The sequence below is a fragment of the Protomyctophum bolini genome, assembly GCF_963924005.1.
Source record: "Protomyctophum bolini genome assembly, chromosome: 23".
Classification (NCBI taxonomy): Eukaryota; Metazoa; Chordata; class Actinopteri; order Myctophiformes; family Myctophidae; genus Protomyctophum; species Protomyctophum bolini.
In genome coordinates, this window is record NC_137884.1 from 16941146 (window position 1) to 17003059 (window position 61914).

The 61914-nt window shown below is 42.0% G+C and overlaps 3 protein-coding genes across 6 annotated transcripts; 2 read left to right on the forward strand and 1 right to left on the reverse strand.

The window, feature by feature from the left end:
* Positions 1-1218: 1218 nt before the first annotated feature.
* slc37a3 (solute carrier family 37 member 3) lies at positions 1219-16806 on the forward strand. 2 transcript variants are annotated; one of them, XR_013963628.1, is made up of 16 exons: positions 1219-1276; positions 2041-2119; positions 2656-2922; positions 4369-4483; positions 6298-6390; positions 7239-7322; positions 7693-7838; positions 9147-9243; positions 9734-9818; positions 10050-10276; positions 11090-11231; positions 12214-12315; positions 14072-14271; positions 14406-14471; positions 15775-16319; positions 16402-16806. XR_013963628.1 is itself a non-coding variant. In XM_080757993.1 (15 exons), exons 3-15 carry the CDS (start codon positions 2843-2845, stop codon positions 15865-15867), a joined length of 1530 nt encoding a protein of 509 aa, XP_080614119.1. In that variant the 5' UTR covers positions 1219-1276; positions 2041-2119; positions 2656-2842; the 3' UTR covers positions 15868-16806. The 2 variants fall into 2 exon arrangements, 1 of the variants encoding a protein (XP_080614119.1); XM_080757993.1 differs by having other exon boundaries at positions 15775-16806.
* A 12954-nt stretch (positions 16807-29760) lies between these two features.
* Positions 29761-34480, reverse strand: cdkn1d (cyclin-dependent kinase inhibitor 1D). Its single transcript, XM_080757363.1, has 4 exons — positions 34213-34480; positions 31017-31209; positions 30504-30837; positions 29761-30378 (listed from the first exon to the last, which is right to left on the reverse strand). The coding sequence occupies exons 2-4, from the start codon at positions 31203-31205 to the stop codon at positions 30320-30322; spliced, it is 582 nt and encodes a 193-aa protein (XP_080613489.1). The 5' UTR covers positions 31206-31209; positions 34213-34480; the 3' UTR covers positions 29761-30319.
* A 16448-nt stretch (positions 34481-50928) lies between these two features.
* Positions 50929-59139, forward strand: sapcd1 (suppressor APC domain containing 1). 3 transcript variants are annotated; one of them, XM_080757328.1, is made up of 4 exons: positions 50929-51221; positions 55454-55630; positions 56156-56356; positions 59118-59139. In XM_080757328.1, exons 1-4 carry the CDS (start codon positions 51138-51140, stop codon positions 59118-59120), a joined length of 465 nt encoding a protein of 154 aa, XP_080613454.1. In that variant the 5' UTR covers positions 50929-51137; the 3' UTR covers positions 59121-59139. The 3 variants fall into 3 exon arrangements, with proteins under 3 accessions (XP_080613454.1, XP_080613452.1, XP_080613453.1); XM_080757326.1 differs by lacking the exon at positions 59118-59139 and adding an exon at positions 58843-59074; XM_080757327.1 differs by lacking the exon at positions 59118-59139 and adding an exon at positions 58843-59074 and having other exon boundaries at positions 56201-56356.
* Positions 59140-61914: the final 2775 nt, after the last annotated feature.

A 61914-nucleotide genomic window follows, 5' to 3' on the forward strand; every position in this document is an offset into this window, starting at 1 on the left:
AGGTCATTCACTTCACGGTTTCTAAACTAGTGGAATGACATTTTTTTAAATCAACAAATCCTATACATTACTGTGAATGGTCAGGGACCACATGCAACACTTCCAGGGACCACCAGTGGTCCACAGACCAACTGTTGAAAACCCCTGGCGTAGAGCCAGTCTTTTGTTTCCCCCTCGTACCCGGCCTACACAGAACACATTATCACAGTAATTCTCAACCTTGGTTGTAGCTGCCCTGAGAGCAGTGTTCAAAGCTGCCCTCTGCAAATTAACATGGTTGTATGTAGGCCTATAGCATTTAGCTGCCATGAGAGCAGCATTCAAAAGCTGCCCTCAGACCAGCAAATTAACATGGTTGTACAGTAGGCCTATACATGTATAGCACTTAAGCTGCCCTGAGAGCAGCATTCAAAAGCTGACCTCAGAGCAGCAAATTAACATGGTTGTATGCATACTTGCATAGCATTTAAGCTGCCTTGAGAGCAGCATTAAAAAGCTGCCCTGCTACCCCCCTACTCCTTTTCCCCCATATTGTAGGGCCTACAGTGTAGGCTACATGTTTTTCCTTATGATTTCCTGTTTTTTATACAAGTCACAGTGTATATGTGTACGTCTCTAAATGTTCTGATGAATTGAAAATTGTGGACCCTGTGGTAAACACGTCTCAATGCTTTATCATAGTTAGTGTTTTTGTATTGACTTTGCTTTCGTTTTCAATCAATCAATCAATCAATCAATCAATCAATCAATCAATCAATCAATCAATCAATCATGTTTTACCTAGCCTGACCAGCCTGACACTCGGGCGATTCAGGGCTGGAGCCAGGCAATGTTTTACCTTCAACGTGTCTGTTATTCCACCTCTGGCCAGTTGGTGGCGGTAACACACCATTAGCTAACGGCGACGCACAGTAGTAGTATCCCATATCCTGGAGTGCCGGTGTTGTCAGGCAACTGCGGACGCGTGGAGACAACAGAGATTTATTTGGGCTGTTTTACTGAAAGATCAATAGACTTATAAAACTATAGCATTAACCCGAGTTAACCGCTATGGCTATATCGCGAGTGACCCCACTTGGAAAGACGATTTGACTAACAGACAATACATTTATGTAGTCTCCATTGGTAGTGCAAACCAGCCAATCACAAGCACGCTTGTCCCTCCAGGCTATGGGATGCAGAGCCTTCCTATCAGCATCCTGCTGTTGCAACAGTAAACACACAGTCACACAGTGACAGTCAAAGCGGCTCAACGCTACAACAAACACAACATAAGGTAAGATTTACAACTCTACTGCTATATTTGTATAGTTTTTTTTATTATTATATCTTAATTGTACGCGTTGGCTCTATGCTCGTCTGTTACATTAGTGTTAAATGAGCAGAGTGAGGTGGCTATTGTATTATTAATTTTTTATTCTAGTATGGCCCATATGGCACAAAAAGATACACGTCTTCAAGAAAACTGTAAATATAGCTGCTGATATTGCCACGGGCTCTGTTTATTTCCTTACATGTTTAGAAAATGTGTAATTTATGGCTCAGATCCACCAACAGTCTCGGACTGGTATTAAAGCAAATCTGATCAACAAACGGAATATGGGTGATTCTGGGACACCAGCATGTTCAACTGGTTTGCTTGATTTTTTTGATTGAATATTTAGGCCTATTACAGTTTGCAAATAATACAGTGGTACTGGTACGTGTGTACATTGATGCTAAAAAGGATAACAGAAAAAAAAAAGAAAGGGCTTGTTTACATTTTGGTCCTTCATTAAAATACATAACCCTGAGGCATGACTGTCATATAGTCTATTGTAGACGGCTGTCTTGTGATTCAAGGCATACACAGCAGTATGTCAACATGCCTTCAACAGATATTATTATTGGATTGTTATAGTCTATATAGGTACAGTACAGTCCATCAGATTCAGAACTGTGATTTCAGTAAATATTTACTGATGCAAATCTTGATAACCCAAATAACAACACCCAGTCTGTAACTAATCTCCCTTTCTCCCTTACCTTTGGGTATTTCAGGGCGGAGGGCTGGTCGAAATACCCATCTTATGGTTACACGGTGACACCTCGTCTTACCTCATCCAAAGGTGCACCAGAGGTAGTTAGATGACTAGGATTTTACTAAGCTTAACTTAAACCCGATACTTGATACTGATAATTGTATGACAAATAGCAAAAACAATACACATCATGTCATGTTGTGAGCTAGTAAATGGGCAATTTATTTAGGCTTCAGCATACAGCATTCCACCATAGCAACATCTCCAACTACTTGTACTAGTTCCAGGCAGCCTGAAAGCGTTGTTCCCTAGGTTCCCAGACCGTTTCAGCTCGAGACCCAAAAGATTAATTTGGTGTCTCCCTGGGACCCATATTAAACTCTTAAGCCCTATTCCAAAAACAGTGAAACTAGCAGAATCCAAGCTCACGATGCGATGCAATGTCACGTGTTGTGAGCTTGTTGAGTTTAGTTCGACTTCCTTTTTGTATGTCTGAATAATGTTAAAAAATACACCTCTCTATCAATAAACGTAAGAAATGTTTTTTACTCGTGACTCATTAAACGTCTTCATTCAGACTTCTACCAGGGTATCTAAACATGAACTCTGGTCGGCGTTTTCATTTCATTCACAGACAAAGCTGTTGTGTGTGTGTGGATGTAGGCCAGTGCATCCTCCTAGCCGGCATTGTGGACCACCTTAGCTGATCCCCTCCTCCTCCTCCCGTGGCTGTTCCCTGAGGTCACACCTGCTCCACCTCCCCCTCCCCCCCTCTCCCCCTTCTCCATCCTCCGTCCTCCTCCCAGCCAGCTGACCCTGTGATGCCTCCCTCCTCGTGCTGTGGCTACCTGTCGCAGTACACCCATCATCACCTCGCAGCCTTCCTCCTCACCTTCTTTAGGTAATCTAGTTCCGCAACGCTTCCCCGCCTCTTCGCAGATGGGTGGGCCTCGTGTACTATTCCGATGTACTATTTGGCCTCCAGAATACATCTTCGTGATGTCACTGATCACATGGCCCCAAGTTCTAGACCTCCAGTTTTAGGCTGAATAAAATGCTTTCTAATTAAGAAAGCATTTTATTTACAACACACTCGGTACACAGAACATTCCCCAGTGTTAATTCATCAAGAGTCTATTTAATGAACAGTGAGGAGTTTACTGTGTAGCCGGTGGTGAGTTAATGTTTGACTGCACAGTAGTTTTAAATTATCCAAAGTGTGAGCCCATTTCAAACGTACTTATCAGGATAAGTCTAGATAAGAAATGTAAAGTGAGGTGTGCAGCTGTGCCTTTAAGAGTCTGTACAGTACACTCACACTGGACACAAAACCCCAACGTGGCGGTTTTTGACCACTTCCAGCCAACCAGACCCCTCTAATCCTTCTAGGCCTAAAGTCTGATTTGTACTTAGTTGCGCACCACACAATAGTGTAAAATGCAAAAATATCAGATCTAGGGGTAATACAATTATCAATAATATATATACTGTATATTTTTCAAATCGTTCAAGAAATAGCAAAAAATGCCAATCTACAAGCTCACAACGTGTTGCATATGTGACACGCTGTGAGCTTGTAGATCGCTATTTGTGTGCCACACTGTTGTACAACAAAGTATTTAGTTTGGGAGTCTTTCTTTCTCCAACCTACAATTGTTGCCAAAATAGACTAGTCTCTTTGAGACCCATGGACTCGTTTCAGAACTGCAGTTACCACTGCCAGACCCCTCAGAGTTAAAATGATTGGCTCAGGATTTTGCGGTATTACTGTGTTTCTTCTCCTAATCTCCCTTGGTTCTTTTGGGCCTGCCGCTTTTACACTGCCGACTGAGTAGACGGAGGCTGAAAAGAAAACCACTTTGAGAACCTGTTTGTCCGGTCTGTCACACGACAAGACAGCCTCTCACTGCCTTTTACAGTGAATAACCTCAGCTCTATTTTGCTACTATTTTGCAAGTATGCAGAAGTTAGAATAGAGTATGTACTGAATGACTGTGCTATTGTGTAATACGTTTGAGCTCACTGCAGATCTATAATGGCAATCAGTGACTAATACAAAGGCTTGCGTCTACCTAAACAAAAGTGTGACACGAATTCTCACATTGTTTGACAACTACACAGTAAATCCATTTGATACCCCCTCCGAGTTGTGGAGAGAAAAAAAAACACCGCTCATCTATATATGCACACTGTGCAAAATCATTTTTTTTAATATAACAGATTCTAAATCCTAAAGTACGGTACTGTGCCATGCAGGCTACCAGGTTGTTGCTTTGCTAAGATTCTCTTTCTCCTCTCTCTCTCTCTCTCTCTCTCTCTCTCTCTCTCTCTCTCTCTCTCTCTCTAGCTATGTGCTGCTGCACGCGTCCAGGAAGACGTTCAGTAATGTGAAAGTGAGCATCTCGGCTCAGTGGACCCCGTCCGTCCACAATGCCAGCGCGCCCCCGTTCTCTCCGGGAGAGGTGACGTATTGGCGATAATCATCTGTACATTATCACTGTAAATCACTGGAACACGTGACATGTTTAAACCTAATTAATTTTATGCCAAATGTTTATTTATGGATATAAAATACACTAGAACACGAGTCACCTCAAACACCTCACAAGATCACCTAGTGTTCTAAACACGTATATATGACTTTTGATTGTAAAAACTAAACACATTCATGTGTTTAAAATGTGTTACTGGCGATTAAACATGTTCTTCTGTTTATAATCTAAACACTGACACGTTTAAAAAGTGTTTCCCATAAGGGGGTCATCCCTATGTTCCCCAGGTTCTATGTTCCCCACTTACCTTAGGGTTTAGGGTTAGCTTTCTGGTTTAAGGACTTCAGTGTTTTGTACTATACAATTGTAGTACAGAACAAAGAATGTTTATTTTATTTTATGCCAGTGTTAATTTTTAGTTGGCTAAAACAGTTTAAGTAGCCTAGGCAGGCTTAAAGTTCAATGGATTGTTCAAAGACTGAGCTTAAATCAGAATTTGCTGCTAAAAGTAACACAATTACAAAAATTACTAGTTTCTGGTTTAGGTTTATTCTAAGTGGGGAACAAAGAACCTTTTTTGCATGGTGGGGAACATAGAACCTGGTGAACATAGGTACGCTCCCAATTGTGTTTAGAACCTAAACGCTTATATGCAACGCAGCGTGAGTAGGACAAGAGAAGGTCACCTCCATTCCAGTGGAATTGTTCCACTGGCAAAAATTATAATAATTGCACTCCAAAGACAGAGCAGGTTACACTCCCCCCACCCTGTGTAAGAGGTCATCTGTGGGTGCAATCACAATAGACCACTGTTAGATAGTCTCCCCTCTCCTTTTGTGTTGTGTTACTCAGTATTGTACTGACGGAAGTGGCTCAGAATATAATGGAGCCTATCAGTTGTAGCAACATGGTCTGTCAATATGCAGAGATCCATGGAATGTACCGTAGACTATAGAGGGTATGTGCATGCATAAAGTCAATGGCAAAGTGAGTTTAACGTAATTTAATACAATCAGATAGGACTTTTCTGTTTGGATGTAGGGGCTGTGAAGGCCAGAAAGTAGTTTTTTGGGGTGCAGTACTTAGTCCTGGTTGGTAGAGTGGTTGTTGTATGGTATGTCCCTCTTCTATTGAGTCATTTGGATCCTCCTGTAGTTTGTTGGGTAGGGTCATTACTACTGGGTAGGTGCATGAAGTTCTTCAAAGTAACCACGACTGCCCACACAGGCTTTCTGTCTTTGCTCGAGCAGAAATGTAGGCACTGTAGGTTAATGTTTTGGGTAGTAAATTCACGTTTTTCAGCTTTAATTAGGCTAAATCAAAACAATAAAGCCCTATTTTATAATTGGTCAAGTGACGATGTTGTGCGGAGATAGCCAAACAATTTTCACTTATAATGACATGCATCCAGGTTGAAAATGGTTAATAAGCACAGCATCTGAATAATGCAGTTAACTGCTCAGTTTAGTCTCGCATGGATTGTATTCCACGATTGCTATGTATAGTATGGAACTAAACCTCCCGAAAGCTAAGAACGGAAGCTGTCATCTTTCCGTCATTTCCGTTCATGAAAACATATTTTAACATTATCTTTAAATTAAAATATATATTTAAATTACATTTTCTACTAAGCACCATGCTATTTTTGCGTTGAATAGTTTGATTTACAGTAGGTAATGTACAAAGACGAGACGGAAGCGTGGGGGGCAATAGTCTGCAATAGTCTGCCTCGAGAAAGACTATGCTCGGTTAAATGGTTATTCTGATCTTTGTGTGTGTCCCAGACATGGGAGGACAACCGTCTGTTTAAAGATGAAGAGGAGGCCACACTATTCCTGGGAGTCCTGGACACCATATTCCTCTTCTCATATGCTGTGGTGAGTGAGCACTGAATGTCAACATACATGTACATGTACCGCTACTCAACAAGTAGCTACTGGGGCAGTAGAGTTCTCATGTGTAGGGTCACCTTTTTTTTGTCCTCACATAGTAGTAGTTTTAATTATTTTGTTAGTTTTTGGTAAATGTACTAACATTGCTTTTAGTTCACTAGAGCGGTGCCTGTTAAGCACTGGCCTGGAACGATGCACGTTGGAAATGCATGTTATTACTTGCGCAAGCAAGTAATGTGGTTTGTCCGGTGTCTCTCTGTATACATGTATGTAATCTGAAACCTATCTTTATTACGTCTCCATCGAAAGCCAGTTATATCCCGGCATTGATACATATCTTCATTGTGTCTCACGCAAAATCAGTATCACGGCATACGCATAAAAAACCCACCACAGTGTAGTACTTTTCCAACCAAATAGACCGTTTTAGATCTTTAACTCTTGAGAGCGTAAATTGAAACCAAAATGGACCCTTACGGTACGGCTCCATTTAGTTTCATTTTACTCTCTCAAGAGTTAAATTTTTTGTTAAATACCTGAATTACTTAATTTACAAGAAGTCTACACAATTAGGCTAGAGAATGTAAATTAATTAATTAATCAACGTTTACCTGTTATCTCTCCTAATGGTGCCACATTAATACAGCATGGCAATGTGGACAAAATCTTATCCAACGACAACAAGATATTCCAAGTCTTCCATGGGTCTGAGAGGCTAAATCTCATCATGTGTCAAAAGTCGAATACATAATAGCCTAGATATGAAAAGGGTTGAAAACCACTGGTCTTCATGTTTTCCTTCTCCATGTGTGTTCTTGTCCTTGATGTCACAGGGTCTGTACATAAGTGGTGTAATCGGGGACCGACTGAACCTGCGCTATGTGCTATGCATCGGCCTGTGTGGCTCTGCTGTGGTGGTGAGTTACTGTACACACACACACACACTCACACACCACCTGTATTGTAACCTCTGTTTGTCCAGGAAAGGTGACCAAACGGATGGTTTTTCGCATAATTATAACAAGGCGTGGAATCATTTGCAATTAACGTTTTCAAATAATGTAATCAACATTTTGATTTAAAGTTCGACTTGTGTTAGTGCCTTATTAAAATATTAGGCCACGGACCCCCATTTTGTACGATTACGTCTCTGGGAGCCCCATCAATTTGGGGGTCCTTGGCACGAAAAAGTTTGAGAACTACTGATTTAGAAGGCATTTGTAGAATCGGCATCAAGTCTTAATGGGATAATAAAGATAAACATCATCTTTCTGGGTGTCTTTGCAGGAGTTTGTGTTCGGGACCCTGACAGAATGGCTCCATGTCTACAACATCTACCTGTACTGTGGCCTGTGGGTGCTCAACGGCCTGCTGCAGTCAGCCGTGTGGCCGTGCGTGGTGGCTGTCATGGGCAACTGGTTCGGCAAGTCTGGGTGAGTCTGGGACGTCTGATCTGCTACTTTGATACTTATGTGTGATGCTGTAGTATGTAGTAAGTAGGAGTAGGCCTTAACCCATTTAGGCCTGACGTCGAAATATAAAAGCAGACAGAGCTTGTAGATTAGTAGTATTTTTCAATAGCTAAATTATAACATAATGTTTAAAACACCAAAAGGGGTTCCCGTCCAAAATTGGTAAAAAAAAAAAGGTAGCTCGACAGCAACAATATACATTGTCTTACGAATATAGCGAAAATGTACATTGTACAAGCTCATAGTCTCTCAAGACAGAATTGTTGTCTCTCACAATTTTCAAACACTTCCTTCCGCGGATGGATGTCCTGGCCTTTGCAGTCGCATAAAACCGTTTCCTACTGAGATCCAATTAGTTACCTTATCTAGCAGAAATGGAAATTGAATGATTTATTTAAAATTGTATTCTCATGGAGATAAATGACACAAATGTCTATCACAACGTTTGCGATGCGGAGTTACAGTCTCTGCAACCATTCGAAGATTGTGGAAGAGTTTCAGGGACGAACAAGCCCTCACGTTTTAGATTTGCCCAAAATGTTGATGCGGCATGCCAGGGTTAGTGTTTAAAATTGATAATGTAATTAACCCACGATTTGGTAGCGTGGGAGTGGAGAGTTTGCTTCAGTTTAGCAAGTTCATGTTATGTGAGATACTGTAGATGAGAACTTTGTATAATGGTAAATGCCTTCTGTAAACTCAAGGGAATTTTGGGCTTGCCTTTCAACCATTCCCTTTAATCTCAGAAGGGCTTGTACTGTACTTATCCACAATCACTTTATGCTCTTGACATTGCAGAAAAAGATACTGTATGCGAGCAAGGACTGGGTTAATGTGTTTACCAAATTGCAGGTTAATAATCTATCCAACATCTGACCTTACAACATGTCATCACGATGACCATAATCTAGAAATACACACTAGGACACACACGCACGCACGCATACATACATATACACACACACACACTCACACTCACACATCCCCACACACACACATGCACATGCACGCTGAATCATATCCATTCATGCCAGTCTGCGGCCTAAACACAGGCACCATTCAGGGGCCTGAGTCACAGAATGTGCTTTTTTGGCAGTTGGAGGACTTGTAAACATAATTTGGGGATTTTAATAGCAAGAGTCAGGAATTCTGTTCCAAAATGTGATGTGTGCCTTTTCAACAAATCATGACATGATTGCACGATTTCTCTTTTGAAGAATCGTAATTTAGGTAACACTGAACACAATCAATATCCACTTGGTCTTATAGGCGAGGCTTCATCTTTGGGCTGTGGAGCGCGTGTGCCTCTGTGGGGAACATCCTGGGAGCCTTCCTGGCATCCAGTGTGCTCAAGTATGGATACGAGGTGAGACACACACACACACACACACACACACACACACACACACACACGTTTTTGGCTGGGCGACCCCCGGAAATGCTTTGGCCATGTCTTGCGACCCCCGTCCCGCCCCCCTTCCCACCCCCAATACAAATTAGCCGCTACAATAACCTTAATAATAGATAAAAAAACATCATAAATAAATACTGATACCAGATATTATCAAAGTTATTTTATTTTTTTAGTTATTTTATTTTTTTATATATATATATATATATATATATATAATGTGGGGACCCTCCATAAATAATTTCGGGGCCCCCCTGAGTGTTCGTGACCCCCAGATTGAGATCCCCTGATATAGACCAGCCCAGGGATCTTCAACAGGGCCAATTATCAAGTTTGTATTAACCCTACCTTCTTTTTTTTAAGTAAAAGTCCTGTATTCTTTTTGTACTGAAGTACAAGAGTAGATGGCTAAAGTGTGTGTGTCTGTGTCTGTGTCTGTGTTCAGTATGCCTTCCTGGTGACGTCTGTGGTGCAGTTTGCTGGCGGTGTGGTCGTGTTCTTTGGTCTACTCACCTCCCCCAAGGAAGCTGGTAAGTGTCCCAACGTGCTTCTTGGATATCTATTGCCGTACCCAGCGTTTGAATGTGTGCGAGACTCGCGTTGAATGCGCGTTGGTCTCACGGTTCATTCTAACCTATTGTTAAAGCTACGATCCGGGACACATGTTTACATTTCTGTCTAATAAAGTATTCAATCAATCACAGAGTGTATTGAACATGGCTCTCTTGTCTCTCTCTCTCCATGGTGCGTCTCTCTGTCAGGTCTGGGTTTGGAGGAGGAGCCGTGTGTGCGGCGGGTGGACACGGACACGGACAGCCACCGGCCTCTGATGAGTGACGAGGAGGAGGAGGAGGAGGGGGAGCAGGAGGTGGAGGTGTGTGACGGAGGCTACTACTCCATCCAGGGACAGGACGAGACGCCGCCCCATCCGCCGCCCCCTGCCGCCATCGGCTTCTGCCAGGCCTTCTGCCTGCCTGGCGTCCTGCCCGTGAGTCTGCATTATCTTATTAATAATAATATCTTAAACTCATAAAGCGCTTTTTTGAGTACCCAAAGACACTTTACATGGGGGACAACAAATAAAACTACTTTTATTGAGGGGGGGGGGTAAAATCAATAAAAACTGTGGAAAGAGTTGCCTATGAAAAGCAATATTGAAGAGGTGGGCTTTGAGGTTGGTTTTGAAGGTTTAGACTTGGCATCTCTCAGAGTTGTAGGTAGTGCATTCCACAGGGTTGTGGCAGCAACGGTAAAAGCTCTGTCGCCCCAGGTACGGTAATTGGTCTTGGGGACCAGACATGAGGGAGCGAGAATATTTTGTGTCCCTCATTCAGTCCTCAGTTCATTCAGTACCAGATGTACCAATATTTGTATACTTCGGCTATTTGAAAATTGCTGACCTACACGACACGTGACTGTGAGCTTGCATATCTGATATTGTCAATAAAAATGTTGAAGACACTTGTCACGTTGTCTGGGCATGTCATGATGCCTGTACGACATATAAGAACACCAGGTTGAAAGTGGTTAAGATGCATTCCAGCTAGGGGAGAGTCGCACATGGACACAGGACACAATTCTAACTCGTGACGTCATCACTATAATAGTTTTATTTGTATAGCATCTTATACAGGCCACACATAATTCCAGTAAGATAAAACAATAAAAGTGAGATAAATACACATTTAGACAAAAAGAAGAGCTAAACCTCGACAGGCTTATGTGAGTTTAATGAGTTGAACCCTGAGTTGAATTGATGTTGGGACTATGCTGTATTACCCCTCCTCCCCCCGTGTTGCAGTATTCCCTGGCCTACGCCTGTCTGAAACTGGTGAATTACTCCTTCTTCTTCTGGCTTCCGTTCTACCTGAGCAACAACTATGGCTGGAAGGAAGCCCAGGCCGACCGACTGTCCATCTGGTATGACGTGGGCGGGATCATCGGTGAGTGACGAGCGTGCCCCACCGATACTATTAAAGACGACACAGAGTGTGTTCACGTCGTACACGTTGATGATACAGGGAACCCATCGTACCCCGATTAGGGCATTACACCTCGGATATAGTTATGATAATGTAAACATCACACAATTATGGTAATCAGAGTAAGTATTAGGGTATACTTAAAGGACAGCTTCACCCATTTTCAATCTTCATGTAAACAATCTTAATGTAAACAGATGGGGAAAGCGTATGAACAAACACTAACTTTGAGTGATTGTGAGACCTTTTGTCCAAGAAGGATCTGGAGATAAAAGACATCACACATTGTTTCAATGTGCAGCAAAGACTACATTTCTTGCCTGGGCAGCAGAATGGGCCAAGACGGTCCACACAGTTGCTATTTAGATACCTCATTAAAATGATATAGGATGCACGTGTTAGGGTCATGTGATTGAAGTGATTATCTGACAAAGTCATAAAATCATAATAATAAAAATACACAATGCTCTTTGACTTCAATGCATTCCGTTCCATTTCGCCTCCCAGTGCCTAGAAGAATGAGTTCTCTGTGATCCAATATACACTCGGTTTGAATAGTGAAAACCGACTGCAGTGACTTTTTCTTAACCACTTAAGCCATAACATATACTTACTCTAGCAAATACCAAAATAGCTGATTTACAAGCTCATTGTGACACAGTGTAAGCTTGTACAGATCATATCATATCAGATCATTTTCACTCCCATCCCCCCCAGCAAATCGAAAACGGGTATACTTTATTTTAATTGATCACACCTGTGCTGGGTGGAGTCAACTAGACACAAGTGACTTGAATCACTTGTGTCCATTGATCTGTTTGCTTTGCCACCAACCAGACCTGTGTCTTGCTGTGCTTCCCATTACAAATACAGTGGAGTTGAATGGGAACTTCTCGTAATGCCCTTATATTAATGCCGTTCCATTTGTCCCCGTCTCTCTCAGGAGGCACAGTGCAGGGTCTGATCTCTGACTGCTTGGGAAAGAGAGCGCCTGTGTTGGCGGTCAGTTTGCTGCTGGCCATGGGCTCCCTGGTGGGCTACAGCCGTGAGTCTGAACACACACACACACACACACTTTATTTTTCATTAAATACTTTTATTAGTCAAAAATATAAACAGCATGTGGTACAGTCAGATATAAGGCTGAAACAGGGTTCCCACTGTCATGGTATTCCTGGAAATATGAGAAACAAAATGAAATGCTTTGGGAAAGGCCTATAGCCTATACATTGTTTTTGACTATTGATTTTGTAATTTGTCCATAATAAAATTGTAGGAGAAAACCTTCGCTCACCTAGAAATTAGGCGTATGCACAGGTGCGTAGGCCAGTGGACATCAATGAAAGCAATAAGGTACACCCGCACACTGTGTATTTGCTCGGTACATGAGTATTGTCTTATTTAATGAAGCAACGTTTCGGTCCCTCCGGACCTTCCTCAGGCATGTAATTTTAATAAATTAAAATAAAACCTGTGCCAAACATTATGAGAAATTCCTGTGGCTTAATTGGCTTTATGTGTACAGGATGTCACATGACAAAAGGAATGGATCTAAAAGCTGTAAATCTGCTCAGAGTCGGTCATCGATGACACACAGGTGTAAGAGCCTCATTATTGCACTGTATGATTGCTATTGTTACAAATGTTTGGGAACCCTGCTAAACCCTGCTAAAAGGACAACACAAAAATGTCCTCTGGACTTGTTTCCATTGTGGTAGCATACCATAGCATAAAATAACACAATAATGCCATCAACAAAAGAAAATGTATTAATATAATTTATTCTTATCTCTGAAAGTGTATAAATGTAACCAAATGGACCCTTACGCGTCCATTTAAACTGAAGATTTTGTGTATGTCTGATTCATATAATGTTAAAGTTTCCACTGTGTTAGCATATAGGAGTGGTGAGCTACCACTGAATAGAGTGTTTATCTAGAATAAATTAATGGTGTGGCCAGGGTGTGCTTTTTCCACTTTGAAGACATTAGTTCCCCTTATGAAAACAGAGGTGAATTTTATGACCCCTGGTGGACTACAGGTGTAAATACAGACTTGTTTTACTGAATCATCCAAATTGTCATCAAGTGGTTCTCAAACATTTTCAAGTACCCTCAAACTGTATCATTGGGCCACGGTCGGACACCCATTTGTAATAAAACAATGTTTTGATTAGATGTATAAAATATTTCTACAGCAGTGGTGAGAGAGAGTTAAACCTATGATCTGAATGGGCAGTCTTACTCATTGGGTGAAATAATGGTGACATTAAACTGTGCCCCATTTTGCTAGGGAGTGGGACCCCCTGGAACTGAGACCACTGATATAAACTTGTGTCTATGCCATGGTGGTTCTCAATCTGTGGGTCCCCACATGATTTGGGACCATTACTGGATCAAAAGTAATCCGCAAACTATACTGTACTATAACAATGTGAAACATTAGCCAAATTGTCAAATAATATCAGAAAGAGGCAAAATGTTTGATCTAGACGCAGAAATAGCTGGTGTACACAAGCCTCGCATTGCGAGCTTGTAAGATAGGCTGAGTCAAAACTAAATGTAATGCCTCAACTTCTACAACTTAAAGCTTGTCAGGGTTGAGGGTCCACAGTTCAAATATGACTTTGTGGGGGTCCCCACTTCAAATATGATATTTTTGGGGTCCTGAAAAGTTTGAGAACTACTGTTCTATGGGACATTTTAAGTATGTTTTCTCATGGACAATCCAAACCTCAACCTCTTCATCATCTCATATTTTTACCCCCCTCATCTCTCTCTCTCTCTCTCTCTCTCTCTCAGACTCTCCTAATGACAAGGTGGTGAATGCCGTTCTGTTGGCCATAACAGGCTTCTTCATCGGCGGTCCGTCCAACATGATCAGCTCGGCCATCTCGGCTGACCTGGGCAGACAGGACGCCCTGAGGGGCAGCCGCGAGGCCCTCGCCACCGTCACGGGCATCATAGACGGCACTGGCAGCCTCGGAGCCGCAGGGGGCCAGGTACAAAACACCTAGTCGTGCTCAGATTTTGGACCCCTCTAAGCCATTGGAGTGCATGCCACCGTGCCATGCACGCAGAAATGGACGATCTGCAGGTGTTAAGTGACCATGAATAACACGTTCTTGTCCTACAGTACCTGGTGTCGCTGATCGAGAGCAAACTGGGCTGGATCAGTGTCTTCTACTTCTTCATCGTCATGGTAAGATACTGTGTATACAATACACCTACGTTATCTGCACTTTTTGCTTTCAATGCCATAACGGAACTGTCAGGGTTACAGACCTGCTAATGCTAACCTGCCATTTGGAACCCCAAATACCTGTAGCCTCTGGCTGCGGCCCACCTATTGTCAAATAGACGGTGTACTGTATATTATATAGGTGGTTAAAATTTTGATGCCATAATTAGCACTTATTTTGCCAGGGAATTTTTCATAATAAGGGCGCTAGAGAGCCAAGCGGATGAGGGCAGATTTTACTCTGAAAAGCCCCGAAGTCTGACGTCACTTTCAGTAGAGGGCGCCAATACACAGGTTCATGTATTTATTTATTTTCATTGAAATCTCCATAGGGCGATTTTAGGTCGCTTACTCGCTTCATATAAGAACTGTGTTTGAAAAATAAACTGACCATCCCGGCCTTTCTGTCAGGGGAGTGGCTGTGTGTCGTTAATGATGTCATATTCATTCATATTTGATACAGCCACTTTCTGGAGAAAATGGAATTAATGTGGCCGCAAAAACCTTGAAACTACATATTAAAGCAATGTCGCTGCTAATATGCTGTACGTCACGCCCCGCTGTCAACACATTGCGTTCCTGAGATTCCTCGTTGACTTAAGCTCAGCTGGTGGTGACTCAACTCGTACTAACCACGAAACATTAAATATCAATAAAATAAAGATAAACGTAATTAACATTCAGTTTCTGTTGTGCGACGGGCAGCTGCAGCCACCCCGCCTACCCGGAAATGTAGTCTCTGGGAGAGTCTGGGTTGTTTGACTCGTTTCTAACGCATATTTTGTTACTCTTTGGGTATATTTGTACATTTCCACCTTCAGTCGATGCTTCATATCCATATGAGTGAAAAGGCCGGGGTGATCTTTTTATTTTTCAAACACAGTTCTTATATGAAGAGATCTAAGATCTAAAATTTGCATTGAAATGGGGATTTCAATGACCGTGTCTACTGACCGTGACGTCAGGACTTCGGTGCTCTATACACGTCCATAATTAGTGTTAACTAATTTAGCTGGGGACCCCCTGGGCGTCACCCGACCCCACTTTGAGAACCACTGCCTTAGAGTATAGACCATGGGACCCCCATTACATCCACATTACATCCACATTATTTTAACTGTGAAACCCCAACCTATTCTGTAAAAGAAATGTGTACAAATCTCCAGTGGATAAGTAAATCTCTCCTGATGTCACTAAGCGATCTGTGTGTGTGTGTGTGTGTGTGTGTGTGTGTGTCTGTGTGTGTCTGTGTGTCTGTCTACAGACGGGATGCAGCATGGTGTTCATCGGTCCCCTGATCGTCAAGGAGCTACATGCCTTGTGGAGAGACAGGCGGGCTGTCCTCCGCCAGCTCTGAAGGCCTACGTTCCTTCTGCTCTTGTGGGGGAGTATTCTGGCATGGCAGTCTTTCAATGTTTTCGTCCACGAACAAGTCCAGCCTTCCAGGGTAAGCTTAGACACTTCGGAAAGGTCTGTCTGTTCGCATAGTTAGAATTCCATCTGTACAGAGGAAAAGGTTTTTAGATATGAATTATACAGCATTGGATTTTGGGATTCTGCGGTTGTCGACGTCGTCTCCTCCTAACTTGAAGGTAATTGTGAACGACGGATGCAGCGTGCTGTTGAGCAAGAGACAGGAAATGGCCACTGTGCGCTCTCTCTACACGTGACTGTGGATTTAGGAAGCAATGGAGGAAAAGTCGAAAATGTGAAATGTACTGTAAATAATAGTTCTACTTCTACGTCTTAAGCGGTCATCACAGTATCTTAGTTTGAGCTGTGTTGCAGAATCGCCCGTCCTGGATTAGAGTTTTTTTTAAGTTCCTGGTTGAGACATTGTACTGTAGGACCAGAATGCAGCTGTGTTGCAGAATCGCCCGTCCTGGATTAGAGTTTTTTTTAAGTTCCTGGTTGAGACATTGTACTGTAGGACCAGGATGCAGCTTCTCACTCGGACCTGCCTGTGGATTATTTCACTGTCAACTCAGAATGTATTATTATGTATAGTTGTATTTGTGCAATTGATGTAAATATTCAACTTTTTAATATGTGGTTTTACTTGAAAGGGAAATCCCAATTGTAACATTCATTAAGTCATCCATGTAGTCTTATTTTTAGGATACATATTTATATATACTGTAAGCCTTTGTTTGTTTTTATTTTGTGTATAGACGTGCTCCGATCGATTAGAGGTGCTCCGATCGATTGCCCAGCGATATGAATCGGCTGATTTTCACTCGATCGGTGATAATCAATGTTTAATACCATTTAAGTGAATAAAAGTCAATCACATATACAGTATAGTATAATATCACTTTGCGTCTTTGACAGGCCTAAATATTCTCCCCTTCCTCCCCATACACACATAGGAACAGTTTTGACATGGGTTTTGACCTATAATAATTTTGGAAATATTTCAATTTTCACCTTACGCAAGATCGATATCGGCCCCAAAAGAGTTGCGCCATTGAGGGGGCAGAAAACGGCGCCGGTCACATGGTTCATGTAACTCAAATAGATGCCCATAAACACCAGTGCATTCCGTAAACTTCTGGTTCAGGGCTCTGTCACTATTCGCCAATAGGGAGGGTGGGGGGGGGGGGGGGGGGCGGGTGGTGTGTGTGTGTGTGTGTGTGTGTGTGGTGTGTGTGTGTGTGTGTGTGTGTGTGTGTGTGTGTGTGTGTGTGTGTGAGAGGCCTGGCCTGATGACGTGAATGGAGATGGCGCAACTCTCTTCAATAGCTCTGATGCACACATACCAAAACAAGGAGACTTTTTCAGTCCCTCTCAAAATGTCTTGCACCACAACATTTTTCAAACTGTACAAGCAGAAGTTGGTAGGTTTTCTTTCCAGCTTTTTCAGCTGTGCCAGTGTTGGGGAATGGCTGTGAATACAGATTTTATGACGGATAATATTTTAGCCCTAATAAAGACAATCCATGGAATGCTGTTGCACATTACTTGATCCTTAATGACTTCATTAGGGATGCTATTGATTATGTTCTTCGTGATTATTTTATTGATTACTTTTGAATCAATTAATTGAATAATTAAGAAGCATGTTTTATTGTTTTTTTCAGGGGTACTATCCTCTCCAATGTCTGCAGCAATATGATGTAATTTCAAAAGCCAAAGTCTTTGGACTTTTTGTTTGTTTAGAGCACTTTAAACATACATTACCAGTCGCCCCTCACGAGTAATTCTTTATATATAACTAATTGATGAACCACTTAGTGTTATTTATCATTTGTCATACAGCCGTGTCGTCTAATGGTGAAAATAGCGGATCAACATGTGCGTCGTAAGCTTGTAGATCAGCTATTTTCACCATGTATTTTTTTTCTTTTCATCTATGATTACATCCCAAATAAGCGATAGATTATTGATTATTTTATTAAATTATATAGATTAAAACAAATAGATAGAATTTACTTGTTAGATTCATTGTTGGACCTGTTCTTTGTTTAACAATGGCCAAAAGTGCAAACGTAGTGCACTGTTGGTGCTAAAATACAGCATTTTGTCTGATTTAAGAAGACATTTGGGCTCCTCAAAGCACAGGTCTCCCCCAGGCCTGGTCGCCTACCCAAGGCCCTCTAAGTTTGGAAGCCAGGGAGAGTCAATTGGAATGGGATCTGACCCCAGAGTTAATGTGTATCTAATTGTGAGTTTTGGACCAATGTGTAGGCGTAGTAGCATGTGCAGCGTGTGTTGTTGTGTGTTTTGAAGAAAATGCACAATGACGGAACATTTTATCTTGCACAAGCAGGGCCTATAAATTGTGTCGGAAAAGATGTTTATTCAACTACGCCGGGTGGTGTGGTCCCCCCAACAGGAGTGTGTGGTGGAGACCGCCTCCAGCCACTGCAGATCATGTGCTAGCATATAGCTACCGTAAAGCTAGGTTGAAATAGAATTGTATGCATTCAAATCCCAGATTGAACATTTAGTACTCATTCGGGAAACTTTGAGTTCTCTAATTTCACTCTTTTGACATTGGTAATCTGTGCTATATAGTAGTAGAGCCTTCAACGTGCATCATGGTGGGTGTAGTTGTAGAGCGTAAAATCGGACTGTTAAAATGTGTATTGAAGTTTAATTGTGGTTGAGGGTGCAGCCCATAAGGCTTGTGCACTGTGCAGCTGTTCACTCCTTGCAAAAGGTGTGTTCACAGGGAAGAGTCGCTGGTTCCAGAAAGCTGTCAAGACAGATGAGCCAGAGACAGCCTTCCTGAGACCCACCATGACCTGTTCAGAGCTTAGCTGGAGTCGTATGAGGTAGCATCTCCATCGAAATGCAAACCTGTTTATTTTAGATGTGGGTCTGTGGCAAGTCATAGAAGCGAAGTGGGTCATCTATTGTACAAGAGCTTGGCTATCTGCAACATCAGCTGGACAATCGGTAATGTCCAAAGAATTGCCAAAACCCTCCTTGCTGGTGTTGTCCTGCACACATTCTCATTCTCAAGAGGATGATGTTACGTCTGAATTTGGGATTTCAGCTTTGCAACAGCTTGGCAGGACTGTATGTAGTGTCGTTGTGTGTTACATTAATTTTGTTGGTTTTGGGAGAGGCAAAATTACAGATTAATTTCATGGGGGTAATCTGGAGAGGCCATTGAATCTCAATTTACATTCAGGTTGTTGGTCTTCCGGTGTCGATCGTTGTTACTCTGTAGCTACCTTATCCTTCACCAGAAGATGGCGTCAATGTTCGATCAAATCATGATACCCAAGCATCAAACGAATCTTGCACTGGATTTCAGTCGTTTTTATGAGATTAAAGAGTTGTTAGAATGGGTCAAACTAACAAATAAATATATGTTCTATTGCTTAATACTGTAGTAAATTGATGTTCAGAAGCATTCTTTAACTTCTTTGAATGTGCAATTCAACTTCTTGGCTGTAATTTTATATTGTTCAGGAAACGCAGCACTTTTTCTCGGGATCCCCCAGGAGGAAGTCACTAATGTTGCTCTGGAGAGGTAATTCTGGAACATTCTTTCTGAAGCTGTTGCCCCCACCCGACTACGGATAAGCGGTTGAGGATGGATGAACCCTGGCCATTTCCAGGAACCCTTGTCCATGTGTGAATCTCGTTTGTGTCCGAGCATAGGCATGGCTAAGGCATGGTAACGCCCCGCCTGCCTGTGATTGGTCTACTGACACTGCCCGTCTTGACTGTCCTGTAGAAGAGGCAAACTAATATTGTTTATGCCGTTTGCTTTGATTGAATAATTGATTGAACACATATGTTGTACTACGATTTGATTGGGGTGTGTTCTAAATAAAGTGTTAGTGTTGATTATCGTGTTTTAATCTAATTATAGTAAACTAATAGGCCTACTATTACACTAAAGGATAAAGATGAAGGAAAAATAGACCTTTTTATAGTAGGCTACAATAATGTTTCAAGTTTACACATACAAACAAATTACACAATCAACACAAACACTTCACACAATCACATGTACAATTCTTTGTAGCAAATACATTTTCTTTTCACATTTGTTTCTACATGTTTTATGTCACTGTTGTTAGCTGACTTTGACCCTTTCTTTTCCTTTTTTTTTGTGCATACATACATACAACTACATCCCTTCACCTATTTCAACACACAAAAACATTTCTATGTATGGCGTGCATGTTCAATCAATTATTATTATACAAACGGCATAAACAATATTAGTTTGCCTCTTCTACAAAAATAAAACGTACAAGTTAGCGTTCTCTTGTATCATACCATACTACTTGTATCATTTATTTCCCATCACGGAGTAACCTCGCATCAGACTATCCACTATCCTGCATATCCACCTCGGAGGACAGTCAAGACGGGCAGTATCGGTAGGCCAATCACAGGCAGGCGGGGCATTACCATGCCTATGCTCGGACACAAACGGAATTCACACCTTGTCCATACCTGTTTTTCATTGTGCATTTCTTGGTCAAAGTTTATCCCATGCCAAAGCGACTGCACTCACCCAGCAGTCTGACGTCACCCAGGCGGATGTGTGCACATGCCGATCTGCCCCAGCAGTACGACCTAGTGCTGGTTGCATAGGTTGGAACCCGCTGCAGTGGTGTCCGATTAGAACTTAACCACAATGCTTAACTCTCTGACAGCATACCCTTGAGCAGACCACGGTTATTGCGAATGCAGTGAGCACTTACTATGAGACCTAGCAGATCATGTCTGTCTGTGTGTCTGTCTGTCTGTCCCGCTTTTGTGCCCATATATGGAGCTGAGTGATTACGTCACCATGACTCAGCCATAACCATATAAGGAGTCCCCAAAGCAGCTATACGTCCAAAACCCAAATATGTATGAGCTGCGTTCGCTTCCCGCGTTTGCGCGTCTTACTGGTATATTATCTGACTATACTTTGTCACGATGACTACCAATCGTATCTATACATATATTGGTTTTACCACATCGATCAGCACTAAGTCAGCCCGGACCAAATATAGGGATTGTCATTCTAGACATATCATATAGGCCAACATGCTAGTCGGATATGTCGTATATCCCAACGTCCTAGTCGGATATCCCCATGTATGGAGACTAAATATCCAGTGAGTAACTCTCCCAGATCTGATAATATGAATGGAAATGAGAGTCTTCGTTGCAGCCGCCCCAGATTTCCCGTGGAAATCTATACCGTATCAAGAAGACTCTAACATTTTTGCCTTTCTTTTTTCCTCCCAACATGTCTGACTCATCGTACTTAACTTGCCTAGGCATATATTGTGCCATATATTGTGCCTACGTCTCGTGACATCACTATGACATCATCAGGGATATTAAGCCCATATTCGGGAATGTCCCCATATATGGTCACGCATTCGCATTGTGATATCAAGACACGCTATACATGGCCATGGCCATGAACCCTTGTCCATACCTGTTTTTCATTGTGCATTTCTTGGTCAAAGTTGATCCCATGCCAAAGCGACAACACTCGCCCAGCAGTCTGCCGTCACCCTGGCGAAAATGAAGGCCTGGCCCTACCTGGGCCGTCATCAAACCCTGTACATGCAAGACACTGCCCACGCTGCCACCCTTGGATCTCCATATATGGAGCTGACCTGTTCTGACATTCCATGTTGAGATCTGACCGCATCACACCCTGTACACTGAAAACACGCTCCATATATGGCCAGTGCACTGCACGCGACCTCGAGGCCGCTTCTTGATGGGATTGGCTGAGAAGCGTAGAATACGTCACGCCTCTGTGGACAGACTGGGTACTTATCAGGCTAACTGATCAGGCTACTCACAATCAATCAGGCTATTCTCGGTCTACAGACATGTCAGCAGGCTAGATGGTTTTTTTCGACCCCAACATGTCCGAGAGCAAGAAACCTGAGGAGCCCTTCCAGTGGGTAGAATCGGAGGGAGGAGACGCGTACAACGACCTGGGCGTAAAGCCTCAGGTGGTGCGAGTGAGCGCCAGGAAGAAAACGGCCGTGGTGAACTTCACGGACATCTGCAGACTGCTGCGCCGCCAGCCCAAGCACGTGCTGATGTTCCTCTCCGCCGAGCTGAGCTTGAGCGGCTCCATAGACGGCAGTAACAAGCTCGTGTTCAAAGGAAGACTACTTCAGCTGAAGCACATCGAGCAAGTGCTGCGGAGCTACTTCAAGGAATATGTGCAGTGTCGCGCCTGCCTCTCGCCCAACACCGTCCTCAAGAAGGACGAAGCCGTCGCCGCCCTGGACGTCCTACAGTGTGAGGCGTGCCACTCGCGTCGCTCGGTGGCCGGCCTCAGACCCGGTTTATTATCCCAGGCCATCGCTGTCAAGAAGGCCAAGCTCTCTGACCACACGGCATTCGATCCCAAAATGACCACGAAGAGGAAGAGGAAAACGGCCAGACGGTGGATTTCCTTCTACACATCGTATTTGTACCTACACTTCATGTATTGCGTTGTTGTCTTGGGTTTTGGTCTCGAGCCTGGCATACAAAGCCTTGTGTGAGATGGTGGCTAAAAGTGGAAACGTTTTTCTAGAGCAGTGTTTTTCAACGTTGGATCTGCGGACCACCAGGAGTCCAAATGGAACCTGCCTGGGTCTATAACTCTTGCGTGTATAAATGGAACGGTGGAGGTCCATTTGGTTCCGTTTTACACTGTTAAATGAGTGTAGATTGGGGTTCCAGTATATAAATGATGGTGGTTGTGTAGTCTCTCTTAGAAACCCATGTCATTTCAGAAAACTATAAAAGGTGACAAAAATGCCCACATACAAAAGCTATGATGAGACGTGAACTTATCGACCTTTCTATTTTTTAAATAATAATACTTTACACTGAAAACGTTGGTCTCTAATGACGTTTCCAAAATAGTCCGCCTGTTTGAAAGTGGTTATATGAAGTTTAATTAAACGTAGGAAGTCCTCCACATTGTCTTTGTGGACCGTGTCTAAAACGCCAAATGGATGAGACATAAAACGGTAAAAGGCTTATACACTCAGTACAGTATCCACTCAAACAAACTGGACAAACAGCCACCCCCTGGGACCCTAAATGGCCCTGACCTCTCCAGTGTGCTCCTTTTTTTCCCTCCACTGACGTTTTTCTTTCATCCCGAGAATCTCGATTTAACATTAACTGTTGTATATGCACCACATAACAAAGCAGTTGGTGACCCCCTGGTGACCTGCAACCTTCATTTGCCTGTATCACTGTTCTTGCTGGAATAGTCAGGGGGATTGTTTCCGCCCACTGGTCTTCTGTGTAGCCAATCTCGGACACTGTGGGCAGCACCTCCACCCCACATTCTTCAAATCGGATTGGGTGTTCGCGCGTGACCGTCAATGCCTTTTGGTTGGATTAATGCATCCATGTTTCTGCATTTCTTTGCATGATTCGTAAAGACATTGGTTGTACAGTAGGAATTGATTGACTTGAACTTAATACTCAATGCCCTAATGTAGCGGGTTTCAACCTCTTTTGAGGGGTGCTCATTTCAGGAGCCCCTAGTTTGACATGGATTAGTCCCCAGACCACCACTTCTCTTAATCTCTGGGATCCCAATCTACTCTGTAAGGGACGGGTCAATTTATAACTTTCTATTAGAGTGAGCAAGCATAGCGTCTATAAGAACCTGATAGAGGGAATAGTGAACCTAGCCTCAAATATTATTGGGAAGCGACAGAAACAATTAAGTTGTATCTACAAGGAAGTACTTCGGAAAAAAGCTGTCAAGATGGCAATTGACCCCTCTCATCCACTCTGCAGGGAGTTCGAACTACTTCCCTCTGGTAGACGGTACAAAGTATCTAAAGCTAACCGTAACATCTTTAAAAATTCCTTCATTCCTGCCATTAAGGCACTAAATTATACCATGTCTCGTTAAATCTCTTTTAGTGTTGTTACTGTTTACTGTTTATGAGACCGAAGACACATTTCCACATTGTGGACAATAAATGGAACTAACTAACTAACTAACATTTGGCCACGGAACCAATTTTACAGAAATCTTTTAAACATGTTCACTACCTTTTGCAATCTTTGAAAATGTATTAAAGTGTAAAGTAAATAAAATGGGGGTTGATGTTGATGCTACATTCACTTCAAGAACCCCTGTATGACTTATCAATGATGACATCACCACAGCTTCAGGACCGCTTTTACTTCTATCCATTATAAAATGTTAGTTAATTATTTCAAAAACTATAAACTGTTCGGGGGAAAAAAAAACTCCTGTCGGTTTATCTCGAGAGACACAGACCACATATATACGTACATTCATAATAATTTGTTCCAAACGCTATTTGTGCTGCACTCAGTTAAGGCAGAGGCATCTGGTTTAGCCCTTCAACAATAATCTTATGTTGCAGGTTGACCTCTTTATTGATATATAATAAACATATCGCCACCTTCCTAAAATAATGGCAAATATTTTTTTGCTTGATCATCTCTTCGACTGGTCAAATCGCCTATATCCTCATGCTATTCCGTGTTTCCACCCCAGTAGTATAATTTTATTTTGCGCATATTTGTTTGTCAATAGGCATAATTGTTACAAACTTTGTGTGTGAAATAACTAAGAAATATTCACGCAATTCAGGCTGCTTTGCAGCCTAAAAATGCATTTCCCAGTTGTCTCCATGTATATTGGAATGCTACGTTTGTGATGCAAGCACCTGGGACAGCTGTCAAGTTTTGTGACACTTCTGCTTGCATTTGTGGAGGACAAGTATTTTTTGGGGAAAATCAAAGATTCTTTTCTATGTTTGCCCATAATGTCACGGTATATTTGGAGCTGATCAGTCCAGTGGTTTGGCAAGATTAGCCCTGGATACACTCGCACATACAAGGACACTTTTGTACACCTGTGGTATTAGACCACGGGACCCCCACAACTGTAATGGTCCATTGGTTCCTAACCATCATTTAAATGGGAACAGCAAACAGCACTGAACAGCAAATAGAAACCAGTATCCGGAGCTAAGTGTGTGTTTTTACTTGCCCAGCATCAATCTGGAAAGGAGCTGACACATTATCACGGGCCTATATGGTCCTCCAGCCACGCACCACCGCCTTTAGGGGGGGGGGGGGCTTCACTTCCAGCAATGATGTTTACGGATTACTGTAACTCTAACCATGAGGTGAACAATTCGGAGATCAAATAGTAGAAGAAAACCGCCAAAACTACGAAGACCAGGAAGTAAACCCATCTGGGAATCAGGGTAGATGATTGTGCTGCGTCCTTTTTAGTCCACCCACTAGACCTTGGTGGCGCAGTAGGGTAGACACGTCCGCTTGTGGTCGGTGGCGTATCGTACTGGCACACGTTCCTCTGGCAGTCATTTCTGACCTGTAGCCTATGTGTGACATCCTCTTCTCTGCAGTAGGTTTTACAATCAGGGCTTGGTTTGGCTTCTTTCTCATTGGTCATGGCTTCTCTCAGCTTCTTTTCATACAGACTTCTGGTGCTGTCGACCACGGGGCCATGTTTTATGCCGTAGTCATCAAGCAGGTGGCTTAATTCGTCTGCAGACTTGAAGCTTAGCAGGGACATAGCTGTGATTTACGTTTGCCTTTGAATTTAAGCTTATGAGCACCAATATTCAACTAAAATGTTCTCTTATGCTGGGGATTGATGCAAAATGTCATTGTTTTCATTTGACAATACTTTATAAGACATTTACGTGGTTGTGATGACAATGTTGTGACATCATTGTGATGATGTCATGTGTCATTTGCCATTACGTAACAAAATTAAACTACTACGGGCACCACACATAACCATATTAGTGATGCATGATATAACAGGTACTGGTAGCATATCGAAAACGGCAATATCGGCCATAAAAATGCCGTATCGGATCGGTCTAAAGAAAATCCAAATTATTTTCACAGATATTGATGTCGCAATAATAATCTGACCGTCAATGCCTCTGTCGCTTTTGTTTTGTGTATTTCTAATGTTTGAAGGCAGCATAATCCGCATAATATCGGAATCGGTCAGAATTTGACAATCGTGCACCCCTACCATATACAGTATGCACATAACCATATACAGGTCACAGGTGTGTGCATAGTGGTCGGATCTGTGGCTCAGGATAACTGTATCTGTCAGTCCTTGTCCCTTCTCTGCCCATAATATATTAACATAATATTACATTTACAGTATCATATATTTGTAATTGTAACCAATCCTTTCTAATAGCTAAATTCATTCTGATATTCATTCCTGATTGAAACATTACCTTGCCAACCGAAGTACAATTTAGAGATAAAGATTTAGCTAATGTAAAATATGGGGTTCCGCAAGGTTCTGTACTTGGTCCAAAGCTCATTTTATACATCAATAATATAAGTGTCTACCCTGTTAATTTTGTCTTTTTGAATTTGATGAGAATTTAATTGACCTTTGCATATTGTATGTACAACAGATGTGATAAATGACCGAGACAAATGAACTAACTAACTAACTATTCTAAATATGTGGTTTGATAAATATATTTAAGTAAAACTAAGTTTATGATAGTTGGCAAAAGGAAAATCTATTATGAACCTAAAATTAATTATATTGATATAGAATCTTTCTATATAAATGTATGACATTTTTGGGTGTAATAATTGATGGAAATCTCATAGATAATGTAAAGAAAATGTCTGAAATTATTATTGTTTATTATGATTATTATATTGTTTTTATCAGGCCTAGAGAAAGGAGCTATAAGAATAATAACTAGAACAGATACTCTGAGTCATTAGTGCTACAAAACACACACACACCTGACTTTTACTTTGTCTGCCTTACAGGTGCAACAGTTAATCGAACTAATCAATATAATTGATTATAAAACATAATGCCCCAAAAGATTTGGGGCCAAAATAAATGTGTTCAGTAAAACGATTTATTTGTATTAATGGAAAAAATAGCAGATTTATGAGCTCACGATGTGCGATGTGACATGTGAGGTAACGGGTCATGATAGATATTGTGTATAAAACTAAACATACTGGCACCCGCTGGCCTAGTGGTTCAGGCGCATGCCACATATAGGCTCTTGCCTGACAGCGTGTCGCGTGTTCGAGTCCCATTCATGACGACCTTTGCTGCATGTCTCTCCCCTTCTCTCTCTCCTTATTTCCTGTCTGTCTTCACTGTAACTATCAATCAAGGCACAAAAGCCAAAAACAAATCTTTAAAAAAAACATACTATCTAAAAAACGTATACACAGTCAAACTGGCAGAGCTATAAAATAGCTAATATCAAAGTTGTGTTGAGAATCACGGGTTCAGACAAATCTGTAAGGGCTATTGTTGCTTAGCCTGTAAGAGAGAACCTTAGCTTATGCCATAACGTTTTCTCCACTTCACTCACATCATGTAGTTTAAATGCCAAATAGACCAGTGTCACACTTATGTGGAATGGTTATTGTGTACATTATATTAGCATGTCATTGCCAGAAATATACCATGAAATATTATAAAAGTAAGCCCTGACACTCTAGCCTAGCAGCACTACCAATTGCAGTCCATATGTGAAAAGGGGTCTCTTTATATTAAGCGGTGGTTTTCATGTCAAGGGCCCCCAGAAAATGGTGTTAAAGTGATTGGTCTCAAGGACCCTACTTTGAGAACTTTTGTCACTGTACAGCACTTTGTAACTTTGTAATGTTTTGAAAGGTGCATGTCACATGAGAAGCCATTATTGTAGATGAGATGTAGTGTTACTTTATGACCAGTAGGTGGTGCTCTTAATGCTATTTTCAGAGTTCTCAGAAGTTTAGCATAGCAACACTGCGATTCAGCCATGGAAATTATATTGACACCAAAACAACTGTTTTTGTCAATGCCATTTATTAACATTTTGAACACTGCACAACCAAATGATACCAAAGTCAACAGTGCACAACAAATTGTATTTTTTTATACAGATAAAACCCAATCAAAATGGATTTGATTCTGTTGAAGTGTTCCCATACAATTACATGTCATCATTGCATGTCTAAAAAAAGATACATGGGCCAATATGAATTACTATAAAAGTATCACAAACTGTATACTGAGATTACTATGCATTCAAGCATATAATTGGCCATAGGAATGCTATAATTGAACCTGGATAGGTCAATTAGGAAAGCTAATATTTGTTTTGGGGGGCATGGGGGGGCACTGATGGGCGCATGGCGTGGAAATGACAACCTACTGTAGTAGCTATAAAGTTATGTTTTATGGAAATGTACAACTTGCATGTTTTTGACCACCAGATGTATGATCTATGTTAACCCATAGACTACTATACAGGCTGTGCCCCAGCCAATGACAGGGAAAGCAAGTTTTCTCAAACACTGCCTAATATGTGTAGATAAACACCATGAGTATCATAATTATCTTGTCAAAAATGTAGTGCAAAACATATATTACAAAAAAAAAAACATTATCAGTTAGTTATATCAAAAATAGGGCATTTGTAATTATATCCCTCTGAACAAATGGAAATACAAAATAAGTTAATATACTTTTAAAGTTTTTGTTTTGAACACGCTGAGAAGAGACACACGACAGACGCACACACAGGAACAAATACACACGTGTCATTTCTGGAGCATAAAACCTCAAAATGTCTACACATAATCTCGAGATTCACCGACAAGTAAAATTACCCACCATAATCCTGTTTATTAGGCTGAACTGAAAAGAAATCCTCTGTTAATGTATCTATTTGTAACTCTGAGTGTACAAATCAAACTCAAATGGAATCTTGCGGGTAAAGATTGCTCGGTTTCAGTTTGATTTTAGATCCTATTTTTCTTTTCTTTTTACTTATTCATGTGATTTGTCCAATAACAACTTATTTTTGACAAATCACTTGAATGAGGTAGATTATGGCTATTTATCCAAATAACTCTAAAGAAATTGACGTTTCCCTCTGCTGCTTGAGTAGGTAATGGCTCACTACAAACTAATATCAAAAGTCACTCCGGTCTGCGTTGAACCGATTTTAGTGAGAGTGTTCACCATTAGATGGATTTGAAGACGAGGGTGTTTTTATGAGCTCTGTGACGCATCACCTTTCACTCAAGCAGCAGTCCAAGAAGAACTTGTCGGTGATGTATTGGCGTTTAACCACTTTAACCCTATAGCCTCCCTATTTTGGGCACATAAAGAAAATACATTTTACCATTGTCGTTCGTCAAAAGTATATAGGGCTTAAGTGGTTAAATGGCGTAGTAATATTCCTCTTTGGTTCAAATCATCTCAGCTGCCATAAAGGGTAATTTAAAACAAGTGACACACACACACACACACACACACAGGCAAACGCACCACACTGATATACGTACTGTACATGTAAATATGTACAACACACATGATGAGTCCCATCCATACTACTGCACAGCGGTAGAAACATGACACATTTCACCTCAGTGAAAACAACATAATATCCACTCCATTAACTGTCAATGCTACATTCCCTTCATAGAGAAAAGAGGCGTGTTCAAAGCCCTACAGATTTGCAAAGAGAAGAGTAGAAGATGCTACATTGTTAAAAGCCATCAAGCTGACAAAAATACATAAGATAATCTCTGGTCTGTTAACCACAACAGCAAAATCCTAGTTTTTACAACCCACTATGCAAATGATACAAAGCAAGATCGATAATAAAATACAGGTTAGGCACAAGGTATAATTTGTGCTTTCTAAATGATCGTTATGATTATTTCGGACAGAGAAGTCAATGGTTTAAGATGGAAGAAAGACAAAGTGGCAACGGTCTGGAGTGGATTGTCGCCCATAATGGGTACTCTTGCCTTGTCTAGCTGTTTTGTTTACCTAATGCATCATTTAAAGGCAATGGCACAGGTTTCAAGAATGACCTTATCTTTGTTTTAGGCATTTGTTGTTTTTTGGCTTTCGTTTTGTTGCAAATTGTTACTTTTTTACGACCTAGGATCGCGAAAAGGTAAATAAATAAACCTTATAGTCAAAATTACATTATTACAGCAAATAGGGGTTGAGGCCTAAGGTCACATATAAGAAGAAATTACAGCCAAGGCCTGCACCTGAGAATGAACCTTTCTAGACCTTGAGCCTAATCATCGTCATTCTCTGACAGAGTGCACTCAAATAATTTCACAGTATAATTGAACAAAACAAGTTTTAAAAACAACACAAGCTAGAAAAATGTGTATAAACTATATATACAGAAACGGAATCCAAGCCTGGTGGACGTTAATTGAGGTTTTGGACAGTCAGTACTTGCTACATACAGAGGATAGGAGACTTCGGTGGCTTTTGCAGAGGAGTTGTGTTGCCACTGAGTGGGTCAGTTCTCAGGTCTTCTCTATTGTCGAGAAGAGCCTTTATAATGTAGGAGCCTCCGCTTCTTCACCCTGAAGAAATCTGCAAAGGACCACAAGAGGGCAGGTGTTAGCGCGAAGAATTTCTAAACGGTTCCGACATTTTTCAAGAATGGCACAAAATGGCGAATCGTCAAGCTATTTGTTGAACCATTAAAACTGACTGACCTGTGATGTTGGCCTGCTTGCGTTTGATCGGCCTCTGAAGTCTGTAGCACCTCCTGGTGGCCAACTCCAGGTATTCGTCGCCCGACCCGGCTGAGCTGCTGCTGGACCCCGGGGAGCCCTCGTCGGATGAGGAGGGCGCCGGCGACGCGGGTGACACCGACCGCCTTACGACACCCTTCCTGCCAAGGCCAACACCCACCACGGCCTTGTGTCTCACCGTGCAGCTGCGGTAGAATGCTGGCATGTCCTGGCAACGTAGCGCCTCCCATTGCATGGCGGACCCCGGCGTGGGCCGATCATCCTTGAAGTCGAAGCTCCAGCGCTTGGTGGCTACCTGACGCAGGAAGGAATGACCGTCGGCCATTAATATTGTCGAACAAAATGATTGCAAACAAATGGATGCGCTATTTTTCAACTGATTAATTCATACAGATGGATGGAAACGAAATGATTGTGATAATCTCAAATAATAATGAGTGATTACCGGTATATAATAATCATGACAGGCCTTACCTCCATGTTTATGCTGAGCATCCTCTGGAAGTCCTGCTGGAGCTGCCGGTGGTCCACCGGGCCAAACAGGTTCCTCCGCACCGGACCCACCTTCAGGTTCAGGGCCTCGATGCCCCCCAGCTCGGCCAGCTCTAAGTCAGACGGTCTGACACTCGAAGCTGTTGATGTTGATGAAGAAGCCATCACCATTTCCCTGTGAGTACACACGCACACACACAAAGTTAAATGCACTGTCAGGTTTTCAAACATTGTCATGTCAAGGACTTGCATATTGAAGTATTCGACAACCGACCCCCATCTGAAAAGATTTTGTGCAAGCAGGGAGCCCATAGGAGAGGATTTTAACAAACTTAGGGCCGATTCATACTCCTATTTTACCGCTGTTTCGGCGCTGTAGTGCCGAAATGATTTCGGCTCGTCAGAAATTTTCAGTAGCACCGAAGAGCCGACTTTAGGACGGTACCCGCCCCCCGAACCTCAAATGACGTCAAATTGTAGGCTCTACAGCGCCGAACCGACTTTTATTCGGCTCTAAAATAGGAGTATGAATCGGCCCTTATTCCACTCCCTTTCACCATTCTTTGGGATTTTTCTAAATCTTTCAAGTTCTGGAACCCCCTTTAGGAACCGCTGGGGTCCTAAGGGGACTTTAAGAGCCACTAGTTTAGTGTTAGTGTTGTTTACGGCCTGCAGAGTTTCAATGAGGCGTGATCTCAGTTTTATGGGTGTGGATTACAAAGGCAAATGGAGTGCTTAAACGCCACACTTACTGTACACACACACACACACACCCAAACCCTTAAACCTAACCTCTACATTTTTAAGCCTAACCTAACCCCAACCCGAATCTTTTCGTAAGTGTAAAAAGCTTCATCTTGCAGGGACCAGGAAAGTTTTCCCCGCAATGACTATCTCAAATTCTACTATTAGTTGCCGACACGTTTGGCCCACGGCATTTTGACCTCCTGTTCATAAGCGTTTTTATGTGATCAGATACACATGTGTTCCCCGCCTAACCTACTGAATAATTACTACAGGGAATGACTAACGGAATAGAACGACACCAAATAAATCCCTGTCGGTATTCACCCATAGACCCTGCCCCATACACCCTGCAATGTGCACCCTGGTTTATTACCGGTAGTCTGTTTTGAGTTAACTCAAATTCAACCTGACACACGTGTGTGCGTGTGTGTGTTCTCTCTCTAAGGAAGTGGTTGGGAACCACTGCACTGACTGACCCATTGAACCCCATCCTCCACCTGCTCTGGTGTCTGGCAGCCAGAGGTCAAATGCAAAAGGTCAACTGTAGAAAGAGACCATAGCATGGAATGTTGGGCCAGTGTAAACCCATGCATGCCCACATCCACTTGTTGATTATAAACACTTGTAAAAACGGCTGTATAAAGTTAACCATTTGCAAAAGTAACAGTAATTTACTTGTTACTTGGCATCATGAAGTAGCCTAATTAGCAAAGTGTCATATTAGATAGAGGTCCCCCGCCACCCTGTAGGCCTTATTGTTTGACTGGATAACCTTCCCTTTTCTTGCCCTGCTGGCTGCTGTGTGAATCTAGCCTGGGTAAACCCCTCCAGCAGGGGGAGTGGGTTTACCCAGGCTAGTGTGAACCCTCACAGCAGCGTCTACATTGCATAATGTTTTCCCCTTCCCATTTTGCCTCCTTGCACTGCCGTTTCACCCGCCTGACCAATGGCCAGTGCTGTAAAGTAACTAACTCAAGTACTTTTGTTTGATATAATTCGCTACATCTCAGAGGCAAATATTGTACTTTTTGGAAACTTTAGTTACTTGATTATTACTACAACATACATTAACTACTTCAACCCTTAAGTTAAAATAAATGTTCAGCCATTTGAAAATAGCTTATCTACAAGCTCACAATGTGTCACATTTTCTAAAGATGTTTTATTATACAGATTAACATTTGAAAACAGATTGTATACATTTGGGGAAGAAATTAGTACTACTTTCTATTTTAGGTACTTATATTTTGATGCCAATAAATCTTTGTATACATTCACTCACAAGTACATTTAGAGTCCTGTACTTTTACTCGTAACAGAGTACTTCTGCATTGCGGTATTGACACTTTTAATCAAGTAAAACATGCGAGTACTTTTCTCCACCACTGCCAACAGCTTCAGGCTGGCATCATGAATCTGCTCCAGTAAAAGGAAGGTGTGCCCAGAATGCCCACTGCCATGCAGAGCAGACAGTGAGTCACTAGTAACGGTCAACGGACTGTGGATAGCAGTCATTATTCCATCACTTAACTAACCGGATTTAATAAAAGCTCACACTTTCCTGCAACAAGCAGAGGGCAATGTGAGCAATAGCCTAAATGGGCTTTTTATTCATCATCACCATGTATAAGTTGTGTTGTGTGCCTGAACACCAAAACCAAAACGGCCTATCTCCTTTTGAACAAGAGCAATATTTAAAAGGGCGACATTGGAGACTGTTCCTGCCTTTCGTTTGTGTTCAATTTAAATTTCCAATTGTAACTCCGTGTAATTCACAGAATTTCACACACTCGGAGTCGGAGTTACAAGTTGGTGAGGATTTGACCCATATAAAGGGTAATTTGGACCCCTGGTCGACCCCGAACCTAATGTTGAGAACCATGCTGTTCTAGTGAAAGCTGTTTACGTGGAAAAGGTGGGCGCGGTCGGTGCTTTGTGCAGATCTACGCCCCCTAGCGGTGTCCCCCGATACGACACTACTCGGGGGAGAAAAACAACTCCACATGTTTTACTTTAGTTTTAACAAAAAATGCAATATCTCCCTGTTTTTTTGTACTGTCGTAAAGTATGGAACAACGCCAAAAACTGCATATAAAACACATTGTATATCTCCAACACATAAGTGGTCCGACAGACTCCGACTCCAAATGTGACCGTTTTACCGTTCACTGCATTGACTAATATCTGGGTCAATGAGATGCGAGTCATGCGACCCATCTTGTCAAAAACCAGATGAGGAATTTACTACCAAAAGACGGATAAATAATCTTGGTTTCTGATTAAAAAATATATGCCCTTTTAACCTCCCCAAAAATCCAGGCTAATCGGTTGATGCATGGACTTTTCATGTCGTTATTATCGAGCCTATTACAGGCACAATTACAACGAATAGCATTTAAATAGAATAATAATGTTTTAAAACGTCTCTTACCATTAGCGTCGGAAACACCAAATGTAGTACAGTCCTGAGGAAACGGTTGTTCAATTTTCTTTCGGCTACTTTTGCTTTTCTTCTGCTGCTTTCTGCGGAAAAAACAAGCACTCTAGCTGCAGTTTGAGCTCCCAAAGAGACGATCCGTACTCTGTGACAGTCTGGAAAAACAATATCACACGTTGAAGACGTAGTAAAGCCCAGTCAGTAGGTTGTAGACTTGTAGAGACACTACCCACCTAAAGCCGTCCCCCTTCTTCTTATGTGACTTGTCTTACACACAGCGTGTTTGTTATGGACCTGAAGGGGGTAGGAGGAGGGGGAGGGGGGGGTCCTACATCACGTGGTTTCCATCAAAACAATCCCAATGTTCTTGGAATCGAGCCAGGGCGGTAAAACAACAACCTCTACTAGAGACGTGAGTGAAGTCTTCTACCCCTTTCTCCATTTAAGGATCCCTGTCCTGGTGGCTGGACTGGTGCACAGCATTTTATTATGCATTTTAATTCTTGGAATCCTATTATCTGTACTGTAAAATCGCGGTGCCAATGTTAATTTAACTCACATGTAATTAAATGGTTACAGACCTGTTAAGGTGTACATTTATTTTAGAGCCCTGGTAAATAATCAACATTGAATATGCACTCCAAAAGAGACCATATGTCATATTTCATTTTTTTTAATTAATTTTTATTTCCATTAAACTTAACCCTGTAAGTAGTTCATAATGATGACAATTTTAAGATGCACTCAGATGCTATAGAGACTTTGACATATTTGGCAATCTGACAGATAAAAGTTGTGTTGTGAAGGAAGAACACTGAATTTCTGGGAATAGTGTTGAAATGCAGCCATTAGTCATAAGGAATGCTCTTCTCAGTACTCAGTTCTCATTTCTCAGTAGGCCTAACATTGCATGCGACAATGGTTCCTGGGATTTTTCCGCACACAGTAAAAATCCAGAGTGTCCTTTTAACTCAAAACGTAACCAAACGGAATGCTAAACCCCCTTTGTAAAAATGGACCCGCCTGGTCCCACTCCCATTCATACACTGAGTTAAATTGACACTTTCTTTTATTACAGTGTAGGGGCCCTCCAGCCTGAGTGGAGAGGAAGAAGGAATCTTGCTCAGTGGTATAGTAAAGTAAGTACATTTACTCTACTGTACTTAAGTACACATTTGAGTATTTAAAAAAAAAAACTTTACTGGTGTGTTTCCAATTTTCAATCTTTGACTGGCACCTCAGGCTTCTACTTTCTACTCCACTACACCTCGGAGGCAAATATAGTATTTTTTTTCGACTCCATTCATTATTTGACAATGTTATAGTTTATTACATAGCATGTAATTAACCACTTCAGCCTATGCATACTTAGGCTATTTGAAAATAGCCGATCTACAAGCTCACAATGCAACGTGTGGTGGGCTTGTAGATCTGCTATTTTCTAGACTTGTGAAATTAAGTGAGTACTTTTACTTTCAGTACTTAAGTACATTTTAATGTGAATACCTTTGTACTTTTACTCAAGTCAATTTTGAATACCAAACTTTTATTTGTAACAGTCTTTATTCTACGTGGTGGTATCAGTGTACCGGTGTATACTTTTGAGTACAAAATGTGAGTACGTATACTTCTCCCACCACTGATTGCAGTGCAATGGGGGGCCCCCCAGCCTGTGCGGAGAGGAAGAAGGAATCTTTGCTCAACTCAAACTGTGCCCCTTTTGAGTTCAGGCAGAAGTGGGTGAAGTCCCCCGATGTGACCTACATTCCGATGCATGCATCACGTCACGTTCTTGGCACCCCTCCAACTATCCGTATACGTTGCGGTGGGGGTGGAGGGGCCTATAGCTCGCTGCAACGATTGAAGCGAGAGAGAGAGCCGATAAGCTATAGGTTGAAGTTAAACTCTCTCTCGCTCAAAGTTTTTGGTGGGCTAATGCATGTACAGAACATCCAGAGGCGAGGCTGACCGTCCATCATGGGTCACTGCAGGTGTCGTTCCATATAACCTTTCTTACGTAACGCTACTGAAGATTATATAGCAGGCCTATATGATGTCTCAACCTTATATTAACTTCTTTGACCTATAACCTTTTAAAGTGAATAAAATATGATTTTGACCAATCTGTATGGTATAGTATGTCAACCCATTTAAGTCGAGAAAGCATCTGTGTCACTTAATATTTGAGCTATGCAGGTATATCTATATATATACACAGCATCATACTTTTTCAGAAAACTCTTAGGATTTAGAACAGTTGTTTTCAAAAATAGCAGATATGCAAGCTCAGAGCATGTCACTTAGTGCAAGCGTGTGTGTGTGTGTGTGTGTGTATATATATGTATATACTGTATATATGTATGTATATATATATATCTCATTTTGGGGGTCCTGAACATGAAAAAGTTTGAGAACTACTGATTCAGTACTGATTCATGTGTAGAATCGGCCTGGGTTAATGCAACTTTGGTGGTTGTATTTGAGCTCCCTGCTCTTCTAGTGAGACATTGGTGTGATCGTGTGGAGTGGTGGGACAACTATTGAGACATTGTTGTGATCGTGTGGTCTGGTGGGACAACTATTGAGACATTGGTGTGATCGTGTGGTCTGGTGGAGTGGTGGGACATCTAGTGAGACATTAGTGTGATCGTGTGGTCTGGTGGAGTGGTGGAACAACTAGTGAGACATTGGTGTGATCGTGTGGCCTGGTGGAGTGGTGGGACATCTAGTGAGACATTGGTGTGGTCTGGTGGAGTGGTGGAACAACTAGTGAGACATTGGTGTGATCGTGTGGTCTGGTGGAGTGGTGGGACATCTAGTGAGACATTGGTGTGATTGTGTGGTCATGGGACAACTACTGCTGGTCAACCGCTCTATTACAGTATCTCAGTGGTAACTTGCTATACATTCATATGGCATTAAAACAAACAAGCTCATCAAGCTGCATTGATAATGATAAGGTGGACCCTGATGAAAAATCACTGTATGTGGATTGCTTCTGGACGGTGTCTAATGTTGCAAATTGTACTGTGTGTACCCGGGATTCAAACCGTGGTCGTCTTCTGTGCGAGAGACCAAAGTGTTACTATTTTTTATATATATATATATATTTCAAATAGCCAATCTACAAGCTCAAAACATGTCGATGTAGATCGGCTATTTTCACAATTTTAACTTAAGGGGTAACGCAACGCGCAAGATTAGAATTGTCTACCGCTGATTCAAGATGGAACTCCCATTACTCTTATGAGTTCCAGGCAAGGCTACTTGTCAACCAGTAGGTGTGTTGATATTGATACATATTCTATATGTGATATTGTTTGTTTTATGTACTGTAACCTGTTGTTCATTACAATAAGTTCCGGATTGCAACTTCAATCATGATGAGACAATTTGGCTTGTCAAACGAGTAGGCTGCATAACGAAAAACACCAACACTGGTGCATTGATGTATATTTGTACATTTCTGTGGTATTGTGACTGCTCATCGGCATTAAGTCTGTTGCGACAGGTGTTCTCAGTCTTTGGATCGTTATGACATAAATCTACTTGGTTACAGGTTTGCTCCCGGCTTACTGATGGATGACTGACACGTGACATCATGGTCACCTGACCTGAGAGGCCCCGTTTCGTTTGCAGAGCCAGTGCCCCTGTGGAGGTGAATTCCAGGTAAACACACTGGCGTTAACTGCTGTTTATATACATGGAATCAGCGACTGTGTACATCACGTGTCCTTTGTCTGCACGTCCAACGTGCATGCACAAGGCCATTTGAGCCGAAGGTTATAAGTGTGTGTGTGTGTGTGTGTGTGTGTGTGTGTGTAAAAAAAATATATATATATTCACAATTAATAAGCAACTTAACCTCTTAAACCTGTGTCATACTTGAATGTACAATGATGTCTAAAAAAAAATGTTGCAACACAGCTATTTTCACTTTTTTATATATAGGTAGCCTATAATCGTACATTAATTGTAATCGAGGCAAACGTTTAATATAATCTCTATTAATTTGAAGTCCTATCAGCTATCACCCAGCCGGCCCTATACTGTAGCTTATAGTCAATGGTCAAACCACAGAGACGAGGCGACTGTGTAGTGTTTGTGCACGAGTCTGACAATGACAGCCAGCTAGGGATTACGCTACTACTACTACTACTACTACTACTACTACTAATCTGAGTTCCCAGAAGTTCTCGCACTGACATCAGCACTGTGGAATGTGTCTGTTAAGAGGGCACTATTTTCACATGGAACATAAGTTAAGCACTTTCAACCCGGCATTCCTATTTTGAGCATGCAAACATTTTCGAACTCTATAAGTAGAATCAGACTTTTTTTGAATGGGCAAAGCTAGTTATGAATTAGTTTTATTCAAATGAGAGCTGCCTCATTTTGCAACGGAACGTATTATATTGCTTGTGCTGGTGGTTGCTGTAATGGTTTTGGTTCATTGGAATGACCTGTCGTTGCATGATTATTTCAATGCTGTGTTTTTGTGATTCTCTGAATGAAAATGTTGCCCCCGCGTCCTTAATCCCCTGCTAATCTGTGTGTCAAGAGGTCTGTACACATTGTGAAGTTTGAAGGGTCATCAACAAGCAATAACGCCTCGCCAGTGTTTACAATCACCAGCCCGTCCTTATTGTTCAAGATCCTAATCCTGTGTGTGTGTGTGTGTGTGTGTGTGTGTGTGTGTGTGTGTGTGTGTGTGTGTGTGTGTGTGTGTGTGTGTGTGTGTGTGTGTGTGTGTGTGTGTGTGTGTGTGTGTGTGTGTGTGTGTGTGTGTGTGTGTGTGTGTGTGTGTGTGTGTGTGTGTGTGCGCGCGCGCACATTTATTCTGGCACACCCAAACCTTAATCCCAACAGTTCGCGTTAATAAGCATGCCGTCATTACGCGTTGTGGTCATTAAGTCCATTGTCTCTATTCTACCACCCATGGCCTGTGAATACGCCCTTTCACCCAACAAAGAGCTGCGTGTCTCTACGAAGGTAGATACGTTCTATCCAAACATGGCCATTTTGTTACACTTTGTAATAACATACCATTCTGACTGCGTATTACACTACTAATGATGTGGAACCTGTTATACAAGAATTACCACACGATCAGTTGTGGAATGGTTCATTCCTAGCTGGCACTTCCACATTACAAATACACCTCGTAACTGTAGGCACATTTACTGTATATCAATGTGGTTTTGTGCTGGCATTTGAATGACATCTATTTTCCAAACTAGTGAAAATAGCACAACTACAAGCTTGTAGATCGACTAATTTCACGACTTTTTAAACAAAAACAAAATGTATAGGATAAAAGGGACCCTATGTGAAATGCGACCCACAAATGGGACCCTTGGGAAGCCGTGCTCTAACCGATACACAAGGGCGGCTCTAGCCCTGTTGCATAATGAAAATGGTAAAGAGAGAGATGTTTAAGAAATGACATGTCATCAATGAATTGTCACGCACTGTTGTTTTTCATAATATGATGACGGCAAGATAAACACAGATTTTAAGGAGAAAGTAGAGAAACTGGGTCTCCTCCGCAGATGCTGAATTTGTAACCACTGAGCTAATGGCTTGCTCAGGGGAGAAATTTAATTTGGATCTTCAGGCGTTACCACGTCATCAACCACCAGTCGTGTCAAACCAGAAATACAGCCATACATACAGTAACCATATAATGTACATTGTATGTTGTTAATACATGGACAAAATAACATTAGTAATATACGGTGTAATACAAAAAAGTTACATAGTACAGTATTGAGTAAATGAACTTGGTTACTTCCCCCCACTGCTTGTGGAAGACTGTAGGCTGTTTATGCAGACCATAAATGACTGACACACCAGAGCCAATTAGAAGAGGAGAGGACAGGCATAGAGGCACCAGGCGGAAAACCAAAAAAAAAGCGAGACGGACGAAAAGATATGTGGCAATTCTGAGCGAGAAAGAGATCCCCCTCTCGGGAAATTGAACTCTAATTATGCTATTAGCTCACACCAAACACAAATCAACTACAGCTGCCCTATAGTACAAAATGAAAGGAAACAAATATGACAGCCTATACTCTATATTGATTTAGTTGTGTCATGTCTGTACCCCAGTGACACGTTGCCATGTTGTAGATCGGCTATTGTCAGCGCCATAGAGGTCAGCGTGTGCAAATGTGGAGTCAGATGTTGATTATACACGAAGTAGAGATGGCCTGGTCCCAGCCCACTGTTTGCATTCTCCCTTGCTGTGTTGGTTTGTCGTATAGAATTTGGGGAGGTCAGTTTTGCTCGTGTGTGTGTGTCTGTGCGTGAGTGCGTGCGTGTGTGTGATTGGGGTCAGAGTAGATGAGGGGCAGGGGGGTGTGGTTTACATGGAGTAATAAAGATCAGTGAACCCAAAAATGAAGGCCACATGCACGTACGCACGCACGCATGCACGCATGCATGCACACACATACACATGCACACACACACTAAATGGGCGGTGCTTGGATCATTGGACTGCTCACCCAGCTGTGATGGCCACAGGTGGGGGTGTGCAGGAACTTGGGAAGAACGAAAGAAAATATAAAAATTCAAAAGTATCGAGTAAATTCACAAGCTCGAAACTTCCCACCGCATTTCCAGCTTGTGGATCTGCTACGTTTGACACCGTAGAGTGATCGAGTAGGGTGTTAATTTACGAATGAAATGAAAGAAATGAAATGAAAATGCACATAAGTTTGAGGTTTCTGTCCGACAGCAACGCTATACGTGGGAGCTGTGTGTTGCTGCTGATGTTGAGGTGTAATATGACTGTGGGCTGGGAGGAGGGGGAGGTATGCAGTTTGGAGGGGGATGCCTGCTCGGCGTTGCGGTGTAGTGGGCGGGGGGGGGGGGGGCAGGACGGAGCTCGCATGGTGCAGCTGGATATTGTCTGGGGTGAACGGGTTTAAGTTGAAATGTACCCAGCGAGGTACTGCCTCACTGTTTGTTTTTCTTTGGGGGGGGGGGGTTGTTCATGGGGGTTCATGTCGTTTAGTGCGGGGGGGGGCAGTGCAGCAGCGTACAGGATCGGGGGTCTCAAATTAGCTTTCTCTCAGTGACAGGGCCTTTGTGCGTGTGTGCGTGTGTGTGCATTGTATTACTATACTTGTGAGGGCCAAATATCCACACACAGTAGAGTTTGATGAATAGATACTGCCTGTGAGGACTATGTTCCTGGTTGTTTTATGTGGTTTGGGGAGTTAGGCCTCTAGTTGAGAGAAGATTTAGCTTAGGGTGATACATTTAGGTTTAGCATGTGAGTGGTGCAACTCTGTGTGGGGGTCCCCAGGGGGTCCCCGGAACTTCCAGACCCACAGGAACGTGCCCAGGGTGCCGGCCCGGTTCCGGCGAGCCGAGCCGCCCCCCGTGTGGGGGTCCAGCCACAGGGGGTCCCGGCCTCTAGTCTACTTTACTGTACTGTCACTGTAGAGTACTGTCACACCCGAAGTCATTGTGTTTGTGTGTGTGTGTGTGTGTGTGTGTGTGTGTGTGTGTATGTGTGTGACGTGTGCACGTGTGTGTGCGTGCGCACGTGCGTGTGCGCAGGCAATCCACGTGCATTTCTCCATCAATTCAAAGCCTGTTCCTTTTCAAAGTGCACCCACCCCGAGCTACTGACGTGATTATGACATTATGGTCTTTGAAATACTGTTTTTACACAAGTGTGTTCTGGAGGGTGGGCAGAGAGAGGGGGGGGGCCTGCAGGGCGGGGTCCGGCTGGTGTAAATCGATCCTTTGTTTTTCGTCCCAACATATGTGTCTGAGAGAGAGAGAGAGAGAGAGAGGGGTGGGGTGGGGGGGCTTGTTTTGGTCTTCCTGAGTGGCCTCTGGCACTGACTTTGAGGATTGCTCAATGTCAAAAATGAAACCTCACATGACACTGCAAGGCAGTGGTTCAGAATCAGAAGAGATGTTATTGTCAGATCCCAGTTTTGCAGATCGTAAAGAAGTGGGAGGGGGAAAGTATTTTTTTGGTTCCATTATACGTACCGGTATTTGTCAGGGGAAAAGGGGGAGAAAGGAAAAACTGCTGAAAAAGAAAATCTAAGATTATGTAGCCTACATGTATATTCAGTATTGATGATGCCATCAAGGCCTGCCAAATAAATCAACTATAGACTTATTTGACTCAAATCTTCTGATATTTAGTCAACTGAAACTAGACTTAAACTAAAACATTTAAGATGACTAGACTATACTAAAACTAAATCAAATTTTGCTGTCAGAATCAGGTGTGTGTGTGTGTGTGTGTGTGTGTGTGTGTGTGGCGGGGGGGGTGTAAATGTGGTTTGCATCAGCTGGTGTGTTTTTTTTCCCTTATCTCCATCTGGGGCACATCTGTTTTGCATCTGGTCCTGTGTGTGTGTGTGTGTGTGTGATCACCCCATATGTGCGCTTATATATCGGCTATTTTTGGCTTCAGATTTGGGGTTGAAAATGGCAAAACAATTGTAGAAATGGCATTCATATAATTGCCATTGGCATATCCTGAAATGCTGATGTCCTCAAAAGTATAGTAATACAAACGTGTGTGGGTCTGTCAGTGTGTGTGATTGCATGACTGAGTGGCTGACTGCATGCATGAGGATAATGACCTTTAAGCGACTGTCGGTACACAGTCAGCTCCTGAGTGGTAATTTAACACTGGAAGTGTAAAAATTTACCTCTATCTAGGATCTAAATTAATACTCAGGGATTTGGCAATCAAGGGTTGCCCAACTCTTTAACCGAAAAGAGGCAGCAGTGAGGACTTATTATGGGACATGCCTCCAGATGTTAAACATCCCCCAAAAAAGTGTGTGGATGGGAGAGGGAACAAGAAAGGAGGAAGAAAGGAGATTGGGAACATTTTAAACTGAGCTTAGAGAAGAGGAAAATGTGGGCCTCCAAGTTGGGGGTTGAAGGCCTCAGGGTTTGGGGGCCCCTGGAGCTGATGGTAACTGTGAAAGCTGAGTTTTAGCCACAATGAGCCCCGACTCACCGGGTGAGGCGAGGGATCTGTGAGGGAGAGAGAGAGAGTGGATGAGAAATGAGCTGTATCTACTGTATCTATAATATTCTGATAGTAATTAAACATTGCTATAGTGTTTGTTCTGTAAGAAGACTCCATGTCTATCCAGCTCCTCAGGTCGGGATAACAATTTCATCCAATCGGGAGAGAGAACTCACAGGAAGTGAAATTGAATGCGAGCTGTCAAAATTGGAACTGGAACAAAATTGAAGCTGATAAATGGGTTCTCATGCCGCAGTGACACAGTGGTAAAGTGCCTGCCAACCACTGCGCAGGTTGTGGGTTCAAATATGGCAACATGAAAAACATATATAGACACGTTAGGGTTAGCAGTTGTTAATAACAGTAATAAGAGTAATGCACTACAAGAACAACCTCTACAAGGAAGTAGTTGCTGGCTTCCCGATACTAAGCACAAACCAGGAAGAGCAACTTCCTGAGAGACTCGTAGTGCCTGTTTACTCAGCCAGTCCATTGAGATATGGCTGTGTGCCACTGCTAATGCTATAGATGTCAACACAAGCACATCATAGAGAAACAAACCCTAACTGTTAACCTATGCCTCCCATACACTACAAGAGTTTTAACAAGATTTGGAAAGATTTTAAAAAGACTACGTTCTAGTCTACTGTAATCTTTCTTAAAGATGAAGTTCCACAATTTTTGTATTTTTCCAGTTTTTCATGTGTCTATGAGGTGACAGTACTTCATTAGACACCCTGGAGTTGTTTTTATGTGCAATGGTGTATTAACTTTGTATTTAGGGTTTCTTCCTGGAGGCTGAACCCTTGACAGTCAAACGGGCCAATGAAGTAAACAGTAATATAGTGACACCACACTATCAGCCCCTCCCCTAACCACTCCCCCTTTATCATACAACTACAGCTGTGGGTGCGGCTTCAGTTCAGGTGGATCACCACCCATCACCACCCACCAGGCAATCCAGGCATACTTAATGAACTGGTGGGCGTGTCCACATAAAAGCATGATTTTAACAAAATACTGTACACTTTTTGGAAAAAGTTCTTCCCCCTTATATTGTAATAATACCTGATGATCATGTTTTAGGGTGGAAAAAAATGGTGGCACTCCATCTTTAAATCTTTCCAAAATCTTGTAGCTTGAGATAGTCGGTAGAAAGTCATATTTTCCAGATTTAGCTGATTTAATTCATCTGTGAACTTCACGTGTAAAATGCTAACCTAGCAGAGTCATCCTAAAGACGCTTGTGCAAGGATGCAATGTGATTGGCCAGTTGTAACTTTTAGTGGAAATTGGGGCAAACGCTCACCCCAAAACTTAATTTAAAAATCATATTTTGATTTGTAAACACACAGTTCACACTCACACACACAATTCTGTGCCTAGCGGGACGTAACTCGAGCGGCGCTGAGTCGGCCCAAAAGAACTTCGCAACGCTCGGCCCGGTGACTTGCTCGCTCGCCGCTGCCTCTCGTGGCTCAAATTCGCTTGAGACGGCATGCCTCTGTCGCGGGCAAAAAAAACTGTCTGCAGTTGTTGTAGGCAAGAGGCACTTTCGCGTTGGCTAAAGAAGCGGCACGTGGTTATATGAGCACAAGCGGTTTTGGCTTTGGTTCTGTATATCGCGACCAAGACTCACTCCAATACAGATGGTTTGGGAATGTTATGCACATTGTAAAGTGTTTTGGATAAAGAGGCCTATAGTGCACACTGCACTATATTCCATTTTGAACATGCCCGCCCGCCTCAATGAACATTGTAGAAAATACATGCGCCATGCTGCTTTTGGCATCACTATCTATAATCCTTAGGTCACAGTAGATATGGCTTGGACCCATGGTTGTTATACAAGAGTGGTGCATAACAACCTCTTAAACATGGGGCCCCAGGGGGGACAAGGGGGCAGCTCTGTCCTTTCATTCATGTGTGTGTGTGTGTGTGTGTGTGTGTGTGCACGCGTGCGGCTGTGCGCGTGTGTGTGTGTGAGAATCATGTTCAACTTTATTGGTCAAATGGTAAATATATGGTGCATTTATAATACATAGATTGTACATCACATTCAACCGTTCACACATCTATGGTGGAGGAAATCATGCAAGGTACCATGCTGTGATTGGCCAGAATAGTCACTTGAGTGGCAGCGTGACGTAGTGTCCCTTCCACACTTCCGGAGTACTTCCTCCCCCAGTGTATATTGTTCCGCCCCTCCTTCAACACTCATGGCTCCAATGGACTGCAGCGTCTATATTTTTTAATTATCTATGGTTATTGGTTACCCAGGATCGAACTGGGAACCTCACGTTCCAATCCTGAGCCACTGCCACCCCCTGGTCAACACACATTGATGTGTGTTGACTAAATATGGCGAGCTATAGCTTTGAAAGCCTCTTATCAAGTGTAATGGAAGGCTTTCTCAAAATGAAATTATAGTGGGGGTCCCTGCTTTGTCTCTCTCTCTGCTAAGCGGTCCTTGGCCTGAAAAACTCTCAACCTCTTTACTAATAAGAAATGCATTCTCAGTTTGGGATGATTCATAACCGATTTTTGTAACCAGATTTTATTTTTTCAAAATCTCTCCTGATTGGAGGAAATTGGCATTTGGCAACTCACCTGAAAATGTATTTTAAATTACATTTAGGTGAAAATAATACCATTTGTTCTGGGCTAATACTGCATGACCCTCAAGGAACTGTGAATAATTCTCTATTGAAATACCAGAAAATTACATTGCCCTATTTAAAATGACTACACCCTAAACAGGTAGTGTGAGTGCTAGTAACAACATAGCAGCTCTTAATTAGAATATACATCTTTATTGGTAGTACGATAGCACACATGGTTATTTAAAAAATGGTGTGGTCGTTTTCGGTTTCTCCTCGGATAGAGAATTACTCACAATTCCTAAATTGTTTGTATTAGCAAGAGCAGTTGAGGTAGTCTCTCCTAAATTAAGTGCATACATAGCTTAGCCTAGCCCCATATGTGCCCTCTCCCTACGCTCATTCTGTACAGAATGAGCGTAGGGAGAGCACATAGGAGCACATATGGGGCTAAGCTTAGCCATGCAGGCCTTACTATATTATACTTATATGTACTTGACCAGGGTCCCCCAGGGGCCTATGCTTGGTCTGCTCTTTTCCCCTCTACTTTCCCCCCTCTGCATGTGTGTGTATGTTGAATGTAAAACTTGTTAGTGAAAGACTTTTTACAAGTGGTTAAAAATATCAACGTATGGATCTACAGTATATCTATACTGGCAAGCAGAGGGAGGAGAATGTGCGTGCGCGTGTGTGCGTGCATGGCTGTGCGATGTGCGTGCTAAAGTAGTCTCAATGATCATTGACCGGGAGAAGTAGGTTATTGACGGGAGTGCGTGTGTGCATGATGGAAACATCATTGAGACATTGAAACATCACATTGATTGATTAAATAGGCAGATGGGTAGATATCCAATTCATTGTGAGTCATGGGTAAATATTCCGTTTTTAGTTTACTATCATTTCAAAACATCATCAAAAAACGAAATCATGAAAATGTATGTAGCCTATGAGTCTCTCTCCAGCAAAAGAGTTAATAGGCGTCACAATCATTTTTACCACTTCAATCATATTTCATACAGTACTTAAATAGCAAAATAGCAGATATACAGATCTGCTATCTTTTTAATCGTGAAAATATGTGCAACTCTTATAGCCTTATTTTTAATTGACCGTTTTAACTCAAATCGTTGCTTCTGGAAGTCCCGGCATATGACAAACATTTTTGAGATGGGGGTCCTTGAAATAGTTTGAGAACCTCTTCTCTAGACTTAACTTGACCTGTGTTAGCCCTGTACTATCCCCATCTACACCGCTGTGAGCTTTTTCTGGGCAATGTTCCAGAATATGGATGCTCGGCTTCAAGTGATTAAACTCTGTGAGAGATTCTGTTGTACAGTAGCCTATATACCTGTATCATTTGTGATTGCATGATTTCTTGTGCAACTATAATTTTATTGTACTGTATAATATACAGTACATTCAAATTATAGTTGTACAAGTAGTAGCCTACTACTATATTATAGTAGTAGGCTAAGTAGTAGAACTTATAGTCTCTGGACCAGTGTTCCACCTTTGTTGTAGCCAGAGGCATCAACATACATATCAATGTGAGGGTCCTTGACATGACACAGTTTGACAACCAGTGGTTTACAAACACTAGAGGTTAGCAATTTATCATCCCCTGAGATTGGGGAAATGATGTCTACTGTACTTGTTGATTTGTCTACTCATGATTTGAGGTGTCTGCTGGATTTAACACAAACACATCTCTCTCATTTGAACAGTTTAATTGTTCCAAACTGGAAAAAATAAAGTAAAACAATAGCAGCATTTACGGTGCAGCCAAGGGGAGTTGACAGAGTGCAGAAGATTGAAAACGTTTTAGATACCTTTTTTTATTTTTTTATTTTTACTAACTTTTGATGACCTACATTATGCACTCCATTGAAGACTCTCCCTCTAGTGTTTTGCAGAAACTTATTTAATCATTGGTTCCAGGGGTTCAAACTACTTATTTCCCGCCAACTTTTGTAAAAGCTGCTACTGCATCTTGCTAAACATTATGTAATTTGGAACTTAACTTTCGATGACCTACACATTATGCACTCCACTGAAGACGCTCCCTCTGGTGTTTTGCAGAAACTACTGCATCTTGCACTAAATTATGTAAGGCATTGGTTTGCAATGTGGGGTCCGGGGACTCCCAGGGGTCCTTGGGGGGGTTCCAGTGGGTCAAACTATTTGACATACTACTTTTTTCCCGCCGACTTTCGATGACCTACGCTCCCTCTGGCATTTTGTAAAAGCTACTGCATCTTCCATCTTGCTCCACATTATGTAACTTAATTGTAACTTTTGATTACCTACATTTAGCAATCTGTTGAAGCGGTTGAACCATAGACTGTAGAAAGAAAATGTTGAACACGCTCACTCTGGCGTTTTGCAGAAGCTACTGCTTATTGCTCTACATTATATAAATTATTTAAAAAATGGTCCCCAGCAGTTAGTTAACATAGCGTTACTAGTGTCACAATCATTTTAACCACTTTGTGCATTTAATGGTTGCCTATTCAAAAACAGCAGATCTACAAGCTTACAGAGCTTGTACATATATCTACTAGGGGCGGCTGGTAGAGCAGGTCGTCCAATGATCCCTGGGTCGGTGGTTCGAATCCCGTCTCCTCCTGTCCACATGTTAGTCGGTGTGAGCTTGCCACCATTGGTGTGTGAATGTGGGAAGTGAGGACGCCGTCGACTGATCGCAGCTTCACCTCCCAATGTATGAATGAATGAATCATTGTAAAGCACTTTGAGCACTTGGAAAAGCGCTATAAAAATGCAATTCATTCATTATTACTATTTTAAAAAATATATTTGGAAAATGGAATAATTGAGATTTTCTTTTCTTTTTTTAAATAAATATTGTCTCTTCTGGGGATCCCTGGCACAAAGCATTTTCAGATGGGGGTCCGCGGCCAAATACATAATTATACATTTTGGGGTCCGTGACTTGAAAAGTTTTGAGAAACACTGATGAGAGCCCTATGAGACTGAGCATAGCAACATGTCAGCCTTGATGTTTCACAGCAATGCCAGGCAGCACGCATCTTATAGCTCTCTCTAGTGGAGGTTACGCAGCACTGCGTCTGTTTCCACCTGGCTCTTCTCCACTGTCTCACAAAGTGGGGTCCGTGGACCCCCAGGGCGAGGGGTATTTAAGGGGCGATTCCAGCGGGTCTCCAGCTAAATCGATTGATAGTTGGGAACCAAATGGACACTTACGGACCTGTAACTTGGGGCGCATGGGAGTGTCAAATAGGGGTTCAGAGCCCAATCCATATAAAACAAACAATGAAATCACATTTAACTTAAAAATAGAGTGCCGTGATTTGTATCCACCCTAAGACATGGTATTATTATTATATAATAAAAAGGTGTACATCATTTGTTAAAATGTGGCCACGCCCACCAGTTCATTAATTACGCCTGGGTTTGCCTGGTGGGTGGTGATCCACCTGAACTGAAGCCGCACACAGCAGTATTGTATGATAGATGTAGGTAGATGTAGTTGTTATATTAAAGGGGGAGGGGTTAGGGGAGGGGATGATATTTGTGATGTCAGTGTTCTTTCTATTGGCATATTTGACTGTCAAGGTTTCAGCCTCCAGGAAGAAACCCTACCCCTATACAAAGGGCATCACTGCACATAACAACCACACCAAGGGGTCTATAATGAAGTACTATCACCTCATAAACACGTAAAAAAAATCACACCCGTGTGAAATGAGTGGTGCATTTCTATGTTGGGAGTGAGCAGTTAAAACACAACGGCTTTGTGTTGATCGTAACGATTTTTGCCAGTCATGATTGAACTGTTTGTTTTACACGTTCAGCCTTAATTCCCTTATACCGCTCCGCCCTCTATTCAAGCCCTTGCCTTGTTTTCACGAGCAAATAAGTGTATCTCAGAACCTGAAAAACAAGCTTTTTGTTATGCATCTCTCCCACAGACAACAGAACCCGGCTATGCTCATATAATGGGTGGCGAGATGTCTCGTCTCGTTGCCAAATGTTCTGTCACATTCCTGCGAGCGTGTCGGAACAGAACGGACACATTCTCACCTGAAACCTTAATGGCCACTTTATACATGGGCCGTGCGGCGGTGCCACGCCCCGAAAACAGCAGATCTACAACTTCACAGTGTGGCGAGTTGTAGATCTGCTATTTTTCACTGCACGGCTTAGAAATTGTTAGTAGTCTAACAGCTCCCCTCATCAAGAACATAACATATTATATTAGGCTGTGGCATAAAGTAACGAAATAAGTTTTCTCAAGTACAATGTTACTTTGACTTTACTTGATTTCCATTTCACAATGCTTCATACTTCTGCTCCACTACAAAATAAAGTTTTTTTTGGCTATTTTTTTAATCTTGAAAATTAACAGTTTTGGACATGTGAGGTTTCCACCCGACAGAGACGATGCAGGAATCCTTGTTGTCAGGCAGGAACCTCGTATCTCCATAATTTTCTCTTCACGCCCCACTTCATCATACAAATGTCGCACTAAAGAAGCAAAAATAGCAGAACTACAAGCTTGTGAGCTTGTTGATCGGCTATTTTCACTGGTTTATTTATTATCATTTTAAATTAATAAAAAAATAGGACATAGCCTACAAGGTTTTCCACCCGACCAGCGGCGAAAATGTTGATAAAAAAAAATCACACCCGTGTGAATGGTGCAACTCCGTGTGGGGGTCCCTGGGGGGTCCCCGGAACATCCCGACCCCCAGGAACTCACCCAGGCCGCACAACACTTGGTGGTGTGTTAGGCTGTGCAACAGTGACACTTGGTGGTGATAATATGCTATTTCCCAGGGACACAGCCAGCCAGCATAGCTGTCTATAGGAGTGGTTGCACCACTCAAAAAACACCTCATGACGGTGACATGTGGAATTTTTCATTAGCTCGCCCGGGGGCACCAGGGTGCTTGTCTGTTCCCTAAACCATCCTGTTGCTGCCGCCCTTTTTTCCACTCTCTCTCTCTCTCTCCCTCTCTCTCCCTCTTTCCCTCTCTCTCTCTCTCTCTCCTCTCTCGCTCTCATTCTCTCTCGCCCTCATTCTCTCCCTCTCCAGTGTTATTCAGTCAGTCAGCTGGCCCGTGGTGTGGTGTATTGTATTGTATTGCATTGTGTCGTGTTGTGCTGTTTGTTGTTGGCGTGCGGTGCAGAGTGCAGACAGCTGTATGTATGAATGTATGCACGCATGCATGCATGTATGTATGTAGGGGGCCAGCAGTAGCCGTGCTGGTCTGCTGAGTGACGGTGTGTCTCCTCTCCTCCCCTCCCTCCCCACCACCATGGCCTGTCCCTCCTACACCGTGGTCATCATCCCGCTCAGGACCAGCCTCTACAGTCTGGACGCCCTGCGCTTCTACCTGTGGGTAAGGACTGTGTGTGTGTGTGTGTGTGTGTGTGTGTGTGTGTGTGTGTGTGTGTGTGTGTTGCAGTGGCGGAAAAAGTACTCACATTTTGTACTTGAGTAAAGGTGTTAATACTACAGTACAAAGTAGAACTACTCCGCTACCGTACAGAAGTATTGGCATCAACATGACGCATTGTGGAATAAAAGTACAATATTTGTCTCTGAGATGTAGTGGAGTAGAAGTATTGGAAATTGGAATTACAAGTAAAGTACAAAAAATATACTTAGTAAATGTACTTTCCACCACTGCGGCGTGTGTGTGGGGTGTACTTACTATATCCGGCCAAATATCCGCCGTACAGTAGAATCTGGGTTGTGGGTGTGTGTGTTTATCTGGTGTGTGTACAGTAGGTGTGTCTATAAATGTCTTTCCACTGGAACACCATAACATTGCAGGATAAAAACACAAACGATTGTGTGTAATATAATATCGCATTCATATTGCAAAAGTATCACAATACTCAATATGATCGATGCCATATTTGATATTCACGATTCATCAAATTTCGGCCAAAGCCTAGTGTGTCTACTACACACTACACACAGTTCTGGAGTGTTATTATCAGCAAGCACTAAAGTACATGACACGGAGGTAGGAAGTAGGAAGCATACTTTGCTTATGATACTGAGTGCAGTATGAAATGACTGTAGCGTACAGTACAGGCTTGTCTTAACAGCAGTAGACTAAATACCTGTCTGGTGATGTAAGTCATTTGTCTCTCAGTGCCTCAAGGCTCAAGCAGACGTCAGTGTTTCGCTACTTGCTTTATGTACACCTCTCCATAACCTGTCCATAACGATTCCAAAATGCTGCAGTAAAACATACCATATGTATACCATGTATGTATTTTCACATTTAATTTTATGTAGATGTTTCTTACTTTAGAAGAACTATAGTAAGAGTACCTGGAGGCCATTATATTATATAATATAATCCAGGATTGACTTGCGTGAACAAAACATTTGGCAAGGATCATTGTATTTAATCTTCATCCTAACCCCAACCTGAATCTTTTCCTAAGTGTATCTCTAAAGATATCACACATAAAACAATAACTTATCTTGTGAGGACGAGGAAGATTATCCTCACGTCTAGCTCTTAAGTTCAAAAGTACACACACACACACACACACACACACACACACACACACACACACACAGAGGTGAAAACATAATCTCTCACCCGCCTAACGCCTGGCAGAATTAAAGACAACAATAGAGGTGATTGACCTTTGACCTACAGACCGGTTCACACAATGCCGTAGTGGCTTTGTGTTGAGTGATGCTTTCACAGTACAGCCTGCAGTCATTATGGACGTTTACACCATGGAATACAGCCGTGTTTCCCAACCTGAGGTCCGGGGCGGCGGGCCACTCATAACTTTGTTTCATACCGATTTTATTTTTGTCCATAAAGTTGCGAAAGTATCTAACCCACAAACTAGATGCGTCACATTGTGTAGAATGGGAGGGGGGGGGTTGCCTTTATTTGGATATAGTAGCCTACAGTTGAGATAGACAGGAAACGGGCGAAGAAGACATTGAAGTCATGATTTAGGTGGTTAATTGAGATTGAAATGTGTTATTGGGTAATGATGACTAGCGGTCACCCCGATGACACATTCCATCACACAGAGCCCTGCAACTCACAGCTTCCCGTCAAACTCCATGTGGAGTCAGTATTAATAGCTGATGCTGTTCAAGTGCAAAAGCAGACTAGAACCAAATCACAGTAATGTCACCATTTAATTGTCATCAATGAGGATTTACACAAAAACACTGTATAGTTTGTTGCGTGTTAATTGTTCCATGTCTTAAAGTGGACCACAATGGAAACAAGCTTCAAACAACCTATACACAACAAAGAAAAAAATATCAAATCAAATCACCTTTATTTATGAAGCGCATTTAAAAAAAACTATTTCCATTGTACCAAAGTGCTGTACAGACATTTCATCAACACAACAGAAAGAGAGACACTGCAGGGCATACAGGGGAGCAAAATACCGTTCTCCACAACTCACGATGCTTTACATTTAAAAACAATAGACAGATTAAAAAGAGGCAAAGGCCTTTTAATAAAAACATTAAAAAGTAAAGAGAGCAGACAACATTGGCAGGAGAATGTGCTGATGCATTCAAAGTGCAATATAAATAACATGCTATTCATCTCTCAGGATGTTGGCCTTGGGAGCAGTATTATGGCGAGCATTCAGTGTCCTGGTGGTTTGGGGGAAAAAGCAGTTGGGACAGCATGCCGGTGCTTCCTCCTAGGCTCTTGAACCTCCTACCAGACGGCAGGACTCGGTTCAAAGAGACGGTGGGATGGGTGGGAGGAATCAGTCATTATGCTTATGGCCTTCCTGATACATCGGTCTGTGTATATGTCACATATCTGATAACATACCGGTAGATAACATAATATCTGCAACAAATTTCAATCAGGATTCTGTTAAAAACACTCCAGAGAAACAGCCCTTCTTAGAGTCACGAACGATGTCATGATGTCCTCTGAGGAGGGAACACGCCCAGTCATGTAACTTTCTGACGTTAAGCTGCCTATATGTGTCTATATGTGTTCAACACACACAGCCATGCAAAATAACATTGACAGCTATGAGGTGACGAAAGCTTGTTCTGCATAGCCACAGTTGCTAAACTATATGGATTGACATTGAACAATCGCTTTTTGTGGTGGGGTTTAGTAGTAGTAAGCAGTAAGGGTTTAGCGAAGGACTAATTGAATCCATTCAGACGTTGCTGACCACCTTGGGTCATTGAAACAGAATATGCTCTAACCCCAGAAACCTTGGCATTATTTTAGATGAGTCTATGCTTTTAGATAAGCACGTTAATTCTATATCTCACACTTTTTTTTATCACCTTCGTAACATTGCCAAACTAAGATCAGTTGTTTCATACCCGGAGTTAGAAATGATTATTCACACATCTGTGTCATCATCACGTCTTGATTATTGTAATTCTCTTTTTACCCGTCTCCAAAACCTTGTTGGATCGCTTGCAACTGGTCCAGAACACAGCTGCCAGGTTACTGACCAGGTCCAGGAGATCCTGTCATATAACACCCGTCCTTGCCTCCTTGCACTGGCTCCCAGTTAATTATAGAATACATTTTCTTTACGTAGTCTTCTAGCTAGTAGCCTTATAGAATACATTTTAATATTATTGTTTTCACACACAGAGCCCTCCATGGCCAGGCACCTCCTTATCTGTTTCCAACCGTATACAGTATGTGCCCAGATGGTCTCTGAGATCCTCATCCCAGGCTTTGTTGGTTGTTCCTCAGACAGAATTGAAAACGAAAGGTGATCGAGCCTTTGCAAGTTTTGCCCCTATTATGGAATGAGCTCCCCTTCCACCTAAGAACTGTGACCATTCAAAGTGCAATATAGATAAAAAAGTGCTATTCATCTCTCAGGATGTTGACCTTGGGGGCAGTATTATGGCGACCATTCAGCGTCTATTTTATTTTCTATAAATAAATAGAAAACATGCATTATGCACTTAAAGCTTATATTTATACTTGTACTGGCTGGTCAAAGATAGACGATCTACAAGCTTTCAATGCATCGTTTTGGAGAAAGAAAAAAAAACATGTGAAATGTGGCATTCTGCATGATACAGGGTACTTTTTTTGGGGGGGGCAGGCCTGTCTAGTCCTATCAGTCAAAAGGTAGACATCGAAAAGGAAGGATGGATGGGTAATGACTAATGAGTCATCTTCAAGGTACAGCGGTGCCGGCGGACAGTGCTGAGCTTGCTGCTGGTGTGTGGATTATTATTGTCTCCGTCAGGTGGAAACCTCCTCCAGAACCATATTTTCCAGGATTCAAATACCGATTTGCTCGTCCACATATGACGTAAATTAATTGTCAATGGGAATTTAATCTGTGTGTAGGACAAAAATAGCCGATTTGCTTGTCCACATATGACAAAAATCTACACTAATGGCTTAATATAGGAGCGCCCCTCAAAAATGCAGCTCGTCGCGTTTCGAGCTTGTGAATCTGCTACTTTTGGTGCTTTTGTGTGACACTGTAGGCAGTCTGTTCAAGTAGGGTGTTAATGTTAATATACGGAAAGGGTTTCTGCTTGACGACAACAGCGCTATCCTGTGTGAGAGCCTCTTGGCTTGAAATGTCTGAGGAACCACCACCGGCTTTGTTTCAGGTGAAGCGCCTCAAGGACCTGGAGATGGAGAAGGACTCTCTGTGGTGTGGTGTGGACGTTCTGGAGCAGGCCCGTCTGTGGTACCGTAGACGCCTGGAGGAGAACCGGAGCCAGCAGGCCGGTCTGGAGGCCCAGCCGGGCTTCAATGCTGGCGGATCTGAAGGGGCCCTGCTGCAGGTACGCTGTGGAATACTAACCTTTTAGCCCTGGCTCTCTGCGTCAGGAGGAAGGCAGTGTCGTGTCTTTGTACAGTAAGGTGTGAAGTTAGTTGGTGTGAGTGAAAAGGAGGCAGAGGACAGGGTGAGATGGAGGCAGATGATTCGCTGTGGTGACCCCTGAAGGGAAAAGCCGGAAGGAAAAGAAGGTGCTCGTGGTTTGGTTTGGTTTAGTTTAGTTCAGTGGTCCGGGGTCCCCCAGCCGGTCCTTGAAGGGGTTTCCAGGACCCCTTACATTTCATACCAGTTGTAGTTCTCAGACTTTTTTGTGCCAAGACCCCAAAAATTGATGTTTTGTGCCAGGGACCCCCAGAAGAGAAGATTGAAATAGATTTGTGTTATACATACGGCACGTATACAAGCTATGTATAATTATGCTGAGGACCCTCTGGAACCACCCAAAGGACCCCTCACCCAGGGTGAGGCTGGGGGTCCCGGACCGACCCTACTCTCAGAACCGCTGCCTTTTTACATCACTTCTCTTCAGCAGCAGACAGGTCTCTTGAAGCACGTTTCCCCCTCTGTCCGGCAGGCCAGGTGTTGCCAGCTGAGGTGTCGTATCCAGAGGGTCAACGGCTCTCTGGGCAGCATGATGAGCGAGCCCCAAGTGACCAGTGGCAGCACTCACTCCCTGCCCGATGCGGTGGCCGACAGCGACCTCCGCTGGCACAATTCGGTACTGGCTCAGGTAAGGACAAATATAAAGAGAAGAGGCCTATTCAGTATTCACACAGGGTGACTTGACTTTTACCGTGATCAGCAATTGGAGTAGAATATCGTTGCTGTCAGGCAGAAACCTCTTATTCCCATATTCTAACTTTTTGTGGGTTTTCTTCTCGTGAATTAACACATACCCTAGGCCTACTTGATCATACTACAGCGGCATACAAATGATATTAGATGAGATTATATGGAGACCATGAGGTTCATTGGTAAACTAAAGCAAGTAAAATTCTATTCTAGCTGATCTACAAGCTCACAACGCGTCACACTGCCACGTGTTGATGGAGCCAAAAAAAAATGTGACGTTCTTTTTGTGGTCGAGTGGATAAAAAGGATACCATTTTCACCTCCTTTCCTTGCCTGTGGCTATTATATCAGGGAAAGGAAAGGAAAGGTACTATGTTTACCCAGGGTAACTGGACTAACTCACAACTTTCTTTATAGAGATGATACTGGGTCGTTGTTTACATAAAGCAATGAAGCAGCTACTGAAAAAATGCTGTTGGTGTATATAATCTTACCAAGATCACATGCACTCTTTATTATTATTCATATAACCTATCCTGCTGCATTGTAGTATTTGCATCCTGTATTTTCGGCTAATGTTCCCCTGAAGTGGTGTAAAACTAAAATCACACTTTTGTGAAGTGCCCGCTGTGGCTGATTGATTGCAGATTCACTGCCACTATATACATTCAGTCAGATAGATTTAACCAATATTTATTATAGAAGGAGAATAAAAGAGTGCATATAATATTTTATCTACGTATGTGGGTCTTGCACACACTGAATACACCCTGAATACAGTAATGCAGCATATTAACCCCTTGAGTATATGTATGCGCCATTGAGCACAGCATGAAACCCCTCGAGTATATCTGACTGAACTAACTCCGTAAGCTACGTATCATTTACGAGACATGAATGCATTGTTATTGTATAAAACACTATACACGTTACGAGACATGAATGCAGTGTGCTATTGTATAAATAATCAAACTGAACCAGTCACAAGATGTATTTATATTAGCCACATGATGTTTCACGTCGTCAATGTCTGTTTAACCCATTTAAACCTGAGGCCGATTCTAAAAAAATATCTTCTAAATCCTAAAAGATTTCTGAAAATCCTATGTTTCTATGTCAGTGGCACTCGGTGCCGCGCTATGAGCTTGTAGATCTGCTATTTTTCAATATAGATATAGATAGATAGAATACTTTATTGGAAGTTTAAGAAAATTACAGAAACATTACATCATTTTAAAAAACGCCAAATGGACTTAGACACAAAAAAGCCTTCGCTTGTTTCCATTGTGGTCCACTTTGTAACATGAAACTATACACATACATACTGTACAGACAAAACAACCATGGAACATATAATAAATAATCCTTATATATAAGGCTAGGGAGCTATATACATAGGACAAGAGGTACCCTGAGAGAATAGCTAAAGTATAACATAATGCTTAAAACACCAAAAGAGGTTCCCGTCCTGAAAGAGGTTAACTGCTGCAAACAAACATTCAAAGTCCATAGACTCGGCTGCCACATGATGTCACGTTTAGTGCCCTAACAAACATTAAAAGTCCATAGACTTGGCTGCCATTAGCTTTTTGTTGAAAGTGCTCTAAACGAACGGAGACCCCAAGAAGAGATTTGTGTTTAATTCATAATTATTAGGGATGCACGATTAATCTGTAGCATAATCGAAATCGGCCATAAAAATGCCGGTATAATCGGTATCGGAATAATACAGATTGAATTTACATTGAATTTGTGTACTCATCTCATTCAGTAGTCATTCAGTTGTGAAAACAGACACTTGGAAAATAGTATAGGCTATTTATTGATTGACTTTATTAACAGGCTTTGGGCCAAGCCCCTATAGTGCCTAGGCTTGTTTGTCCTGTACAATATCAGAATCGGTATCGGCTGATATGATCCTGCAAATAATCGGAGATCGGATATCGGTCATAATTTCATGATCGTGCACCCCTAATAATTATTCATTATTGTCCAAACAAGCAGATATAAAATAGCAGATACAGAATATCCGATACACAAGCTTGCAGCGTGTCACACTACAAGCTTTTGTATCTGCTTTTTTTGAATAGCCAAAGTATAAAATATGGTTAAAGTAGTTAAATTGGTTGTGATGCTATTAACTTTACTTACCTTACCTGACTTTGAGAACCACTGCGTTATACTTCTACTCAGAGGCAAACATGTTTACTTTTTACTCCACTACAATTATTTGTCATTTTTAGTTACTAGTTATTACTAGTTTTAGATTATTATTACAAAACATTCATACAACAATACATGAACCAATTAACCCATAGCTTAGAAGGATATTCAAAAATAGATAGTAGATCTGATATCTAATAAGTTGCCAGTACTTTTTTCAATGTGGAATTACTTCCTTCTTATTCTTCCTCTTCTTCACAGGAAGTGAGTGAGAAAAATCGACAGATTGCTATTTTGGAAATAGAACGAGAAAGACTCCTTCAGCAACTTGGGGGACTCTATGCACAATGATGGCCTGCACGCACACGCACACACACACACACCAGATTTGTGCAAGCAAAAAATATGCTCAATTTTACATTTCAGTAAATGTTCTGCTATTGTTTTAGTTTCTCTAACCACTGTAAATACGCATGTAAAATAATAAAGTATATGTTGGATGTAATATCAAGATCGTGTTTTGTTTTCATCCCTAGTGAGAAATGTTGCTTGTGAGTAAAAGGTGAGTATTGGGCAGAAACCTCTTATCTCCATATTTTACTTTTTGTGGGGTTTTTTCCGTAAATTATTGCCCTACTTGATCATACTACAGTCACACAAAAGCATATGGGAGAATGGTGTGGTGTGCACAGTTAGACACTAGATGGTGCTAGCGCACCTGCCCTTTTTCCCTCTGGACAGCAAAGTGCCCTTTTGAAAGTTCTTTCGTTTGTTCATTTTATTTTTGTTTTGTTTTGTACAGTATGTGGCCCATGATGACATTGATCAATTCTGGATTAAATGCTTCTAATATATTATTTATGCTCCTGAATCAGCACAAGGTGCCCTTTTTTCACTTGAGCATCTGCCCCTCTAAATGTCTGCACGCTACTGGAAAACAAGGGTTGGGAACCAATTTAGGCTTTTAGCAGACGGCCTTTATCCAGAGCGACTTAAATAACATGCAACGTTTAAACGTATTTTTGATGGCATAAGACCACACATCAAGAAAGAAACTGTCGCGGTGGCTCACATGGGGGCGGGGCAGCCCGTTGTGGAGTCAAGTTAAGCCTCTTGAGCAGGCGTTGAAAAAGTGCTCAAATGTTTTACTTAAGTAAAAGTATCAATACTGCAATATAGAACTACTCTGTTACAAGTAAAAGTACCGAAATTCAAAGTATTAAAGTATTGGCAAAATGTACTCAAAGTACCAAAAGTATAAGTAGGGTACTTATTTCAAGTTTTCAAATGTATAAAAAAAAATCTGATCTAGCTTGTAGATCGGCTATTGGGCTGAAGTGGTTAATGATCATATCAAAATATACAAGTATATTTAAAGTAACTAAAGTTTTCAAATAAATGCAGTGGAGTAAAAGTACAATATTTGGATCCGAGGTGTAGTGGAGTAGAAGTTAAAGTATTGGAAATATTCAAGTAAAGTGCAAATACCTCAAAATTGTACTTATGTACAGTACATAAGTAAATGTAGGCTACTTAGTTACTTTCTACTTTCTTGAGAGCCTCAAGAAGCCAGCCTCCTATTTCCGTCCCAGTATGTGGGCCCTCTCTGTCTTGACACGTTGCATGCCCTCTCCCTGGTGGTCTGCTCTGATGTTGACTCCACTGATAAACCTTATCTCACCTACCCATCACCTCTCTCTCTCTCTCTCTCGTTCACTCACACACTGTGTACAATACACACACTGACACACATGTATACTAGTGTCTACACACAAGGGGTTGCACTTGTGGCCTAGCTTGCACGCATGCAAACAACAGAAGTAAGTAAAGTAAGAAATACCTAAAAATTGTACTTAAGTAAAAGTACTTTTTGACTGTTTACACCACTGTAAGGCAGAACCCAATATATTTCAAAACGTTTTGTTTTCGCATAAATGTAATGCCTTACTTTTTGTTTTCTCATAAATGTAATGCCTTACTTTGTCATACTAACTACAGTGTGACACCAAAGTAGCAAAAATCGCAGACGTGCAAGCTTATAGCCTATACAACGTGTGGCAATATGACGTGTTTTGTGCTTATAGTTCAGCTATTTTTTCTACTTTTGATAAAAGAAAATGAGTGAAAATCAAAGTGGTTTACAACTAGAGTAAAATACAACTAGAGACCATAAAATAATTAGGGCTGTCAAAAAAGTGTGCATTCAACTCGGAATCAATGCATACATTTATTTTAATCAACTTCTCAATTCTCTCTTTTTTTCTCTCCTTTTCTTCTCTCCTCTGTGTTCCCAAGCATAAAAAACATCCCTGCATTGAGGGGACACTCCTGTATAAAATGGCACAGAAACCACATGCCTGCAAGGAATCCACGCACCACGACTTCGATTGCAATCTGTGCGTGCGCGTACAGAAAAGCAAACATCCATTACAGCCGAAGCTTTCCTTTAAGTAGCTCAGTTTTTGCTATCTTCACAGAACCACTGAACCATCAAGGCCAGGGTACCAGCACTTGGTTAATTATCGGGTCTAATTCACGCAGCACGCACAGCCCAAACGCCTTTTGTAAGAGACGAGACGTCACGCTTGCATGGCGTTGAACGCTTGTACTTCCCTTGAGGCACGGTTCGCTGGCTCTCAACCCTGCTGGTCTCTGCCGCTCCCCGTCGGGCCTGTCCTGTACACAGTGATAACACGTCTTTTGGTTTTTGATCTGTGGCTTTTTCACACAGAGAGGATATTGGGAAATAACTTGTCGTTTCCGTGCAGGTTGGCGGAGGCGTGAAACATAAACAAATAGATGGAGAGAGGAGGATTTGGGGAGGAGGCACACCGCAGATATGTCTCTAGCGGGACTGAGGTTTCCCTCATAAATTGAATTCCTCTAACAAGACTGAAGCTGATACCATTTGCATTTCTCGGACCACCTCATTATATCTGAGCTCTGAACTCGTTCACAAAGTAAAAAACGCATTGATTTACCAGAGCAGAGATTATGCTGTCTTCATGGTCACCCCAAAATGATCTAATAAGCATAATCTTTCAATTGACAAACTATAGCTTACTTATGGGCTAAATTTATAGGCTATATTTTGTCTTCAAAATCCCTTCAAATGACCACTTCAACCATTTTCAACCTATCTACAGTACAAGAGTACATACAGTAATTGGTCTGTGGACAGATTGAGAAACCCATGCCTACCAGTGAGTGAAATCATCAGTAGGCAGGTAATTTATGCAAGATTAATGCAAGAACAAAGGAAAGTTTTACATGCCAATTTTACAGGAAGAGAGTCTATGTTTCTATTGGAAAATCATCCGTGGATGTCATTGG

Bases quoted from the DNA above. Each gene is read 5' to 3' on its own strand.
- slc37a3 (XM_080757993.1), top strand. From the start codon at position 2,843: ATGCCTCCCTCCTCGTGCTGTGGCTACCTGTCGCAGTACACCCATCAT. The intron at 7,323-7,692 runs GTGAGTTACTGT...GTGTCTTTGCAG, and splicing joins TGTGTGGCTCTGCTGTGGTG to GAGTTTGTGTTCGGGACCCT. The intron at 10,277-11,089 runs GTGAGTCTGCAT...CCCGTGTTGCAG, and splicing joins GCCTGCCTGGCGTCCTGCCC to TATTCCCTGGCCTACGCCTG.
- cdkn1d (XM_080757363.1), bottom strand. From the start codon at position 31,205: ATGGTGATGGCTTCTTCATCAACATCAACAGCTTCGAGTGTCAGACCG. The intron at 30,838-31,016 runs GTAAGGCCTGTC...TTCCTGCGTCAG, and splicing joins TGCTCAGCATAAACATGGAG to GTAGCCACCAAGCGCTGGAG. The intron at 30,379-30,503 runs GTCAGTCAGTTT...GGTCCTTTGCAG, and splicing joins CAAGCAGGCCAACATCACAG to ATTTCTTCAGGGTGAAGAAG.
- sapcd1 (XM_080757326.1), top strand. From the start codon at position 51,138: ATGGCCTGTCCCTCCTACACCGTGGTCATCATCCCGCTCAGGACCAGC. The intron at 55,631-56,155 runs GTACGCTGTGGA...ACTTCTCTTCAG, and splicing joins CTGAAGGGGCCCTGCTGCAG to CAGCAGACAGGTCTCTTGAA. The intron at 56,357-58,842 runs GTAAGGACAAAT...TCTTCTTCACAG, and splicing joins ACAATTCGGTACTGGCTCAG to GAAGTGAGTGAGAAAAATCG.